This window comes from Haliaeetus leucocephalus, unplaced genomic scaffold, assembly GCF_000737465.1.
Source record: "Haliaeetus leucocephalus isolate CR32 unplaced genomic scaffold, Haliaeetus_leucocephalus-4.0 Scaffold773, whole genome shotgun sequence".
Lineage (NCBI taxonomy): Eukaryota > Metazoa > Chordata > Aves > Accipitriformes > Accipitridae > Haliaeetus > Haliaeetus leucocephalus.
Window position 1 is genome coordinate 4,431,589 of NW_010973209.1, and position 71,048 is coordinate 4,502,636.

The 71,048-nt window shown below is 51.0% G+C and overlaps 2 protein-coding genes across 2 annotated transcripts; both read right to left on the bottom strand.

Moving 5' to 3' along the window:
• Positions 1–8,062: 8,062 nt before the first annotated feature.
• Positions 8,063–36,009, bottom strand: TECTA (tectorin alpha). The gene is made up of 23 exons (XM_010581431.1): positions 35,946–36,009; positions 32,649–32,782; positions 31,038–31,325; positions 26,873–27,010; positions 26,171–26,336; positions 23,285–23,697; positions 22,409–22,979; positions 21,273–21,865; positions 20,199–20,772; positions 18,416–19,026; positions 17,528–18,089; positions 15,949–16,148; positions 13,986–14,369; positions 13,020–13,306; positions 12,648–12,928; positions 12,363–12,473; positions 11,809–12,011; positions 10,950–11,113; positions 10,543–10,791; positions 9,839–10,001; positions 9,448–9,535; positions 8,664–8,780; positions 8,063–8,163 (listed from the first exon to the last, which is right to left on the bottom strand). Exons 1-23 carry the CDS (start codon positions 36,007–36,009, stop codon positions 8,063–8,065), a joined length of 6,462 nt encoding a protein of 2,153 aa, XP_010579733.1.
• Positions 36,010–42,082: 6,073 nt separating this feature from the next.
• TBCEL (tubulin folding cofactor E-like) lies at positions 42,083–65,583 on the bottom strand. Its single transcript, XM_010581432.1, has 8 exons — positions 65,508–65,583; positions 61,460–61,609; positions 59,044–59,183; positions 55,717–55,898; positions 54,415–54,671; positions 51,491–51,617; positions 50,920–51,036; positions 42,083–45,807 (listed from the first exon to the last, which is right to left on the bottom strand). Exons 2-8 carry the CDS (start codon positions 61,590–61,592, stop codon positions 45,489–45,491), a joined length of 1,275 nt encoding a protein of 424 aa, XP_010579734.1. The 5' UTR covers positions 61,593–61,609; positions 65,508–65,583; the 3' UTR covers positions 42,083–45,488.
• Positions 65,584–71,048: the final 5,465 nt, after the last annotated feature.

The following is a 71,048-nucleotide window of genomic DNA, read 5'->3' on the forward strand; positions in this document are numbered from 1 at the left end:
GTATGTCTGTCAGGAATGTCACGAGGTGGGCCTGTGTAGGACTGCATGGTGGGTTCCAGTATTAAGGGAGGAACAGGAGAAGGAGGCAAAGGCTTGAGGTTATAGGCATGCTGTGTCTGGCCACGTGGAGACTTCTGTGCCGTGGATGGTCCCCAGGACCTTTGCTCTTGGAGGGGGGGGGGGAGATTTCCTTGCAGGCCTTAGGCTGGGGCCGATGAGGTTCACAGGACACCAAGCGGGGGCCCCGCCACACTGGCCGGCTCCAGCAGCAGCTGCCCAAAGGTCAGAGCAGTGCTGCTGGCCAGGCCATGGGCAGATGGGGAGGCCTCCCTCCTCCTTCCCCGGGCCAGGTGGGCAGAGGCCGGGCCTCCTCGTCCCCGAGGAAGGACGGACTTAGCCTTGACCTGCTGCACCGCGGTTAAGAGCAGCGGGCTGGCTCCAGCACCCGGTACAGCTCCCACCGCCATCAGGACTGCCTGCCCCGCTCCCCTCCCAGCAATCCATGAAGTCTTTGCAGGCGTCCTCCTGTCCCGCTGGCAGCACCAGTCGAGCCACGCACTCCTCCTCATTACCATTTTCACACTGAGCACTCACTGACAAAGACCAACAGACAGGCACTCAGCACCACTGGGCCCTGCTCAACGAGCTTTCCCCCCTCCCAAGGCACCCAGTCACCAAGAGCATCATCAACACATTCTGTTAGTGAGTGAGTGAGCTAGCTCCCTCCAACCTACAACAAGAGCCAGGCAGTCATCACCACCTACATACCAAGTGAGCCACTCAGATAGTCCTGGTGAGCATGGCCAACAAAGTTAGTTCCCCACCTCCAAGCTGCACCCTTGGGCCACTTGGGTCCCTTCATCAGTGACAGATGAACGCTCTCCTCCATCATTATCTCCACCAGAATGACTTGTTGCCTCCACTGCAGACAGGCAGGCTTCACCGTCACTGTTGGGACAGTCAGTAAAACCCTCTGAAGACCAGAGACACGCATAGTCATCTTCACCACCAGACAGGCCCTCCTCACCGGCAGCACATTCAGCTACCTCCCTTAAAGGCACACACCCCTCTCCATCCTTTGGCCACAGTGCTCCTGCATTAGCACCAAGACAGACAGACACAGCTGGGGACAGCAGGGAGACAGAGACTAACACTGACTGAAGAGAGAGCCAGGAGACACAAACAAAGAGAGATGCTACTGGGAGGGGGCAGAGGCACAAAGAGAAAGTAGAGCCACGAGGGCAGAGCAGAGAGCAAATGGACAGCAAAGAAGGACAGAGCAGCAGAACAAAGAGCAACAGTCAAGAGGTAATAGAGAGAGAGAAGGGAGACAGGCTGGGAGCAAGCAAGACAAAAGGCACAGAGAGATGGAGCAGAGAGGCCGAGAACAAACAGACCACAGGCAGAGAGAGAGACAAGATGGGCAGGAAGGGAGGGATAGCGGCACACCAACAGAGGACAAAGACAGGCCTATAGAGAAGGCAGGGAGATGTAACAGCAGCAAAGAGACACATAGAAATGCAGCACCCAGAAAAAAAAAACCCAGTGATTCAACCAGTGGAGACACACACAGGAAGCCAAATAGAAGCAAGTCGGGGGGGTGGGGGGGAAAGGAGGCAGCAGCATGGCAAGAACTGAGAGCAAGAAAGAACAAGAACAGATAAAAGAACAATAAAAGACACAGAGGGAGAGACCAGGGGTAGCAGAAGTAGACAGAGACACAAGACCAAAAGGGAGACACACACTACATGAAGGAAGGGAGCAAGGGCCGAGACAGAGAATAGATACAGAAGAAAGACACGGGAGGTGGCGTGGGTTGAGAGCAGACAACAGAGGGAAGATACAGATAAAAAGAGACAGAAAAGAAAACAGGGGAGATGACAGAGAAGAAACCCTACAGAGGAGAGACAACACAGAGAGTGCAGAGGGGGACAGGCCTGACAGAGAGGGCCAAGCGAAAAGAGCTACACAGGGCAGAGACACTCAGAGAGACAGTGGGAAAGGAGGGAGACAGGGAGAGAGAGCAGGGGGCGAGGCAGAAACAGACAGGCCCAGAGACACAGAGGCATATTAGCAGCTGGGGCAAGAGACCGAGACCAAGAGCCATTGCAGGGAGAGAGACGGACACACACAAAGAGAGCAGGGAGAGGGAGAAACACAGAGACGGCGGGAGCCAGACAAAGAGAGACAGGGAGACCGACAGGGGAGAGCAAGGCAGAAAGAGATAGAAAGGGAGAGAGGCATAGGGCAGAGAGACATGGACACACGGAGACAGGGAGGGGGAAACATGCAGAGGGAGAGAGAGGGGAAATGGGTAGATATGAGGAGGAAGGCACAGAGAGACGGGAAAGAGACACAGAGAGGCGTGGAAGGAAAGAGGGGGGGAAGACCAGGAGATGGGAGAGAGCACAGGATGGACAGACAGGGGAGAGGAGAGAGACAACACAGACATAGTGACAGGGAGAGACAGGGAGGGAGAAGAGAGATACAGGAGAGAGAGGGAGATGGGTGTAAGGCTGAGTACAGGAGAGGGGCCAGGGCAGGGCAAGAGAACACACACAACACCAAAAGAGGAGGACATAACAAGCAACATGGAAGAGATAGCAATGGACAAAGAGGCAGGCAGAGGACAAGAAGAGGGAGCTAGCCAGAGAGCAAGGGAGCCCTCACCACCACCAGTAGAGTAAGCTACCTCCAGTGAAGACAGACAGATGCTCCTCACCAGCATCAGCAACTGGCTCCATTAGTTAGCACCAGGACAGAGACAGTGAGAGAACAAGAGACCAAGAAAAAGAGCATCCAAACAAAAAAACCCAAAGCCCCCAAATAACAGACCAAGGGCAAAGGCTAAAAAGCTGGGGCAGGGAAGAGGCAATGGGAAGAAACAGAAAAAAGCCAATAGAGAGAGACAGCAGTGGGAGACAGGGACACAGAGACACCGAGAAAGCAAAGCACCTACAGAGAGCAATAGAGCACATAGTAGATCAAGCAAGAGTTAAAAGTTCAAAAGAAAATGGGAGAAAGACATTAAGAGAAATACAACACAGGCTGAGAGACAGACAGAGACAAACTAGAGATACATAACATAAAGCCAGGGAGAGAGCAAGGGCAAGAGGGAGAGCACTACAGACACATACAGAGAGACAGAGACAAGAGAGAAAGGAAGCCAGAGAGCATGGGATAAGAGAAAGACAGGTAGTCAGACAGACAGCAACAGGTACAGGGACAGAAGTAGAAACACCAAATATGAGGGGGGGGGAGGGAGAGCACCTTACAAACAGTGAAAGAGCATGAACAAAGAGGAGAAGGCAGGCAGAAAGGCAGGCAGACAAACCAGGACAGAAAGAGAAACAGAGACACACAGATTAAGAGACAGAGAATACCAGAGAGACACAGAGAACAGGGGAGGGAGACAGATTAAGGGAGAGAGAGTCGCCAAAAGCAAAGAATGGCAAAACAAGGATAGACCTCAAGAGAGAGATGAAAGAGCAATAGACAGGGGTGGGGGGAAGCACGTAAAGGGAGAGAGGGACAGACAGGGGAAGACACTGTGCAAGCTCCCACACCCTCTCTCAGAAAGTAGTCTAGAGCAGAGTAGAATAGAACTAGACAATTTCACTTGGAAAGGACCTACGACAGTCATCTAGTCCAACTGTCTGACCAAATCAGAGCTGACGAAAGGTTAAAGAATGTTCTTAATGGCATTGTCCAAATGCCTCTTAAACACTGACAGGTACGGCATCGAGGAACCCTGTTCCAGTGTTTGACCACCCTCTCAGTAAAGAAATGCTTCCTCGTGTCCAGCCTGAACCTCCCCTGGCACAGCTTTGAACCATTCCCACAGGTCCTATCACGAGATACCGAGTGGAAGAGATCAGCACCTCCTTCTCCATGTCCCCTCCTCAGGAAACTGCAGAGAACAATGAGGTTACCCCTCAGCTTTCTTTTCTCCAAACTAGACAAGCCCAAAGTCCTTAGCAGCTCCTCGCAGGACATGCCTTCTGGCCCTTTCACCAGCTCCTTGGCCCTCCTCTGGACTCATTCCAGCACCTTCACATCCTTTTCAATTTGTAGCACCCAGAATCGCACATGGTACTCAAGGCAAGGCTGCACCGATGCTGAGTACGGCAGGATGATCACCTCTTTTGACCGGCTGGTGATGCTGCGTTCAATGCACCCCGGGATGTGGTTCACCCTCTCAGCTTCTGGGGCATGCTGCTAACTCCTTCTGAGCCTGCTGTCGAGTGGCACCCCCTGGATCCCTCTCTGGAGGGCCGCTCTCGGACCACTCCTCTCCCTATTTGGACTTGTGCCCAGCATTACTCCATCCCAGGTGCAGAATCCAGCATCAGGACTCATTCAGTTTCATCACATGAATCGCTGCCCTATGCTCCAATCTATCTAGATCCCTCTGCAAGGCCTCTTATCCCTCAAGAGAGTCAACAGTACCTCCCAGTTTGGTATCCTCAGCAAACTCGCTAATGATGCACTCAACTCCTATGTCAAGATCGTTGATAAATATATTGAACAGAACCGACCCTAGAATAGAAACCTGAGGAACACCACTGGTGACCGGTTGCCAGCCAGATGTAGCCCCCTTCGCTACAACCCTTCGAGCTCTGCCCTTCAGCCGGTTCTTCAGCCGGCATGCCGTGACCCTGCTCATCCCACAGTTTGACAACTTATCCAGAAGGATGCTGTGAGGGACAGCATCAAAACCTTACCAAAATCCAGAAAAACTACGTCAGCTGCCTTCCCTTCCTACTCTAGGTGGGCGTCCTTATTGTAGAAGGAGATCCAATTAGTTAAACAGGACTTTCTCTTTGTGAACCCACACTGACAGAACCTGATGATTGCATTACTCTTTAAATGCCTTTCAACAGTACGCAGTATAATCATCGCCGTTATTTTTCCAGGAACTGAGGTTAGACTAACAGGTCTCTAGTTTCCTGGGTCTTCCCTCAAGCCCTTTTTGTAGATAGGGATAATGTTGCCTAGCTTCCGGTTGGCGAGGACCTTCCCAGACTTCCAAGACCTTCAGGAGATGATCAAGAGGGGTCCTGCTATAATGTCCACTAGCTCCTGCGGTACTGTGGAATGAATGTTCAGCTGGTGCAGATGATCCCTTACGAGTTTGGGGTCCGCAAAAGGAAAGACACTGTTCCTGCACTGGCAGTTCTCTGACTCGGGGGACCGGGCGGCCCAAGGCCTGTCAGCTTTGTTAAAGACCGAGGCAAAAAATGCATCGAACACCTCTGTGTTTTCTTCATCTCTGTTCGTCCAATGACCATCCTGAGCAAGTATCACTCCAACCTTTTCGTGAGACCTCCTCTTGCTATTAACATACTTAACAAAGCCCTTCTTGTTATCTGAAACAACACTGGCCAGTTTCAAATCTAACTGAGCTTTGGCCTTTCAGGTCTGCTCCCTGTCTATATGAACCATAGCTCTGTCATCTCCCCACGAGGCCTGACCTCGCTTCCAGAGATCATACGATTTCTTTTTCCTCTGAAGCTCCGTGAAGAGTTCCCCATTCAGCCCAGCGGGGGTTCTGCCCCACTTGCTTGACTTGTGACACAGGGGAATTGCCTGCTCCTGTGCTTCTCAAAGGTGGCTTTTAAAGACTGACCAGCACTTGTGGACTGCTAAGCCCGCAAAAGCAGATTCCCAGGGGACTCTGCTACCTGACTCCCCAAAGACCTTAAAGTTTGCTCTCCTGAAGTCCAGAGGAGCAACTCTGCTGTCCTTTTTTCTCATTACACTGAAAATTTTAAACTCAACCATTTTGTGATAGCTGTGGCCAAGACAGCCACCTACCATCACATCCCCCACGAGTCCTTCTCTGTTCACAAATAGCAAGTCTGTGAGGACATCTTGCCTAGTTGGCTTGCTGAGTACCTGTGACAACAAGCTGTCTCCTACAAACTTCAAGAATTTCCAAGACCTGCTCACGACAGCAGTATGATATTCCCAGTTGATGTCCGGGAAGTTGAAATCTCCCATAAGGACAAGGGCTGCCGATCCAGATGTTTCTCCTAATTGCCTATAGAAGAACTCATCAGTGCTTACATCCCAGCTGGGCATTCGGTCATAGACACCCACAACAACATCTCCTTTGTTTTCCATCCCTCTAATCCTCACCCAGAAGCTCTTGACCACACTGTCACTACCCATAAGGGCTGTACAATCAAATCTCTCCCTTACATAGAGTGCGACCGCTCTGCCTCGCCTGCCTATCCCTCCTGAACAGCCTGTAGCCCTCCATCCCAGAGCTCCAGTTGTGGGACTCCTGCCACCAAGTCTCACTAATAGCAATGATATCATAGCTCTGGGAGCTGACCAATGCTCCTGGTTCATCCGATGCTCCTCGTGAGCCTCACCCTCCATCCCCCTGCCCGCCCCAGCAGAAAGGGCCCTCGCCAGACAGGCTCCCATGCCGGACCCCCTCCTCTGTATCAAGCTGCCCCTCGTGACTGCTCCCGCTCCCCCCAAGAGGCCCCTCCCTGCCAGGCTTCCCCCCAGCTGCAAACGGCCCCTCGCTCCAAAGAGCGCACCAGCGCCAGGAATACCAAGACAACTACATCCTTCCCCAAACAGCACCGTGACAAGACTGCCACAAACCTGCCAGACCCACACCGGCACCACTCACCCACGCCCAGACACCAAAGACTTTGGCTCCTCACACCAACCGCCCCTGCTTCTGCTCCTCTCCCCTGCTATGGCAACCTCCTCCCATACTCCACAATGGCCACCAGCCAGGAGGATGGGCACACAGACCATCACCCACCAGGCTCACAGGTAACTTGCTCGACCACTGCCCACCTCCAGCCACTGGGCTCCTCAGCTCTCCCTGGGACCCTGGCAGAGAACTCAGGTGCCCCCTTCCCTCCCCACAACAGCTTACTACTCCCTCCATCCCCCTGCCTCAATTCCAGCTCATCCGACCCACCTAATAAAGTACAGGCGCACCACCTCCTTCCTCCAGCCCCGACCTGGGCCCTTGGCTCTGGCATGCCCCGTATGTGGCCCCTGCCCGGCACCCTGAAACCCACGATCCTCACCCCTCCCAGGGACCCCCCCTCCGGCCCCGGCTGCCTCTCCCCATCCTTGCTGCCATCACGCAGGACAACACCACTTACGAAGGATTACGACGCTTTTTATTCCCACACAGCCATTTCACAGAGTACAAACACAAGACAAGACACCAACACAGACAGTCTCCCCCACACCCACCGGCACGGCACCCCCAGGCCACTCTCAACTCTCCCGCCGGGTGTCCCGACGCCACCCCGTGCCCACGGACCCTGACCCTGCTCTCGCCCTCAAAGAACTCTGCCATGGCACACCACACAAACAAGGGAGGGAGTTCCGTCCCTCATTTCTCTGGCTCTCACTCCTGTCCATCACAAAGCACCCCTTTCCAGACATTGGGACTGGCTTGTCACCACCACAGCGCACTAAGAGGCTTCCCAGACCCCCGGGCATGAGCTCAGCCCTCCACTGCACACCTCAACGAGACCTCTGCTCTGGAGAGCCAGAGGGCGACACACTCCCAAGGTGTCACAACATCCAACGATGATGTCGCGCTGCTCTGGCCCGTGACCTGTGCTGCAACACCTACCTCTGGCCGAGTCCGTGTGCTCGCAAGACACTGATGGCAGCTCCTGAGGACTGTGGAGACTCACAGCTGTCCATGCGAGGGGACGGCGTGTGCTCCGTCCCATCCCGCGCTACCAACAGGGGTGCGGGCCGCCTACAGTGTGTTCTATGAGGGAAAGCCTGGGAAAAAGCTGTAAAAAAACCCCCTCAAGTCCCACATCGATGATGGAAAGCTGCAAAAAAACCCCAAGTCCCACATCGATGCCGGCAAACATCCAGCCGCGCCTGCCACACAACACCTTCACGGTCCACATCCGATCTCTCTCCAGATCAAGTACCTCTCTTGCCTCCGTGCAGCAGGATGGGTCGGAGGCAGCTTGGCCGCTGTGGGGGTGCTGTCTCCTACCCTACAAAGACTCAGGCTGACGTGAGAACAGTACTTGGCTGGGCGATGGAGCCGCACCTACGAGGTGAGGTCCCGCAGAGCTGCGCACAGCCACAGCCACAGCCGGGCTGCCACCAGAAGGGTCACTCGGGCACGGTGCTCCCCTGAAGAGCTGGAGGCTGCCAACACAACAACAAGACCAATGTGAGCTGGGGCCCCGGCACACTCACAACAGGCACCTCCTTTCCCCCAACACCCCAGGTGCCTCACAAACCACACTGGCCCCGCACCCTCCTGGGTGCCCCATCTCATGACTGGGCCCCCCCCTCCCACAAGCCCCTTGTTGGCCTCCGGACTCTACCCGTGGTTTCTACTCTACCCTGCCACTGCCCTGCACCATGCTATACACCATCACCGCTCTTGCAACTGACTGCCTGCCAGGTCTTCAAAGTCTACCATCGTTGGCCTCACAGCCCTCAGGCGCCGCGCTGCCAAGCACCTCTGTCCCTTGGGAATGGCGCGCATCCAGCTCCCTGCCTTCCACCTCCCTCCCAGCTGCGACATGCCACATGATCCAGCCACCCTCCCCACACCACTTGCCCCTGTGGCCCTCAGCTCAGGCACAGAAGCACCCCACTATGCTTGCCCTGACTCCTCCTGTGTCACCCCCGGTACTTGCCCCTGCAGCTCTTGCCATCCCCTTGCAGCGTCCCCGTCACACAGCTGCACAGGGGTCCGTCCGCCCGGCTCGTGCAGATCTGCTCGCAGCCTCCGTTGTCCTCGCACCAGTCTGATCCTGGGCATAAAGAACAAAGGACACCTGAGCGATGCGCCCAGACCCCAAGCCCCCAGTCCTTGGCTGCCTAAGACCCACACTCCCTGCTACAACAAGGGGGCCCACAAGAGCACGCCCGTCACCTGCCAGGCACACCCTCATGTCACACGTGTCGTTGGGATGACGCTAGGACCCAGCTAGGCTCCCATCGTTCCCCGTGATCCCAAAGCAGCACCTAGTCTGATGCTCACAACCCTCCGAGAGCCTTTGGGGAAGACAAAGAGGAGCAGCCACAGCACAGGGCCAGAAACAGAGTGCCCCACAACACCCTGGGCTTCCGCTGCCCACCCTGCCATCATGCCAGCTCCTGTGCAACCACCCATGGACCCCTAGGAACACATATCCCCAAGCAAGGCGGACCCTCAACGTCGCCCACACCTGCACCCACCCGACCGGCACACGCATGCCCTCCACCCTCATCTCCCAGCAGCAGAAACCCCGAGGGCTCTCTTGCACTTGTCCTGATTCCTGCTCAAAGGAACAGCCTCTCCCCACAGGACACGTGTACGCACACTCCCTCGCCCCGGGGTCCTGCCGTGCCCAGGCACTGCCCTGCAGCACGCCACTGGGCTCAACCCGGATGGTCGACAAACCCCCCCCAGCCTTCCCTGGGGTCACACACACTTACGCTTCCTTCTAATAGGGCCCACCGAGATGATCTGCTCCTTGGGCTCCTCGGCAAACACGCTGGCCTTCCTCGTGTGCTGAGGGCAGTTCTACGCAGGGATAAATGCTGCCTCCATTACTCTCGGCCCCTGCGTGGGCCCCCTCCACGCCCCTCCAGCCGGCCCAGCTCCCGAAGGGACCCTGCGATCAGTCTCACACAGCACAGGCCCCAAGGCAACCTGCCCGTGGCAGGTCTCTCCTCCTGGCACCTAGAGGGACACGCGACCCTCCCGGCCTCGCCCCCGGGGCTATGTCTCCAGCCGCCTCTCTGACGCCGGGTCAGCTGGGCTTGCTGCGCTCCGCTGGAGCCATGCAAAGCGAGCGACCCATCCCTCAGCACTTGTCCCACTTACTATTTTGCAGGAGTATTTCTCCGAATCACAGAGGGAGACAGCGCAGTGGAGGTGAACTTCATCATAATCCCCGATGAACTTGAAGACGGTGACGTGGAAGCGACACGTCAATGACACCCCATTCTCCTCTATGCCGATGGTGTTGTCCTTCATGTTTTGGCACCTGTACAAAGCACTGATGCTTGCCCTGGCCCTCCCATGACCGAGACCCTCCCTCGAGGGACGCTGCTTGCCCCTGTCCCCATAAGGCCCCTTGCCCTGGGTCCTGTGGCAGTGTGCTTAGATCTGATGGGGATGGATGAGGGCGTTGTGCCCTGCCTCTGTAGCGTGACCTCTCTGTGGCACTTCCAACTTCATCATACTCACACTTCCCAAGACATCTCCTCCATGATCCACGTCCCCCCATCTCCTACAGAAGCCCCGACTCCCGTGGCCTCGGCGACATGAGGAAGGCCACTTCTCTCCACAGCCGGGACTCCGTCGCACAGGGGGCCTCTGGCTACCTCTGCACTAAACAAACTAAATCCTGCACTAACAGCGCAAGTTGCCCTGTGGCCCACCCTTTCCAGATCTTAGTCAACCATCTCTCTCGCTGACCAAAAGGTCCCCTGCTCCAACTGACACCACCGCCCCTTCGAGTGCCCAACCTGACAGATGTGACAAAAAATAGGGCGTGCTGGGCCACCAGGCCCATGGTCGCTCACCCTCCCTCGATGATGAAATAGCGCAGCTTGTCGTTGCTGTCCCGCGAGGGGGTAGCATAGCACTTATTCAGCATCAGGATCAAGTGGTTGGAATCGGCCCCGACGACAAAGACCCCCACATAGAGCACATCCCTGGTGGTGAGCACCACCTCACCCTGTCGGTAGGGGTGCTTGTAGGATGAATTCTTGTACAGGGCCATCTTGGTCGTGAAGCTCCCTTCTTGCGTCGGCACCGTCAGGTTAATCACACTAATGATGACAAAGAAATACTGGCTCGGATGGGGGAAAGGCTACGAACCCTCAACTCGGCACCTTGCTTCGGACCCTCGCCGCCTCACCCTCCACCTGCCTGCCCGCTCCTGTGCCCATGTGATGGGAGAGGCCGTGCAGCTCGCCCCAGCTCCTACCTGAGCATTGGCCGCACGACCGAATCCAGGGAGATCTTGATGTCCAGCTCGTAGGCACAGGAAAACTCCACGTTGATGGTCCGGTCCCGGGTGATGATGTTGCCTGTGTTGTTCGCGCTCTCGATCCACACCGTGTTCTTGTACACTATGTGTGTGCTGTTTGACTGCGGAAGGAACGCGGGGCTTCACTGGAGACCGGCTGTCTCCGTTCCCCTGCTCCTAATGAACATGTCAGCCCCTAAATGAGCTGCACAACAATGAGGGCCCTGCAGCCTCTCCACCACCCTTGGCCAGAAAGGGTACGGTTCAGCGGGGCTAGGAACCGCTGGGCAGCATCCTCAGTCTACAAGACCTGCCTCTGTTTTCCTTAACCCCCACCCCATGAAAGCACCACGCACGCTCCCACCCCGCCCCTGGCGTCAAGCCAGGCTGCTGCAGAGGAGGACTGCCTGGCTGGTGTGAAGATGCACTGCCTCGATGCCCCCCACGCCAACAAGTTCCTCACATATGTAACAGCTCAGAATATACGGACCGCTCTTCTCAGCCTCCCAACTACCGCTCTGCCCTCTCCTGCATCCTCTGGTCCAGGACACCAGTCAGTGAGGCAACAGTGACCCCACGTGCTACAAAGCACACCTGCGACCTACTGCCTGAGCACGAGCTGCCCTGATGGGTGGTCAGAGCTACATGTGCATCCCAGGCACCGGTCAACTCTCAGGTCCCTTTCGCCCCATCAAGCCGCCTCCTGAAGGCATGTTTTCCCCCTTCCTCCGCCCTCAAGTTGCACGAATGAGAAGACACCCAAGACGAACAGCCTGGCTTCTGCTCCCAGCCCCCTGTGCCCCGTACCATAGCTCACCTGCACCACATTGCCACAGTTGCCTTTGGTGTTGTTGATCTGGAAGGAGATGAAGTCCTCCCCTTCTATGCCAGGGCAGTGGCGGTCATTGACCCGCACCCCCTCACGCTCAAAGCCCAGCTGGAACAGCTTGCACTTTGAAATGGACACCTCCATTTGGGCAGCTTTGCAGGTCACCTCTGCATCAATTATGTCATGGGTGGCTGGAGGAGAAGACGAGACAGCTGCAGAACACCACAAATGGCACCACAGGTCCAGGCTGCCAGCCCGCCTGGCCCTCCTCCCCACCGCCACAAACGGGACAGGATCGTCTCCTGCAGCATGCCCTGCCCGTCTGACATCCCTGCGGCTCAAAGGGCTCCCGAGCCAGAGATGCCCGTAATGGGCTCTCCAGAAAACCTGCTCCCATCCTGAACCACTCACAGTGGCAAAACCCCATCTCTGCAAATGTCCCGGCCCTTGGCATCTCCCTTCCCGAAGCCCCGGCTGTACAACAGCCTAACGCCTGCCCGTGCGCTTGGTGACAACCCTGCGGATGGAACCAGAGGACTCACTGTTCCCGTAGGGCGGGGGCTCAATGCAGCCGCACAGCTCCCCGCCATTGTCCAGTTCACAGCTGCGGTTGGGGCAGTCGGCTCCCACGCAGGGATCTTCCACCACTCCTGCTAAACAGCACAAGACAAAGCGCAAACACAGTCTTCACTCTTGGACTGCAGGGTAGGTGCCTCCAACCACCACGGGCCGCCCCCACCCCAGCAGCCCCGCTCCCCCTCTCCTGCCGGTTGTGGTCCCAGCGGGATGCGGCTCCCCTCAACATGGATGGCCCCTGGCTCTCTTACAGCAATTCTCCTTCTCGATCCACTCAGTGCCCAGGATGCCAAAAGTACGGCAGGCCTCGCCGTAGGCAGCCAGCGAGCCGCACAGCTGGACCTTCTTGTGGTTGTAGCAGCCATCCAGAAAGCAGGACTCGTAAAAGGGCAGGGGGTCCAGGAGGCCGTAGCAGGGCTGGAAGAAGCCTTTCATGTCCGTCAGCTTCAGGCAGTAGCTGTCGCTCTGCAGCTCCTGGATCTGGACGTTGTCGCAGGAGGCGGCATACTGCGAGTACTGCAGCTCGTTGCAGCTGTGGGCACCGGACAGGTCGCGGGGGCTCCCATTGTGGCCATCCCCGCTCCCGCTCCCGCCCGGCAGGGAAGGGCCATCCGACCGCTCACCTCTTCTGCATGCCGTTGGTCTTCCAGCTCTGCGCCAGCAGTACACTGCTGACCGCCGGCTTCCCCCGCAGCGTCGCATAGTCATCCGTCCGGTCACCATTGAAGTTGCCACAGAGGCCGCACACCTTGTTCTGCAGCCGCTCCCCAATGGCGATTTTGATGACGTTGAAGCCATTGTAGCGGATCTGGATGTCGGGGCTGGAGTCGATGACCAGGAAGCCCTCCTGGCTGAAGATCTTTGTGGAAAGCCCCGTGACAAAGGGGATGCTCACATGGCTGCCGTTCACCTGGCACGGGAGAGGACATGAGGCTGACATCCCTCCCATCCCCTCCACCTATGGATGCGAGCGTGAGCCACCCGCAGATGGCTCTGGAACTGCCTCTCGCTGTCCTGGCCATGAAAATGCACCACCTTGTCTTTGGCAGGGGCTGGCATATCCTCCTCCTCCTTCCAGCCTGACTGATTGCTAGTTCTGAGCGCACTACCTCCCTTAAATGCCTGCATGAGGCTGTGCCGCAAAGGGAGACCTACTCACGTGCAGAGGCTCTAGCTTGGGACTCATCGCTCAGCAGGAAAGGGCACAGATGGTGCCCTTCAGAGACCAAGCGACACCGCAGCGACAGCCAACCCTCTGTACCCCTCTGCTCAAAAGGACGGCTTAGCTCGCACCACAAAGGTGGATGGGTACATGACTACAAACTCTCGGGCTGCGGACGTCCCGGTCTCCTGCCAGCCCTTTTGTCCCAGCTGGCATCCCCCCGCAAAGCCCAATGGATGACAGCTGCGTCCTTCACCCATACAGCTACCTCGACCGGGACGCAAAGCCACCGACGGACCCTACCAGGACTCTTGCAGAGACCGTCGTGCAGCCCCACATGCCATCCTCCTCTGCTCAGGACTGGTCCCCTAATGCCCAGCCCGCAGCCCCGCTCTGGAGGAGGCAGATGTCCCTGACGAGACCTTACCTTGACAGTATTCCTGTCACTGATGAGGATCTGCTCCTCGTTGATGTAGAAGTACACGGGGGAGATGATGGTGAGGTTGGGCGAGGACCACTTGTCAAAATTGATGATGAGCTGGAAGGAGAAGTCGGGCAGCTTCTGGCAGATGGTGGAGAGGACGAAGGCGCAGTTGGCGGGGAAGCGGAGGAAGGCCCCGTCGAAGGTACGGAAGACGCCGCCACCTGCCGCCAGGCAGAAGGAGCTCCTGGTGCTGAAGCAGCCACGGACACCATTGCGCAGGGCGCACTCCTCGTCCGACTTGCAGTGCCGTGGGTCGCACTGGATGAGGTTGCGCCGGAAGCAGCGGCACCGGCGGGTGCAGTCTCCGTTCCAGAAGAGCTGCTTGGGCTGAAAGAGGAACCCATGGCTGGCTGGCAGGGCTGGGGACCCCTGCCCTACCCTCTGTGGATGCTTGGGCCAAGGTTTACACCCCTCTGCTTCAGGGCAAGTGAGAGCAGGTAATGAGGACGGAGAAAAAGGCGCAAAGAACACACTGGCAGCTCACACCTACCTTGCAACATCTCTGCTACCCATAGGCACAAGGCAACTGCACGTTTCCACTGCCACCACAACCTCCCTCACCTCTCGTACACGCAGACAAAAGACAGCATGCTAAATACCTCCTTGACCTCTTTCTTGTACCCTGCTGGCCACCAACCCGTCCACTAGGGTCCCCATATGACAGTACCCCGATACTGGCTCCTTATGGCTGCAGAGCTTGGCAAAGACACCTTATGGAGCACAGTTTCACTGACACAAAATACAACCTGCTATAATATGAGCAATGCCACCAGCACAACACCCTGCTGAATCAAACTCCCGAGTAACATCCAATAGCTACAAGTAAGTGCATTTCACGTGAAATAGTAAACCCGTCTCACATGGAATACCTAGAACAACGTGGTCATACAGTACTGGACTTTAGCACTCATCAAATCCAGTCTTCCCAGTGCCCGCCCTTTCTTCCCCTCCTCCACCAGTTCCCTCCCATGCCTGCCTGACATCCAAGTGACCCTCACCCAACAACCCCGTGATGATTTTGCCAGACAGAAGGACTTGCTACGCAGCACACCGTGGGGGGACATCCCTCTCCACTCTACCCCCGGTACCGCCTAGAGCTGCGAAAGCCCTGTGCTACTGCTGCATCATCCCTACCCTCGCCGACAGCCATGGTTTCCATCACCAGCGTGGTACCAGACTCTCGCCTTGTGGAGTCTTATCAACTCCACTTTTCCACTCCTCTAGGAGATACAATTCCCACAGGGCCTCGGATTGAGGCTTCCTTGCTCTACGCTGGCCTTCCTCACACCGGAGCTCCGAAGGAGCGGCCATGTGAAGCTCTCAGGCTGGAAACAAGACTGGTGCGGGAGAGGTGCTTCTGACATGTAAGCAACGTAATGCGAGTGCATGCTGGTAGTCAGATCAGACCCGGACCCCAGCCCCGACACAGGGAGTCCTCCAGCAGGAGCGACAGTAATATGCTCTGCAGCTCAGAGGAGGACTTGGGACATTGCAGGACAGCTTGGCCCCAGCAAACACCAGCAAACATCCCACAGACCATCGCCGGGGCTTTGCTACAGAGCCTGCTTCGCCTCTCTGCGCTTCCACTAGACATACGTCTGCCCGCTCTGCCTCTCGTTCCCCGCTCACTCTCGCTTGGTGCAAAACCACCAGACTTCAGAGCAATCCCCAAGCACGGCTGGGGACCGGCAGACATGCACAGTGCTGATGAAGGAGAGGACCTGTGCCTTCAGGCCCTGTGGAGCAGTCTCTCTGCCTGAGGCTACGATCCTGGCAAACGGACCCAGCGCGACACCCAGTATGGGCCCGGCCTGACGGATGTCCTTGCTCAGGGCACGAGACTCAGCCCAGAAGTATCAGAAAGAGGGTGAGAGAAAGCCTTGAGAGAAGGATGTGAGTGGCGTACCTCATAGTATTTGCCGTCGGAGTAGCAGCCGCAGTTGTGGGGAAGGATGCAGCTCTTGCCGTTGAGGACGTAGCCGGAGTCGCACTGGCATCCCTCCACGCAGTAGTGGCTGCAGTCACTCTTCAGCCGGATGGCGGCACATCGGGGCTGGCACAGGGACACGCAGCTCTCATAGTGGCTGTTGGGGGGACAGCTGACGGCTGCAATGTTACCAGAGGACAAAGCGGATACAGATTAGCACCCCGGACAAAACCAACCTGGCGGCCAGCTGCACCTGGGGCCGTAATCCCCGCCGCTGCTGTCCCTGGGCAGCTGACTCCCCTGCCAAGGTGGTTAACACAGACCACGTTGCCCAGAGAGGTACCCGGAGCAACCAGGCACGCAACTGAAGGGAAAAGGCAGACTTTGTCCCTCCATCCTACGCTGCTCGCCAGCTGCCTAGTCCAAGCTGAGCAATGCTTCTCTGTAACTCACCGCTGTCTCTGAGCTCCTGCACACCAGTTTCTCAAGAGCCCTTTCCCCGTGCTCCCTGCTCTCCCACAAACAAGCCTGCTCACTGACACCAGATTAACATCTCCCTGCAGGAGGGATTCTCGTGCTGGCCCTGGGGCCTTTCAGGTAGTTTACGGAGCCTCCATGCTCCCCATGTGGGGACACTTTTCAGGGGACATGTTTTTGCTGAGCTGTCAGAGTGTGAAGCCTGTGAGGAACGCTGCCTATGCCCGAGCAGGCAGCTTCTCCCCACACCCCACTGGGGACCATTTCGGACCTGGCATGTGGGTGCTGGTCAGTGGCCTTGCCGCCCCTGCCCTGTGAGAGTGGTGCCTTCTGAGCCATGAATTTGCTCGTTAGAAGGAAGAACGACATAAATTTAATTTTCAGTCCTGTTAGCAAAGACAATTACTTCCCATCTGATTTGCCAGATAGATCGGCTGCCAGAGAGGCTTGCGGCCCCCGTCCTCGGGAGCCTAATTGAACATTGTGTCATAATCTTATTGACGAGAGTGTGCGGCTTCATTAGAGCAAACACGTACTCCTGGCTTTGAAGCCAACTAATATAATTCCTGTTTAACAATGGAGGGACAGCCAATAACTTGTGAACTTTAAGCTTCCCCCTTTCCATCCCCGCTCCCACTATACTGCACGCAGTTTGTAACAACTCCAAGAGAACATAGAGCCCTAGACCCAATCCCACACCTCTCCCTCACCCAGCAAGTGCGGGATGGACCGGCTGCCGGGCTGTCAACCTCCCTCTCCCTGGTCTGCAGACAGGTCGGTCTGGCATGCTCAGCAGTGCCTACATGCACACCTACTGCACTGCTGTAGCTCACCGCTCCGTCGCCTGCCCCCTTATCTGGCAGGAAAGGAGAGGATTCCTGGGGCCATCCCCAGGCACTGACCAGGGGGATCCGGGACATGTTTGGATCAATGGCCTGGAGGTAGCAGGCACCCACCAGAGCTCCATGGGGTGCTCTGCTACCTCTCTACAAAGTGACCTCCAGCAAGTGCTACAGTTATGATGGACAACCCCAGGAAGCACCTCTAGAGAAGAAGGACCCAGAGGCAGAGTGGCACTTACAGCACGAGGTGAAGTTCCTCCAGCCAGTAATGGCGATGCCCTGCGTTTGGCATGTGCTGGCATAATTCTGCAGCCAGCTGCAGGCCGTTTGCATGGCTCCCCCATCGACGCAGGTGTCAAAGAGGCAGTTCTTGTAGAAGAAGCCGGGGCTGATCTTGCTATGGCATTTGGCGAAGACACCGCTTTGGCTTGGGATGAGGCTGCAGAGCTGCTGGGGTTTCCAGAAGCCTTCCACCTTCCCGCAGGCGGGGCAGCGGTCACCGCAGCCCACACGGCAGAATGCATCCCGCTTTGCCCAGCTCTGGACGAAGTCGGCGACGCTGGCAGCTGGCGTGCCACCCATGGCTGCCAGGTCATCTTCAGGGTTGCCATTGTAGCGGCCGCAGAGGCCGTAGGTCAGGTTCTGGAAGCTGCGTGGGACGGTGACAGAGAGAAAGGTCTTCCAGTCGTACACCACCTTCAGCCCAAAGTCGGTCTCGACCACGATGTGAAAGCCGAAGGCAAAGATATTCACTTTGCCCTGGCCCAGTTTCAGGGGGAGGTAGAGACGCTCATCATTGATCTGCATTGAAGGAAGCAAGATGCACCCTGAATGGGAATGACAACTGAAGCTGCTGCGGGAGGATACGAACGAGGGTGGCTCAGCACTCCCAGAGCAAGGTCCCCGCTGGGCCTGCCTCTACATCCCAAACAAGGCAGCCAAAGAGGAAGCCCCCTCCAAAAGGTGTGCCTGGCGGCACCCTAGGGACAAGCCGGAGCGTACGCACTGCCCGACCCCTGGAAAACCTTGAGAGCCATAAGGCCTCTTGCCTAGGGAATCGCTCTGTGGTTTGGAAGCCATGGCAGGGAAGAATAACCGCCGCCCTGCCCTTGTGGCCACGCACTCACCAGCACAGTATATTTGTAGGCTCGGTGGATGACGATGTTATAATTGAAGACCTCCACTTCGACTTGTTTCACCCACAGGGCCAGAGAAGTGTCCCGATCCTCGTTCTTGGCTGTGACAGTGAATGCCGGGAAAGTGTCCGACCGCTCCGACCTTGGCCGGGCTATCGTGGTGCACAGGACCAATGCACAGCTGCTCTGGTAGTCAAAAGAGTAGCCATCAAATGTCAGGTAGTGTCCATAGCCAGAGATGATGCAGGAGGCATCAGTGCGGACATGGCAGTAGTAGAGGCCGTTCTCCTCCAGGCAGTACTCATCGTCCTTGCAGGAGACGTTCTCGCAGTACACGCTGTTGTCGGAGCCGTTGCAGTAGCAGAGGAAGTGGCAGGCGATGTCCATCCAAAAGGTCTGATTGGTGGCCAGCTGGCGCCCCTCGAAATTGCAGCCACACTCACCGCGGGGAACACAGCGTGTGCCACGGAAGGCGAAGCCCTCGTCGCACTGGCAGCCCTCTGCGCAGGTGTCTGTGCAGACGGGGCCTGTCGCCAGGCTCTCACAGGTCTCCACGCAGCTCATGCACTCCTCAAAGTGGCTGTTCTCTGGACAGGCGAGAGCTGCGGGGCCGACAAACGTGGAGCATGAGTTCCCAGCTCCGGCAGCCCTGGGGCAGCATGGGGTGGGTGAACAGGCAAAAGGTGGGAATGGGATGAGCGGTGACCGATGCGGGGGAAAAAAAAAGCAGCCGGGAAACAGTCCCAGCACCTTGCCAGCCACCGTCTCTTCCCATCCCCTTTGCCACCCCTTCTCCTCTCAGCCATCACCCTCCTCACATCACAGCCCCGTCCCACCACGTGCTGAGCAACACCTGCTCCCACTATTTTGGAGGGTGTGAGGTCAGGGCTCCCCAAGGGATGCCTCCCTCAAACCTCCGTGGCGGAGACAGGGGCTGCCTCCCCACCACATACTTCCACACTGGGGATTTTTCACATTCGCTTCTGAATTACGAATGTTTACCCATCAATGGCAAGTTTACAGCGACAGAGCTAAAAACAAGTGTTATTCAAATTATCCTCTGGTGGTGGCGTACAGCACTGTCAGACACCATCTGCAGCTCTGGAATGCTCCTACACCACATCATAAAACTTCCAGTGCCTCCCTGAAATGCCACCCTGAAATCGCTACATTGGGAAATCTGTCTCTGCCGGCACGAGTGCTACTTAGAAAGTACTGTCGGTATGTGGGGCAGCGCTGCCTTGCCTTCAGGCTCGTGAGATGTTGCTTTCCTACCGCAATTTCCCTTTCCCTTCCGTACATTGTGCAGGAGAGCGCTTTGTACGTGACGGCCCTCCTCACGGCAGAAAGCTTTACCGGGCATAGCTCTTTTGAAGGCAAAGCTGATCTTTGGTTGACCGTTAGGGAAGAGAAGAGGAAAATAACTCCAGATTGCCAGCATTTAAGCACCTCCACCCCTACCCCTTCATATGACTTTGGACAAATAATGCTGCCGTTAGCGCCGTCAGGTCAGGGCCTCCCTCCCAAACAGCCCTTCTGCTATTGAGTGTCTTTCAGTCTGGTGACAGAGAAGCACCCTCTGGGTAAGGGGTACCCACTGGAGATGAAAGAGGAGGCGGGGGAAAGAGAACCCGTACTTTCCAGCATCCCCTAAGAAAAGCTGCTCTACCTCTGTATACCCACAAGCTCCTGACAAAAAGACTTTGCCTGAGGTCAGCGGGGTCTATGTCCCCTTCTCCCCGTCCTGGGTACTTAAAAGCTTTGGCGGACTCACGGCAAAAACTGTGGCTCCTCCACTGGCCGACGTCCACCTCGGCGTTCTTGCAGGCGCTGGCATAGCGTGCCACCGAGTCGCACAGCTCCGACCGATTGCCTCCGCTCTGGCACAGACGGAAGAGGCACGTCCTGTAGTAGGCCGAGACATTGACCACGCTGTGGCACTCCAGGAAGGAGCTGTTGGTAGGGTCGTTGATGATGCCGCAGTTGGAGCGGCTCCTGTAGGACTTGAGCAGCTCCGAGTCGTTGTTGCAGGCCTTGAGGAGGTCCCCGCACTCGCCATTGCAGATCTCATCGAATGTGGTCCAGCTCTCCAGGAAGAGCTCCAGGTTGTCTGTGCACTTGCCCTTGGGCAGGCAGAATTCATTGCTGGCATTGCCGTCGAAGAAGCCACACAGGCCCCCAGTGCAGTTGAAGTAGGCGGTGGAGAGGTGGATTTCCAGGAGGCCTGAATCATAGTAGCCAATAGCCAGGAGCCCCTCTGACTCCATCATGGTGCCGTTGTCGCTACGGTAGATTTCCAGGCGGCTGGAAGGGTGGAAATAGGGCAGCTCCACGTCATAACCGTTCACCTACAAGTAACAAGCGGATCAAGATGTTTCAGGGAGGCCAACACAACTTTGCACGGCTGTTCCTGCCTGCCAGCCGCACGGTGCTGGGTACACCAAACGCTTACTGACCGGGACCCCACCCCCCAAGGGCAGGAGCCTCCTTCAAGTGGGAGGATACGCTGTTTCCTTGCATTTTGCCCCACAAACAGAGAATTTTTTTCCAGGAAAAAAACAAGTTGCAGGAGACAACCACAACCTTGGGAAAGTCTCCAGAACTCACTCAGCAAGAAAATGGGAATAACAGCACTGTGACAACAACTGCACAGGCACCTAAAGGGCCTCCACGCCGTGGTGGCCCACATGGGCTTCCTCCAAGTGCCACCATAGTGCTCAAGGCCCCAACCTGGGGGAACAGTCCGGGGCCACAGACCCACAAGCCCCTTTCCAAAGGGACATTGGATCACAGCGCGAGCCACTGCCTTCCACCCTGGGGTGGGCTGCCCTGACAGCAGCACCTTTACCTTGATGTCTGACAGGCCAGCGCCTCCAATCTTCACCTCCTGGCCTACTGCCTGGATCCGCACGACACGCGGCCCGTTGGGAGCGGATCCGGGCTTCTTTTGGCTGATGTCCACTTCGATTAAGTCCGGTCTCTCCAGGCAGGTTTTGAGCAGCATGTAGGAGTGCTCCAGCGGATAGGGAAAGGTGACGCCGTCAAATGTCTGTAGGACCTGGTTCTGCCCCACCAAACACAGGCTCTCCCGCTTGGGGTAGCAGCCCCGGTAGCCGTTCTCAATGGTGCAGACCTCTCCTTCAGGGCAGGTGGTGTTAAAGCACCTGGCATCCCCACCATCCTCACAGTGGCACTCCACTGTGCAGTCTGCTGCCGCCCAGAAAGACTCCCCGATGGCATAATACCGGCCGTCCACATTGCAGCCACACTTCTGGACGGGGACGCAGCGGTCCATGCTGAGGACGTGGCCCTCATTGCACTCGCAGCCCTCGGTGCACGGGGAGGCACAGGCCAGTGGGGCCGTGAGGTCCGAACATGTGGCAGGGCAGCTGCTGGTGCACACCGAGTAGTGGCTGAGAGCTGGGCACCGCACAGCCGTCGCTGTGGGCGCAGAGGGGAGACAAACAACAGGGGTACCATATTACAGCATGGTTCGGGGCCAATTACCTCTTTCCCATTGACTCACAAGAGAGACAACACAGAGTGACCCAGGAGTCCCGCTTGCCCTCCATTTCCCTCCCCTGCCTCCCCAGCTGTTCTGCTTGTGCAAGCAATAGCTTCTCAAAAATGGCTGCAGAACTGTTGAGCCTCCCGCAGCTATTTAATGCTACAAGCGAGGAGGGTGGGCCAAGAAGCGTGCCATCGGCCAGTCCTCATTCCAGACCAGCCTCCATCTCTCATCGTGGCAGCCAATGGTCTGCAGAGCAATGCGGACCTCTCGCCTCATGCCTGACTCATGTCACCCTTTTGCTGGTGCAAGAGCCTGATGCCACGGAGAGGAGGCACCAATTGGCTCTCACCTGACTCCCTCCCCTGGATTCCTCTCCCCTCATCTCACGTGCTGCCGGGCACATGGGCGGACCCCTGAAATCCCTCCCCTCCTCCAGAGGGGAAGGCTTCCAGCAGGAGCACGCAAACACTTACCGCATCCCGTCTGGGCACGCCACTCTCCCACCGAGATGCCCAGGGCCTGGCACACCGTGGCGTACGCCTGGATGGCTTGGCACAGGCCAGTGCCGTTATCCCGTGTGCTGCAGAGGTCATAGACACAGCTGTGGACGAAGGCGGTGGGGTCCACGATGGCACTGCACTCCCACAGCGGCCCGCCGCTCTTGTTGATGAAGCCGCAGTATTCAGAGGTGAAATAGAGAGACTCCGTGGCAGCATCGCAGAGGCTGCAGTTGTCCAAGCAGCCAGGCGAACATTTCCGCTCAGGGTGCGGCACTTGCCAGCTCTCACCCAGGTCCAGTACAGACACGGCCAACCTCCCGTCTGAGCGGAGGGTATCGTCCTCAGGGTCTTTATTGTAATTCCCGCACAGACCGCACGTGGCGTTGATGTATGTGCCTGGAACGGAGACGGAGGCATAGTGTTGTCCATCGTAAGTCACCAGCAGGCCAAAGTCAGTTTCCAGGGCTGTGGACAAGCCGCTTTGGTAGACTTTTATTGCGCCCAATTCCAGAGAGATGGGTAGGGACACCACCAAGTCATCCACCTGCGGGAACAACACCAGAGGACTGAACTGGCGCATGAAGTACCAGAGCCCTCATACTGGGACACAGTCAGGAGCTGTACAGCTCTGTTATAGCGTCTTAGGGTTAGGGTTAGGGACATATGCAGAAGGATAGCCGTCAGTAAGCCACAGGCATTTGCCACCATGCCTGTCACCCATGCCCATTTCCCAAGGGACATGCGGGGCCCAGAAGTGCTGTCCCATGCTCTCCGGGCTGCCATTGCGGTCTCACCACTGCCTCGGAGGAGCCAATGTGACAAGTTTTCCCCTTTCAGCAGGGCTCTTACCTTTGCTTTCCCAAAGCTGCCCTTGGGGAGGACGATCTTGTGCGAGTAGACCTCCACAAAAATATCCCTCAGCCAGGAGACAGAGGAGGCGCCTCGATTCTCGTTCTTGGCCTCCACGTTGAAGTAGGGCAGCTGGGAGCCTGGCCAGCACTGCCTGGCGAGGAGGTAGGAGCAGGAACCCTGGAAGTGAAAGAGGAAGCCATCGAAGGTGTGGTAATGTGGATCTCCAAACACCACGCAGGTGCTGCTCTCCACCGGCACGCACTGGAAGAACTTGGTCTTCAGCTCGCATGCTTCAAAGGGGCCGCAAGCCATCTCCTGGCAGAAGATCTCGTTGTTGAAGTCCAGGCAGCGGCACTTGGTGGTGCAGTTGGCGTTGTCCCAGAAGATCTCCCCTTGACGGAGAAACTGTCCTAGAAAGACAGAAAAGGAAAAACCCAAGCTACATCACTTCTCTAAGCAGAGGAACGTCCTCTAACTGCACCGTGTCAGTCCTCAGAGGGGTCTGCCAGCCCTACGACCAAGACTGCCACCAAAGTGTCCTGCTGTCGGGCTTCTCAGCTGCTTTCTTTGCGCAGACTCCCAGCAAGAGTCACTCAGCAAAGCGCTGCGATCACAAGCTTCATTTTCAATGTACGGTGTGTCCCCTTCAAGTCCTACCGCCACCACAAGGCCATGGGATGGTGCGAGCGCTGTCATGAATCCGGGATCGGTGCCGCACCGTGCAGGGTGGCTAGCTTTGAAGTTATTCCTTCTGTTTTGGACACTCGCCACCATCATTCTGCTTCAGTATCGCGGGACACAAGAGCCATTTGTGCTGTTTTCTCACAGGGAAAGTCCACTGGTAAAGCTCGTGCCTTTTGGAGGCCATTTCCAGCACCGTCGCTGTACTTGCACCACTCTTCAGCTTAGTTGCCATCTCTATAATGCCTCTGTTCACATAACTTTGCCAGTCGAAGAGTGACTCTGCCATCGGTGGCCCAGAAGAAATTTGCTCCCATTCAGAAAGCACTCATAGTACTTATGAAACCAAAGAACTGTTGATAAGTAACTTCCACACCATACGTCAGTGACGATGGGAAACGATGAGTGATTGCACAGCAATAGACTGAGCAGACTTGTTACACGGCAGTACTATAAAGGGAGGCAGGTTTGTCTGGTGAGAGACGTGAGAAGCAGAGAGAAGACGGGAGAACAAGGGTGGCAAATACCCGTGAAAGTTTTCCTCTCCTCCATATGGCCGTCTTTCACACTTCTCATGCGCGCGGCTTCCGCCGTGCGCACTGCCCGAATTTACCTCTGCTAAACTTTTTGTTCTCTTCCCTGCCTCCTACAAATAAAGCTATTTTCCGCTTCTCTGTGACAAACAACATCTCCTCTTAGCAAGACCCACTTGCAAGAGCTCCCATGCCAACCATTCTGGTGCGGGGGATTTGGGCAAACGAGTGCCATTAGGCACAGCGGACCCCCTCGCCTCTGATGCCTCGTGCTGCATCTCCTCTTGTGGAGGGCGACTGGCTGTCCACCGTGAAACACAAATCCAGGGGCGGGATCTACCTACGCTGCCCTCGTCACACCACTTGCAAAGCCAAGACTGGCATTCAGCCCCTTTGCAAAGTCCAGCCTTTCTTCCTGGGGTTGGGAGCTGGAAGCAGCTGGAGGGGTTGGACCCGAAACCTCTGCTGGGGCTGCAAGAGCCTCCGAGTCTCACGGGCCTTCTTCAGTACAGTTCTAAACCAAGACATAAAGAAGCCGCATGTCTCAAAGTGGTGACATCTCCAGTGTCTGTCGGCAAGTGACAATCCTCTCTTGCTAGAAAGACTCCCGGAGCACAGTGGACGCTCCTGACAGTTTTGTCAAACGGCAATGCAATAATCTCTCTGCAACAGAGTCCCTGTGCAGTTGCTGTGTGCATTTATTAATCTCTTTATAACCCCACAGTGTTGGTGACACATGCACACATACTGTAACTGGTCCAGGGGCGTGGCATTTGTCCTGCCTGGAAAACCTGCTATTCCTCCTGCAGAAACAAGGGAAATGGGACCACACCATCAGCTTTCCTACTCTGGGGGCAAGTGGAAATTGCTGTCCCCAGGTCTTTCCCGTAGCCACCATCAGCATCACAGAAAGGAATCAAGATGACGGCTCAGTGGCATTCTATTCCTGCAAAACACTCGAGCTCCATCCGCCTTTGATGTTGGGTTAGGGTTCTGCTTCTGGGCCACAGAAATGGAGGCTTACAACCACACCATGCTACTAAAATCCCAGGAAGGGAAAAAACCTAGCACCAATGACAGTTTTGTTCACTGGTGGTTGAAAGCAACACCGAGAACAGAGAAGACTCCCTAGTATTTATGGACCCCTCTCAGTTTTCTCAAAGCTACCAAGTCAGACCTCGGCTGCACTGAGAATTCGCTGCAAATACTACTTGTGAGCTAGGTCTGGCCATCCGTGAGCAGACTGACGTCCCCCTTGGGAGAGGCAACGCCAACAGGGACAAAGGGCAAACAACGGCTGATGACAGCTTCTTCGCATACGCTGCCGAGGATGATCTCCCACCGTGCCCACACTGCCATGAATGACAGAGATCTCTGTCCGCTCTTCAAAGCGTTAGCCTTTTGCAATGGGCAGACTGACAATTATCGCTGGAAGTTGGGTGATGACTTTGCGCTGCGTGCAGCAACTCAGAGACGTGTACGGGACCCAAACCCCGCTCACGTGTTTCTGTCCCTACAGCTGCAGCTCGAGGGCATGCCTTGGCAAAAACACAAATCATGCAGCAGCCCAGAGCAGTCAGACACCTCTCTGCCAGCATCCCAACAGCATTACCTTTTGCTACACTGCGCCCCAAAACTTGAAAAAAAAGCAATGCCGTTTCCCCCTTACCTCTCAGGCTGCAGCCATTGGCCGGATCTATTTCTCTGCCATCTATTTTGAAAGCCCAGCGCCCAGGGACATTAACGTTGGTCGTTTCTTCGATATTGACTATGTCTGGGGTTCTGGAGCCCGGGATGCTAAAAAAGTTGGTGATATTTCCACCATTGAAGCCAGCCTAAAACAGAGAAAGAGCAAATTTCATCACATATCTTTGCTATAGGAAAGCAATGCTGCATTTCCACACTCCTCTGTCCCCCGTAATAACTTGTGAGGTTATCTTCTTTAGTTTTAAAGTCTCTTTTCAGGAATTTCAGTTTCCAGGTAGTTTGGATGTGAGTGAAAAGGTCAACAGGTACTACAAGCGGTATGGATGTATATTTACACATTTATGTATACACATATGTATGTACGTACATATAGATCTATGGGTGTATGTACTGAATTGCCTAGATAAACTGAGGAAGCAACGGAGTGAGGCTGCCCTCATGCAGGGTAACTCTCCCCCCTCGGGCAGATGGACTGGCTGTGGCACCGCTGCTAACACCCAATTTTGGAGCACTCATCCCACTGTGCGCAGCAGCGGGCTTGCAAGGCCAGTGCTGGGGACGTTGAGGGACTGAGTGGCATGAGTGAGCACGAATACGTTGGGAAAGCTACAGGCAGCCATCTGAGAGCTCGACAGAGATGGGGGTATGGGAACGAGAGCCTCACCTGGGCCATCACCCCACCGAGACCGGTCAGGGGGTCCCCTCCGCTGGCTGTCCCCGTAGTCCAGCTGATTTCGTGGTAGTTAAATATGGCAAAAGACAACACTCCGTCTGTGATCAGGACAGCTTGGAAAGTGTTTACCTGTTGAAAACCATGACCACATTTACAAGGTTGTACTGCTTTTCTCACACTGCTTGCCTTCCCTTCTGCCGCGTTCATCTCTGGCCCAGGTGAGACGCGGGAACCTCGTGGTGAAGAGCGGCAGAAGCTCAAGACCCAAAATACGCTCGCGCTTGCTGCTGCAACTCTGCCAGGTCCCATCCCCGCTGCCACCTCCACCTGGGAGGATGACAAGACCATCTCCGATCCAATTTAACGCCAATAGATGGCAGCATGAGAATAAGCTCGCGGGGAAAACACAGTTGGCAGGATGCGGGTTGTTTCAACCGGTTATCTTCCTTTACCCTATCTTAGCTTTATTCCTCGCCGCATTAGCTTACCTGCTTCCCTTCCACATTCATATCCTACAATACTGTTAGCAGTGGATTACATCCAAGTCAGCCATGTATAATATGCACTTTGCTTGGCTGCCAAATCCTCTCGCTACCTGCTAAATCCACTACTCGTGTTCTTCCTTTCACTTGAAATGACTCTGCATTTCCAGCCCCCCAAATTCCAGATACATTCACATGACTGCCAGCCCAGGCCCCAGGCAGGAAGGGCGGCATAGCCCCGAGCTCTTCTCTTTTATGGTTACGCAGAAAGACAGAAGAGGCCTCTCCCCTTGAGATATCCTCTATCCATGCAGATCCAGCAGCAGAGGTCATCACTGGGAACTAACGGTCAATCACTTCTCTCAGCTTTCTGCATTTTCCCGTCCTTCCCATCCCTGCCCGTCCTAGACCGCTCTGCGCCGGGACCGTGCCATGGTAAACAACTGCTCTCCCTGCCTCTGAGCAAGCAGGATTTTAGCAGGGGACAAAGCGTGCGCTGCACCTCTTTTGACTATTCAAGAGCAACACTAGGAGCCCAGCTACCTGGGTGCTGCAAACCGTGAAGGAAACGACAGCCACAGAAACAATTATCAGGTGACATGGGAAGCACATTGATCGAACCATCTCATGCTAGGAAGCATTAGGGCTTACCCTGCCAGCGACCCCTGAGCACCACTAGCAGAGGCAGCTGAGCTGCTTCACGTTAACAGGTCACATGCGCTGCTAGACGAAGGGAAGATGCCAGAACCGAGGGACTGGGGGTCACTTTGCACCACTTTACATTCCCTTACAGCAAAACCGCTAGTTTGATTATTGGTGCTGAGGTGAGCGCAAACTCCTGAAGATTGAGGAGGGGACCCCAGGGCTGCACTCGCTACTTGCACGCCATAAGGGATGTCACTTCCAAGGCTCATTAGGCTCCTGCCATGAGAAATCTTGAAAACAGAGGCAAAGAAGCCTGTATGAGCTGCGAATGGCACAGTTCACACTGGGGCAAGCAGGAGAGCAAGCTAACTCCTGCATCCTTTCCCTGGGATTCTGCCTCATGCGTGCGGTTTCCTCTTCACCACCTTGGCACACGTGCTCGCCTTTGCCAAGTCTCTTCCCACGACCGTGAGATCAAAAGACATTAACACATAAAGGCAATATCACTTGGATAGTACAACAGCTCTTCGATGGAGCAACAAACCCTGCTCCGGTCAGGTGCCTCTTGGAGGGTGGCGGGAGCTGACCCATTACAGTTTAAGATGGCCGGCAGACCTCGTTAGGAGCACTTACATGAACCACAAACGTTTCCCTGTTTAGTGCTCACATCCAAACATGCATCGAGCACCCTAGCCATCTAACAAGGCTCTCCAAAAATGAACCCGTTTGCTTGGGTGTCATCAAGAGACAGTAACCACAGCATCCCTGAGGCCACGTTTGCAAAATTGTTTTCTGCAGCTTTTCTGCATTGCGATGAATTTCCTGCTTAAGTTGCATCATGCTATTCCATGTGCCAACCCGGAGCCCTGGCCGCTATTGAACGGGAAGGCTGCTCTATAACAAAATAAATTGCATTGTGTTGCAAATGTAATTCTTCAGGCAATACACGAATCTCTATATTGCTTGCTGTCTGCAAATATATATATATATGTATTTTTTTTTCTGCAAGCGCTGCCAGGACTGGCAAAAAATATGCATTAAATCTCAAGCCTCTCAAACAAATGGAAAAGAGCTGAACTGTTTATCAGAGCCAGCTCCTTGAGACAGAAGAAGCCAGCTTTTGGCACTCACAGTACACAGGCTAATCCTAAACAACCCTTTCCCCAAACAATAGCAGGGATCCCTCGCTCGCTATCCGTGCCCCAAGTTTCCACACAGGCCCTACCAGCGATGTGTCAGCGGTCCGGCATAGACCTCCCACTGTCAGCTGCGGTCGCGGCTCACATACTAACCACAGATTTAAAAGCTATTCGTGTCCTGAAAAACATCACACCACTGTCCCCATCCTCTGAGATACGACTTGCACATTTGTGGAAATATAACAGAGCTACCACGGCCGAGTCACTAGCATGACTCTCTGGTCAGTCAGGATTGGTCTCCCCATGCAGGCAGGTCAGTTGTCATCACAAAAATGCTGTCAGTATTCCCTTTGGTTTTCCCCTTCCTATCTTGATGTCCGCACAGGATTTCAGAGCAACCATTCAACCCTTTTCGAAGAGATGCCCTTGCTGCCCTCTTGGATTAGTGCTGCAGAGAGAGCGTGTCAGCCTCTGCCACAGAAAAAGCCATCACGATTTGAAAGGAAAAGGGGTTTTTGCCAAATAAATACAAATTGAAGCTCCCATTTTCCTGTCTCCAACTCCTCAGAGAGTGGATTACTTCCAAAACTTAATTTACAGCCAATTCCCGAGCTAGGGCCTTTTCTGCCGGAGCAGCCCTACCTGCTCATGCAGGCAAGGAGCAAATAACAATCTTAGCTTTGCTTCAAATCTGCCATGGCCTTGCAAGGTGAGCTCGGGGTGCAAAACCGAGCAGACTCACATTGAATCCCAGGTGGACGTGAGCGGTGGGGAAGGAAGGGCAAGTTACAAAATCCAGCCTCGAGAGGATGGCCAAGGAGAAGGGAGCACAGAGCAGAAGATTATGGCTAGCCAGCCAGACAATGAAGGGCTTCCCATCCAGCTCTGCAGCCTGTTCTTTCCATCACCCTGCTGCCTCGTGCTCTCTTTCCCTTGCGTTAGGAAGCCCTGCTCCCTCTCCCCAAGGCTGAGTACAGGACCAGTTTATCCTGAACCCATGTAGTGGACAGACCAGATCCAGCACGAGGTGGTCAGGGCAGGGGCCACCCTCCAGTCCCACTTCAGGACGGGATGCAAGTGTGTGTATGCTTTGGCATGCCCCTTATTCTCTGCTCCATCCCTGGGCACCGCTTGGCACATCGCAGTCTCAGGAGGAGCCTGCTCTATGCACACATCCTGAGCGCAGGCACCTCGGCACGCTCAGATGCTGCACACACAGGAGGCTGTTTTCTGCACTGGGCCGGCTGCTACTGGGTGCTTTTGGGTCTTGCTCAACACCCTGGCCCCATTACTGCCATGATAACGTAACTTCAAACAGAATCCCTCTTTATAAACTGACGGCACAGGAGCGAGTGGGAGCCTCGAGTAGTTTATATCACAACAGAGCTACTGTTCAATGCCAAAACTTTGGCTCCTTTATAAAGGCTTTTCTTCTGAGGTGCCTGTAGCCCCCTGCGCAAATACCTCTGTTTTATCACTGTAGAAGCACAGGCAAAGCGAGGGTCATATATCACAGTACAGGGAAAAAATGAAATGGGCATTTGTATCTAACAAAAAAATCACCACACTATGATCAAGCCAAAAACTCCTAACTGGTGTCAGAGCCTTGTTTAGACATGTTGCCTACAAACACTGAAGAGGCCATGCTTTCCCTGGTGATCCGAGAGCAGGGAGCGAGGCTCATAGGAGCTCCCACGGGAGAGAACGAAAGGACCATGGTCCTCCTCTGCCCGAAAGGGAATTGAGGAGCAGGAACACAAAGCAATTCGCTCAACTTTACGCACAAAGGCCAGAACAGTTTTTCATATATATACACACACACACACACACAGAGACATATACTCAACAGTCAAACACCACCCATCAAGAAGCACAGCTGATCGCTCTTACCGGAGTCGTGCTGCTTCCTCCATAGAAAGTGACTTCCTCCCAGGTGACGATGAAGATCCAGATGGCGGAGAAAGAGGACATGTCTCTGAAGTGCTTGCGGATGTCTTTGGAGGCTCTCCTCAGCAGCTCGGGTTCTGTGCTTTCCCTGTAGTAGATTTCTCCCCGGATGCCGTTGTGCACGTCCGCCCAGAAGGGTGCAACGAAGGCCCGGCCGTCTGTCAGGGGGAAGGCTTCTGGCGTGAACTGGCTGACTAGCGCATTGAAGGAAATCACGCCGTTGTTGTTGACCTGCACAAAGAGGCCCGCTTTTGTTTGAGCAAGCCTTTGCAGGTAGCAGAAAGCTGCCGGTTTATCAGAAAACGTGGGGTGAGCAACTTTTGGCAGAAGGTGGCTTATATACTGACAGCCGGTGAGACAGCCTGACCGTCCAGGAAAAGATGCAACTTCATCCTAGGAGTGGTGGCCAAAGGCTGAGTGCAGGAAGCCCCAGGTGGGACAAAACCCTGAAAAGTCTGCAAAACAGGGCTCTTATGGGCCAACACAGGAGAGACACCCAACAGAGCGGGGTTGCACCCGGCTCAGCTGGGACCCTGCCTCGGGGCCCCGGGTTTACCCAGCCTTTGGAGAGCAGCTCTGCAGCACCGAGAGACCCCATCGTATGACACAGGTGGCTGCATGGTATGAGGGCTCCCAGGAAAAACCTAAAGCGTCAGGCCCGCTGCCTTCGGTTTTGCTGTCTGCAACAGATCCTGGGGCCCCCCAAGAGCAGCATGACACGTAGTGCCATGGGCAGCGTCCCCAGAGTCTGCCAAAGACGCTCCCCATAACAACAATTATTTTTCTATAGCATGGAGAACAAGTGGCCCTGCTGTCCTGGATGCTGAAATCTCCCACCACACAAGGGTTCGAAACCCCCTCGGGATTACTGCTTTCCCAGCACTGCCCTGTACAAATCTGAGCCAGTCAGGCAGAGGAGCAGATGAGTCTTTGCCTCTCTTCTGAACCTGTGGGGCTGGCAGGTTTATATCCTGCTTTGGACCAGGCATACCCGCAGAGACCAGCTGGCCACAAAGCATGGATGTGCTTGGGATCTGGCATACGGTCATGCTGACTTAGGCCCCTGTTTAAGGCACTGTTTTGATGCGCTCAGGTGAGCCCTCTCTTAGCCCAGCCCAGAGCAGCCGGTGTCCCTTTTGTCAGGCTTTTGCTGTGCTGTCATCTGAGAACAGCAGCAGCCTGTCCTTGTCTCGGGCACCTACATATGGGTCCAAACCGTTGCCCTTTCTTCTCCCCTGTGGGTCTCTGCATGTTCTTGTTTCTTGTCATGTAACAGGAATAATGTTCCTTGTGTCAAGGCCTTAGCTTTGCTGTACCATTTAATCACCTACAAAGAAAATTTATTGCCTTTTATATTCCTTCCCCATGAACATTAGCCCATTAAATATACCTTTGACTTTCTTAATCATAAAACCTATCAGTTCATGAAATCTAAGAACTTGTCAGGTAGGTGCTAATAAATCTTTTGATTCCTGACGACAGGGAGAGTGCGTTTAAAATGCGGCTGCTAATGGCAAGGAAAAGAATAAAGGGAAGGTCTGCTTCTCCACTTACATAAACGCTTCTGTACGGGGCTCCAAAAAAGATGAATGGGATGGAGATCTTGATCTCGGGAGAGCTTCCATCATCAACTTTGGGCGTTTTTGTGTCGTTCTGCCAGAATGGATACAGACTCGCCATGGCGTGAGCTGGAAGGAGAGGGAGAAGAGAGTCCTTATGGCAATGTCAGACCGGTCCTGACTTTAGAGCAGCCATGGCGGTGGCCCTGAGATTGCCTGTCCCCAAATGTTGACCTCCTGTGAAGAGCGAAATAGCTGCCTTGCCCTCACCTCCTTCCCCGGTGCAGGCGCACTGGGGATGCTGAAGGTCTGCTGGCCACCAGCCTGCGCCTGAGCCACAGGAGGCTTCGGGGTGGGGGTGAAGCTCTATGCTGCACGCTTGAGGCAGCAGCCTAACAGCGACTAGCTAAACCGGTACTTGGCCACGATGCCATATTCTGCATCTTGTCCGCTGAGGGAAAACAGCACCAAAACCCAGCATCACCAGCAGCCAAAGGTTTTCTTAAGCCAGGGCAGAGGTCCTAGCTCTGGGACTGGCTCTGGGACAGGGTCATCAGAGAAAGCATCATCCAAAGGTTATTTAGGGCAATGGCAAAGTGACCACAAGATGTGCATACAGCTTGTAGCTGCACGTTTCGCTTTCCATGTGACCATGATCAAGTCATAATGCCTATGTCTTGGCTTCACATTGGAGCAACAAGGACAACAGGTCCACCCCGCCCCGCTCCAGGCTGGACGGGACTTGCTGTTTCAGATGCTGAGGTGCTCAAGTACCTGGGGAGCAAACAACACTAAGACTGACCCCCAGAGCCACGCTCCTGGCAGTGGCCACCTTCCTCCTTCCTGCACGGCAGAGCCCTCCCAGGTGCCATGGACGGCCGTCCCTGCCGGACCCCCAGTGCTCCTGCTGCTGGGTTACAGCCCAAGGTGTCACAACTGCTCCAACATTTCCTGGCAAAATTAGGTTTCCTGCTAAAATGCACTGCCAGTGAACTAGTAGGAGAGTAATTGTCTCTCCCAAAAATACTTCAGAAGACAGTTTTGATGTGTTTCAATACAAGCCTGCCACATTCTACCAGACAAAAATCCATTGGCTTGAGTCGCAAACGGGCACTTCTAGCCCTAGGGCACATGTCCTTTCCCATTCCAGCCCCTTGCCAGATCTCTGCTGTCATCTCATGCCCTGTTTCTTCCAGTTCACTACCGGTGCGGCTCCTCACAGACAGAGCAAATGGGGATTTCGCTGGGTTTTCCTCCCCCTCCTCCCCTCTTTGATCTAGAAAAGCAGCGCCCTGTCCTTGCGACATTCAATCTTGGCCGACATGAGACACCGGGCTCTGAACAATCCCAGCTCTGTTCCCCTGGATTCAGGACAGGCTTTTATTTCCTAGGCCCTACCCTGCACTGTTCGGGGGCCTCCAGCCGAGGACAGCTTGCTCTGCGCCCCGCTGTCACAGACGCAGGAGGGCCTCTCAGTCTTGCCTGAGCTGGGGGATGCTCTCCCCTAGCTACCCTGAGGATGCTCCCTGCTCGAAACTGTCTGGAAGCAGGGAGAGTTGCTGTCTGACCCTTCTTCACAGGCTCAACTGGTCCAAATTTCCTTGGGGAAGAGGAGACAAGGGGAAGCCTGGCCTAACCCACTGGCATTCTGACTTCCTAAGACACACACATGTGGCCCGAGTGCTCCGCCGGACATAAAGGGAGGCAGCGTGTGACGGTGTCCGAGCCGCAAGCCTGGTTTCACAGATATCTCCAAAGAGGTGCAGCAAAACTCCTGGCTGCCAGGTAGTAAAACAAGTCATTTCACAGCTGTTACGCACCTGATGAGTTATTACAGCTGAGGCATAGCTATGAGACATGGATTTAACTTCTTTTTTAAACAGGAAACTCAACAAAAACTTCTCGATGCCGGCTTCTTTAGCACTACTAGTGCGACACTACCGTACCTTTGCATGCATCACCTCATCCAGCCAAGCAGCCCAGCTGGCCCCACTGGTCATGATTTTTGCCCCAGTGGCATTTCACATGGGTGAACTGGCGGCCTCATTTCCCGCATGAGGAAAGAGAGCCACAGCTTTTGCCTGAGCTGTCCTCAGCCTGATGGCAACTCAGCAGCTGACCAGAGAAACGGCTTCCAAATTTCCTGACTCCCTAGCTCTGGGTTCCCTTGCTAGAGGTCCTCAAGCTGGCCACACATCTAGTACCAGCCACGTGGTGCACATCTGCCACATTACCAAATTACAGAGGCTTTTCCTGTCCACACCAGCTCTGCTCGCCCTTCTTCAAATTGAAACATGACAAAGATGAATTACTCCATGAGGCTAGCGAGCTGCTCCCGTGCTTTTCAACATCATAGAAAACCACAGCTCAGAAGGGGACCCTGGCTGCCAGCTGGTCTCACCTCCTGCCTAAAGCAGGGCTGACCTCATGGTCAGAGCAGGTTGCTCAGGGCCTCATCTAGCCCAGATGTGAACACCGCCTCTTCACAAAACGAAGTGCACACCATGAGAAATGGGGTACAAGTGAATGGAGAGGCTTCCTGCTGCAGGCTGCAGCCCTGCAACCCTGCCAGAGGCACCTCCATGTCTGCTGTCGGATGTCCTCCGCGAGCACCCCAGGGGAACCTCACTACCCACAAAACATGACGTTTTGCTATCGCTCACCCAAGTTGCCCTTTAGGCCCCGGGTGTAGGTTGGTCAGCCTGCTCAGCAGTCCTAACACCAGAAGTTTTTCAAATTCCTATTTCGTAGAGACTGGCCAGACCATCACAACCTCCGGAATGCCCCATGTGTGCACACGCAGCCATATAAATGATATATGCAAGCATACGTAAAACGCTCACCGAGCTCAACAGCTTCTGTGGCCTGTATATCCTGCTGGCTTTGCCAGCTTTGTATTCAGCTTGGCATGCCAGCTCCTCATTTAACGTAAACTATCGTCGCTTCGTTGCTTTCAATGAAGTGAGGGCCATTTGCGCAGGCTGCTGATCCGTCTCCCGTGACACAAGCTGTCACTTGCGCAAAATTGGCACCTGTGCTTACCCACGAAGGTGCACCAATCCCTCTGCTTAGCACTCACTCTTAAACTCAGTGGTCCCTCCCTGCCTTCCTCCCCATGGGAAATACTAAGTTCATGCTGGTTCTTGTCCTGGCTGCAGCCAAGGGGCTGGGCATGTTTTCCAAGCCCTTTGTACTTCTGGGGTCTCTGGGTACAGCACTGCTCCGAGGTGACCGCTTTCCCAGCGCAGCTGACGAGCGTCAGCCTCCCAACGCGCGAGCAGGAGATACTCACCTCGCTGCCGCGCAGTTATCACCAAAAGGGCCACCCAGGTTCCGAGAAACAATCGCTTGTTCATCCTACAGGAAGGAAAGAAACCTGGACATGCATCACATTGGTAGGAAACTGCATCCTCAAGCAAACCCAGGGCGACGCTGAGCGCCGTCGCTTCCCGAAGCCGCCTGAATGCTGCCGACGTACGGACGTTTCAGAGACGGAGGTCCCTCACCCGCCAGGCAGACCTGAAATGCCTACCCCATTAAGTGGTGTAATGAGACTTCCCTGGTGATAACAGCAAATCGCCCTGCAGGTATTGTCAAAGTAAGCCCATAACCACACAGAAGAGCTGCTGCTAATTTCACGCAGCGTTTGAAGTTGTAAATAGTCCCGGCTCTCCGTGGGCCATCTATTCTCCCCATAGGTCAAAAGCAATTCCTCCCTGATCCGCTTAGTGTGACGACGGACGCTTCTGCCTGACTTCAAGGGGAACAGCTTCGCACTGCTCCAAATGTGAGAGACGATGCAGAGCTGTGGCGTGCTTTCATAGTTAAGGGGCTTCAGACACCGCTTCAACTAATCCTTTGCACTGGCTGCTAACACGATCGCTTACCATTTTTGATGAGTATGGAAGAAGCACAAACATTTACACAGCTGGGCAACTCCTTGCTGTACAGGAATCAAAGATAGAGAGAGAAGCAGATACAGGGCTGGAAAAATCAAAGCAAAATCCGGTGCCAGCTTTAATTCCTTCTGTGCCTAATGCAATTTGTTATTCATTATTAATCCAGTAGAAAATATCACTAAAACACCTGCTTTGATTTCTTTGCTTGTCGCTTCCATTCATTACACACAGGCACGGCTCACCTAGAGCTCCCAGGAAGGTATCGTGTGCTCCCAGCGTGCACAAGCCCGCTGGAAAAGTACGTGAACAGCTTCAGACACAAGCTATATCTATGCATTATGTGCAGCCTTAGTTTCAATACCAGACTCTCTACCTTCTCAGCTTTATACTTTCTATGCATTTCAGTTGCGTGGACACACCGGCTACGAAACCCAGCATCTCTTTATGTTCTCCCTATAGATCTGTTTCTGTAGTGTATGGGGGTCAACAGATCCAACTCCTTCCAAGTATACGCACATACATACATATAGCATAGAGCGTGGGACTACAGCGGGGAACATGCCGTTGTCTGTCCCACATCGCTTCCACTTGACTCCCATTACCAGGAGCTCAGAAGGAGTGAAACAGTGTGGAAGGAAAGGTCCTCCCTGCTTCACTGCCTCTCAGCATGCCACTCGCATCAACATTGGCCACAGCCTGCTTCCAGCAACTGCGTTCTGTGTTGAGAAAAATTCATTCCCCCAAGGAAAAGTTTTACCACGTTTCCTATTTTGGAAAGATGAAAGGAGGACGACAGAATTTTGTATAGATTGTAAATCTGAGTCACTGCGGATTCATTAGCAGAGACTGGGCAGACAATGACTAGCGGAGACTGTGGTAGACCAAGAACAAGAGCGAGAATGTCACCACTTGGGAAACATGACAGACAATAAAGAAAACGTTACTTACCATATTGCATTCAAAAATACAATTTTTTAGGTATGGAAAAAAAGTTACCAACCTGTTTCGTAGACTAGAGGAGCAATCCGGTCTGAAATTTTAGACCGATCTTGGTAGACCAGGGAGAAATCCTATGTCAATGGAGAATGCATGCTGGTCCTCCTTTGCCAATTATTGCTGATGACTGAAATGATGTCTCACTCCCCTTGCGCTCGCAATTGAAAAGTCCGTTTTCTTCAATGCCGTTCCAGGGCTGGAGGAGTGTTGAGTTGCAATCACAACTGTTGCCCGTATTGATAACCAGCAAGCTAATCTGGAGATCAGATTCTGGCCTGGAGTGGGAGAGAAGCCTCTTTCTTCCCTAAAAGCTCACCCCCTTCAGGTGGATTCAGATGGAAATGTCAGCGAGCCGGAGCTGTGCTGCTCAGCATTGCTTTTTGCTGAAGGAAAAAAAAAACCAGCTCTCAGAAGAATTGAGCCCCTTCCTCCTTTGTGTAAGTGAAAAAAAAAGCCCATCTATATAATGTTACAGGATTAGCATTAAACAGTGCTAGGCTTAAAGCACTGTTCAAAGGCAGTGCCCCAAAGTTTAAATGGAGTTACTTTTCCATCCAAGTCTTGCTCTACTTTCTGTAATGCAACTTAGTTCTGCTTTTACAGGTGGAAGAGGAAAAACTTACCCGGTGCAGTGTGCTCTCTCCAAATCTGCCAGAGAGGGTTTCAGTGCTGTTGCTGCTTCCACCCTCTCTGGAAGGACTCACTGGCGTTTTCACTCGAGCCAGTGGGGAGTTTCACTGGGGGACTGCTGTAAGCATTATTACTGTTTTCACTCGTACAACCTGCAGTTTCCACAGGGATTTTCCATGCCTCTGGTGCCTGGGCTGCATGGCACACCCACAGGTGCCCACAGCAGCCGGGGTAGTTTGCTGCTGAAGTCCTCTCTTGGCACTACCTCCCTTCTCTTGCAGATGCCCACAGCCCAGTCTTTTCTCTAACTCCATCACCCCTGCCCTCCACCTCTAATGGCAGCACGTCTCTGCAAGTCCACGGGTTTTGCTAGACACACAACTACCCTGAGGGCCAAAACCGTGGGCTGCAGGTGTAGCTGAGGTGAAGACGTGTTGTCCACAAGCGTGCAATTACATGCTTGCGGGACAGGGACATAACGGGCTGAGCGAGGATGCCCTGCCCCTCCGTGCCCTTGCCCTGTGGCCACCCGAGCTGAGTAACTACCAAGGATGCTTATTTTTCCTTGGCACTCGGTGGCGGCTGCTGCTTGGTGAACGTTTCCACCCGTGCAAACGGGCCGGCTCCCACACACTCTTGCTGACGGTGCGCAGGAGCACCGCTAGCCCTGGAGAACAGTACCTGCCAAAGCTTCGCAGGCTGTAAGCCTCAAACTGCGTTACACAGACCAAAGCTCTTCCTCCGAGCCCAATCTGTAGCCTGAGAGAAGATCTCTGCTTTAATTTCATTCACAGCAATGTCAGATGAGAGAGGGAGAGGCAGAATAGGGGCCGAGGTGTAAAGGAAGCCACTGGCAGAGCCCCAGTAGAGAGCTGACTTTTACAGGCTGCGTTAAGGCTCAGTTAACACAGGCGGTGCTCCAACCCCAGCAGTCCGTCGTCGGAAAATGGCCACGTACTCACGGACAAAACCACCCAGCCCAACCTTGGCAGAAGAAGGATTTTCCCTTCTGATTTTTTGGGTGGGGGCCTTTTGCTACCTGTTTTCCCTGCTAGGATGTAGGTATTCGTCCTGTGCATCTCGTACACCCACTCCCCACCCTTCGTCAGGAACGGAGAGGCGACAGGAATGCCAGCAGTCAAACAAGAACCACCTAAAAGCCCTGACTTTTTTTCCAGGACCCCAGGTGCTCCTAGAAATGTGTTTAGTAAGTTCACACCCAAAATGCCATATCTTACCTCAGCAGTTTCTTTTAGTGCATCAGGGCACCAGGCAGTACACTGCCTCCAGAGCAAATCCCAGAGTGTGCTTTCTCTTCATCCTCCAAGCATGGCCTTGCTAGCAGGAAGCTTCTTTGTTTTTTTTTAATTTATTTTTTCCCTTTTCTAAATCAACCACTACTTGAGGAGGGCAGGGGGATTATAAAGCACTGACTGATATTCTGGGGGCATATTTCTTCCAGCCTGCCACTCCATGCACCCTGGCTCTTCCTTTCCCTCCCATACAAATTTTAAACATTACCAGCCACAGGAAAATCAATTGACTCTTCCCATCCTGTTTTGTAAGACAGAGAAAACTGGTGAAAATAGGTTTCCCTCTGCTCCTTTGTCAGTTTAATATTCTGGTCCTGTTTGTCCTGGGCAAGTCTACACTGATGAAGTTTGATTAGGTTTCACTGTCTCTTTGGGGAAGACTTTGTCTTCTAGGCTATTTTCTTTTGGCAGGGGATGCTCCCATCATGCAGTGCTGAGCACATTGGAGCTGAACAACCAACCACTTTTTCTTTTTTTTATCTTCTAGAAGAAAATTTCCTTCCCATGCCCGACCTCAAGAAAAAACAAGCATTAAAAGATGAGACAAAGGGGTCTCTGGCTGCTTGACCTCGACAGAGCGACCACAGGCAGTGCCTTGTCACATTCCCATTTCAAGGGAGCCAGGCCAGCCCAGGTGTAAGAGACTGTGTTGGCTGGAAATGTTTGTCTCGACATTGCTGCTGCAAAGAGCCTCAGCATCCTGTTGCTGGGGGGGAGTACGCGCAAAATGTCCCTGAAGAAACCACCGTATCCACCTGAAGCTAGCAGTGCCTACCAAGCTCTGCTTGCCCGCGAGCAAGGTGAAGAAACCACCGTGAACACCTGGGCACGCGCCCATGGAGGAACACGGGGTGGCGCGTATGGTAATGAGCTCTGTGGAAATGGGTGGACTTTTCGGAGAAATTGCGGGGACCGGGACAATAAAAGAACTGCCTACTCCCCTCTCAAGAACCTGAAAAACTGTAAAACACCTGAAAAGCAACTGCAACTGAAAAGCAACAGAAGAAAACCTGCAGCGCTTGGGACTGAGACTTTGGCTGGAACCCGGAACCCGGACCCTCCATCACCTGCATTGGGACCGAGTCAACGGGACGTTGCTGGCTTTGTGGTGGTGGTAACTAGTCTTGCTATCTCTCTTCCGTTTTCTTGCTTAGGTCTGCCTCTTCTTCCTTTCTTCTTCCTTCTGTCCTATCGCTATTATCAGTTGTTATAGGAAATAAAACTTGGAAGGTTGTACGGCATCTGACCTCGTTTATGTCTTAATCTCGCTCTTGGGATCGTTTAAGAACCCTCCCCGATATTGGATCGGGACACCAGGGAAGATGCCTTGGCGAGGGGTTCGCCCAGGAGCTGCGTCTCATCCAGAGGGGCACGTACCTCCTCCTGCCACTCCCCAGGATCATTCTGTGCAGGCCAGCATGGGCTAAGCCCATGACTACTGCTTTAATGGGTCATACTGCCCTCCCTATCAGCAACTGCAAGCCCTTCCTCAAGGGCGAAACTCATTTTAACCCCAAGGCCAGTCCCACCAAGGACACAGAGCAGGTAACAGGGCAAGCTCGAGCCTTGTTGCTCACCTGGAAGCGGAGATGAGTCGCTGCCACAGAGAAATACAGTCCAGAAGAGGACTAGGTCTTCCAGCACCGTGACTTCTCCTTTCGACAAGCAGCATCTCGCACAAGCGAGGTGGCTGTGCCTGAGCTCAACGGGCAGACAGCTGGCACGAACAGTCAGCAGAACAAAAAAAAAAAAAAATCTCAGCAGCTTTCACTCTCCTGAAGGTCTGTGTTAAGCGTGTGAGTGAGACAGAGGGAAACGTTTTGCTTCAGGAAACACAGAAGTGCAAAACTCAGGACGCTTTTTTTGTGTAAAAACTTACATAAGTTTATTGAACTGATCCAAACCAATTACCTGTTTGGCCTGAATTCCACCACTAAGTCTGCGAGCAAACCAAAGGCAAATTGTGGGAGCGGGAAGTATATTCCCCGTGAGAGAAACCAGAATACAAAACGAGATGGACTTACGGTTCTTCCTTTTTCTTTAAAATTACATATGGATGCATCATTAATAGGGAGCAAGAATAGACCTTCATGTTTAAATTATATTTGAAGTTTCCAGTAGCTGCAGAAAAGCAATCACAGAGGCAAAGGCCTGAGATGGCTAAAGCCCCTCTAACGTTGCTCTGGGGAAGGCATCTCTCTAACCGCCTACAAAAGTGCCACATTCAAATGAGGGAGGCACAGCTGCCAGGAATACATATTTTAGCCTCTGGGCTGCTTTCAGCACCTCGTTTGCATTTTCAAATCTGCACAGGAACAGAACCTACAGAATCTCATTAACAAGCAAAACCAGCAACTGACGGAGGCAGAGCCACCGCGTCGGTTTCTTCGGATTACAGACCTGAGTAGGTGAGGGCAGACGGAGAGCCTCTCCTCCGAGCTGCTCCAAGCCGCCACGGGCCACACTATCATCTGCCATCAGGATGTATGCAACTCCCAAGAAAGGGAGTTACAAATCCCACCGATTGAGCGGAGGACAGTTGCCACGCTATGCATATTCATAACATCGCCAGTTAAGCAATCCGCCTGAAACATCTGGTCAAAACATGGATATTCAATAGGAATGTATCCAAAAACACAATGGCACAGCATCTAATCTCAGCACACGGAGCTGTGCGACACTTTGGTATATAGCTGTCACCTAATTCCTTCCGAACCAGGTGCTTTGCCCACTGTGTAGACTGCCCGCAGCAGACTTTTATGCACAAACTAGCATGAACAACAAAACAGTTCTTGACAAAAGTAGCCCTCGGATAGAAGACACAAAAGCTAGAGAAGCTTGGAACTCTTATTTTGTTTTCTCAAAGGAATGCAACAGAACAAGGGACCTTTTGCTAAAGCGGGTATATGCCAGCAACACTGGGACACAGCCCCTCCTGACATTGCATCGATTTAAATCAAACCGCCAGCCTTCTTGGGACCCTCCCGGATTCTTGGCACCCACCGTTAGTCCCAAACCCCCTCTCTTGCTCAAAGCCCTTCCCTCTCTCCCCAAGACATGGTTCCCTGTTAAGCAGCAACATGGCACACATACAAGACCCTTTCCCAAAAGGCATTACAAAAGGAAAGCGAGCCGACTTGGGATATTTTTCCCACATCAGTGGCATGCCATTTGGCCCTACTTTCCAAAGTCAATCATATGGATGCATAAACCGTCCCTGGGTTTTGGACGTGACTCCTTCTCCTTGGGAAGCCAACCGAGATTTTTGGTTTCCACCCCACGAGTGCTCTGCTAGCTGTGCAGAAGGTGAATGGCTTGAGAACATCATCCAGAAACAACCTTCCCCCGATGAAGTGGCAAGGCGGTGATATTCATATCGTGACTTTTGCTGACCTGAACAGACCAGGGGAGCCGGTTTGGGTGTTAGCACCAAATCCCCGGCAGCTGCATAGCGCTTGTTGACCTCGTATGCCAGTAGGTGTTCTCTTTTTCCATCTTCCAGTTCCTACGAGGTCCGCCGTAAATAAAAGCATGATTTACGGACAGTTCGGAGCTGGTGCGGTGACAGCACCATTCCCTCTGCAGACAGGCTAACCTTTTGTGGGTGAACAAATGTAAAAGCACATATTTGGGTCTTCTTTAACATCCCATTCAACTCTTTAATGGTCTTTGTTTATTTCCTTCTCTGAAACAGAGACATTTAATTGTGCTGAGGAAGTTGGTCAACAGTTACAGCATCTCATTAATACCAGTTACAATGCCATAAATATACCCACATAGGCAATTACTTCTCTATAGAATTACGTCAGAGATACTTTTGCATCCCCGTCGGTCGCTTACCTCTGACACTGCCGCGACTGAGGGATAACCTACTTAAACTGGAGGTCATGGGGAGAAATAGGCTTCTAATATTAAACAACCATATCTTCATAAAACTTTGTTTTATAACAAAATATCTTATTAAACACAACTTTTCCTATGCATATGTATGTATATATCATACAGAAGTGTTGGCTTGAGAGTTCTGCTATAAGGCAGCAAATGCCTTTCTCTGCCCAAATGGAAAATACATCTTCAGTAAAGCTCTAGCTTATAAAAGCATCATCTTATGCTACACTGCCGCCATCTCCCCGCTCTTTTGTTTTACAGGTACCACGGCCCCGCATCTATGTGCCGCGGCCTCTACGCTACCTACTGCAAATCTTGCTCCATTTCCTATTGCTCATTCTCAACGGGGCCAGGAGATTGACATTTTTGGCAGGGGGATGAGGCACAAATTATTAACTTGTCTTAAATCCTTCCATTTTTAATCATTACTCTGGATGCGGAACTACTCCCCTCCGAATGGTCCCCACATCCTGAACCTGAAGACTATGAGATAATACTTTGTCCCCTCCCCATCCTACCCCACCCCTCAATCTAGGTAAAATATGACGAGAAATATACAACTCCAAGAATATAAAAGGAGCTTGGTGATGTGGACAAAAGCATCATGGGAAAGAAAGTGCATATGGGGATAAGGGAGCATTTCAAAATTAAGGTCAGAAGTTCACATGTAACTAGAGACCTCACTGCACAGCTTCAAAAACTTTTATGCAGCTGTTTGTACCTAGGTAATTTGAAAAGTCTTCAACTTGTCAGGGGAACAGAGGAACAAGGGGAGGACACAGGAAAGCAAAACAAGGGATACAAAGGAAGGAGGATTTCATTGCACAAGAAAGGGAATCTGCTCTGCAGTAGAAAACGGGGGCTAATTTAAGCAGCAGCACGTGATGACTATGAGGTGCGTGTGGGGGCAAGCCAATATAGATAGTAAAAACCTGCTTTCCAATAAATGTGAGTCTAGTTGCTTTGTTACTCATCTTCTAGAAACTGATCTGAGCCAACACATTCTCCTAGTTTGGACCCTAAGCAGGGACCCCAGAGCCAGGGGCCCCCAGGGAAAGTGCTAGGTTTCATTTCTGGTGCAACAGCAACAAACACAAACTTCAACTTTACTCTTACTCTCTCTCAGGAGAGGAATTTTAGCCATTCCACTTTCAGTACAAACTGGTATGAAGTTAAGTGCATACTGGAGGATCCCTTCAGCATCGCAGGGATGAGTCATGGCCAGCGGGGGGGAATCTGCTCTTCAACCCCTTTTTGACCTGTTACTCTAAAAGCCCTTCCAACGCAACACCCATCCACCGCCTTCCAAAATTCACTTTGCAACGCACACGGCAAGGGTCCCTGTGCCTCCGGACTGCCAGTGCTATGCGTTGTAGACACTGTGTGAGACTGGTACAGAAATCAAAACTTTTTTTTCCCCCAAAATCAGAATAGGACAGCATGGATATAGAGCGTGCGTTTTGAAAATAAATTGTTTCTTTCTAATAAGGTCTCTTTCTTTCCCCCATTTTGTGCACTCATACCAACCAAACCAGTAGAGTTAAGTGGATGCACTAAGTACCTGAGCTCTGAATCAAGCAGAATACTGTTTTAGATCTTTTCAGTGAACTCAAACGCAACAGAAGGTTGAGACAGCACCCAGCTGCAAAAAATACTTCGGCAAGCTCGAGCCACAGTCAGATAGCTAGGCCAAAGGGTGCTCTGGTGGAGCCAAAACCCCAAAAATTTAGAAAAAGAAAAAACCAGATCAAATTCTGCACCGAGCTATCTTGTCCCTTATGGACCCTAGCATTTTTTAGCTTGAACAACTGACCATTCGCGCCAAATCACGAGTATACCGGAGCATCGAAGAAAACATCAAGGTATTGCACACACTGAAACACATGCACTGCAGTCAGTTGTCATCTCAAGGTCACCTGCAGTGGATGGTGGGCATGGTTCTCAGATCAGGGCACTTCATCCGGGCTAAGAAATTACCTGCTACAGAAACGCAACCAAACCTCAACCAACCAACTGAAATAAAAACCTTGCAAAAATTCCTTAATGCATGTGTGTGGGTGTGTGGGGGCATGTGTGTGCACGTGTGTGCACTCACAAGGTCAAAAGAGGCTATTTCATTCTAGGTTCCACATAAATTTTATCTCCATCCCGAATGCCATAAGAATGCAGTGCTCGCGAGCTGTATTTCATCTCCTCGGGACCAAAAGGAGCTTCCTGGTCCAAGTAGAAGAGCAGCATGTTGCTTGTTGACAACTGCACCACAGTTTTTAAGTGCTTCTTCAATTCTGCCACAGTCTGATCAAGACGGATCGACATCTCTTCCACCTTATCCTGGAAGTGAACCTCCACCTTCACGCTGCTCTGTGGCCGAAGATCCACGACTGCCAAGGGCTCCAGCTTCCCGTACTTTGTGACCAGCTCGTGATACCTGAATAATTAAAACAAGTCCAGAGTTATGGTATAGTTGCTTGTACAGCCAAAGTACGTTTCACAAGTCAGTTTCTGTTTCACATTATGATACTACCCCACTTTAACTGCAATCATCCAAGGATGCTACTAGGTTGCAAAAGTACAAACGAATATCTGCACAGACAGTACAATGACCAGATGACAAGAGGGTAAGCGCAGATTCCAAGGTGCAATTCATCTAAAGCCCAGAACTTTTAGACAAGAGCTAAAACTGGAACCCAGGCAGCGATGAGCTGTCCTCATCCTCCATGTCAGTGACTAGCTGGCATATGGCTCTTCCAAAATGTCTCGCAGTTTAACTGGCACTTCACTCAAGGTGGGAAGGATGGATGAGGCTCTCACGAGTGAAGAATATTGCCGAGCTAGCATTCAAAGCCCATAAGTGCATGCTTCTCTCCATGCAAGTCTCCTGCCCAGCAGCGACTGAAGGAAAACCCCAGCTTTCTTCTCCATTTGCCACCAAATTGCTCACACTTTGGGGAGACAACATTCACTCCGATTCAAGTCTGATGACCTGAACAGACATCCATTAGGATGGTGTGAGTCCTGTTTTCTCCCCTGACGGCATGACACTTCACACAGCACACAGTGTTTCTCAGGCAAGATGCTGAAAAGCACAAAATAAAACCTAAAAAGCCCATCCACTCCAGTCACCTTATCTCACAGTTCCTGAGCTGCACCATGGCACTGAGATGAACCCATGTGAGCGTCCGACTAGGGAGGAGGTATCTAGCTGAGGAAAGTGAAGTTACCACCGACCTGAGATGTTTGAGTTGACTGGTCTCAAAACTGAGCAGCGAAGCTTTCTACTGGGCTCCTACAATTTCAGAAACCCCAGCCATGGCTGCAGTGGGATTCAGAAGAAAGAGAGGATGCTGCACTCACAAGGCTCTACGCCTCCTGCTCCACTGAAACACTTCACTAAAGATTGCCAGAAGCAAGCTAGTGCTCCTACAAAGGACATGACCCCCAGTCTAGATTCCCAGTATCTGTGGCTTCATGGCCTGACTGATCTCCAGACATTCCTGCTGTTTTCCTAGAGGCCAGCTAGGTCCCAAATGTTACACTACACTGAGCACAGAATCATCAAGATCACCGAATTAAGGTGAGCTGCTGCACGGTTTGGAAGCTGACAACAAACAGGGGACTTCTTGCCAACTGATCCTTCACACCTATTCTAAAACAACATGGGAATTTTACTAGCAGAGCTACATGCTCCACCATCACTTTCTCCTTGGAGCCAAGTTCTCCGACTGTCCTTCACAAGGTCTGTCGCGGGGAGCCATCCCCTGCAATGGAAAGCCCATCTCAACCTCCTGCCACCTTCAACGGGTATCGCTCCAGTTGGGCAAGGCTGCATCTCCCCTGCCTGGCTGGGAAAGAGGCGAAACAGCAACACAAAACACAATGTGATTGAAATGACAAAGACGAAGAACTGCCGAGAAAAGGTAACATTTCAGAGGCCCTCCAATATGCGCCGTACAGAAAGCTCTTTTTGTTCCCGATCCGAGTCTGAGCTGAATGCAATCAGTGCCGTGTCACAGCCCCTGTCGAGAGATGATGGGACCTGGCAGGCTGGGTGACCCCAGGGAGTCCTGCTGAAGGCAGGAACATTCCTGGAGAACAGCAGACACTCTGTCTACCGGGAAATGAGGTAAGGGCCACAGCACACTAGGATTTCCCCAGTGTCATGGACAAAATGAGCCTTCACCAGGGCAGAGCATCTGAAGGCAGGCCGGTGCCATGCTCTCACAGTCACCTGGGTGATAGGATCAGGCCTATTTATTTGGAAAAGCCATTAGTGCTGAGAGAAGACAACGTGCTCCCCATATTTCACCCACCAGGCTACCGCCCGCAGTAAGAGCGAGCACTAGCCAGTGTGTTGCCAGTGGGGAGGATTTCTTTGCGGCACAGTTTCCGCCGCAGTCCAGCAACCATTTCTCCCGTGCCGACCAGAAGTACTGCCAGGATTCACGCGTTAAGGGAAACTGCAGTGAACAGGGCTGATGGTGGGAAGAGTACAAAGAGGGGGACAAATTTCAAGCAAGCTGAGAGACAGAAATACCATGAGTGGGCTAAGATTACCCAAATGCATGGTGTAAATATGCGGAGGGTCAAGCAATGTTGTCTTAAATTTTCTCATGTAAAGGAAAAGCAGAACAAGCTTTGCAGCCTGCTCCTTGTATGCTAGCTGCAGCCTGCAAAGAAAGTTAGGAGTCTGAATGACTGGCTTCCCTCAAATCAATAAGGATGAAGGCACACTGCTCATATGGTTCTTTTGTACCCCGATAACAGGCACCCTAGAGACTTTTATAATTACCCCTTGCAGCCTGGCAAACAATGGCTGCCAGAGCAGAGGATGCTGAAGAACTGAGCCTGGCTAAAAGTGTCTCTGATACTCTGCAGATAAACAGCGGACCAGACAAGCAGAGGACTCATTAAAAACCTAGAGACACACAGACATCACTCAAGAATACGGTCAATATTGGATTGCACACTTGGCACTCCTTTCTAACCCACGACATCCAAAGAGAGAAATTATTCTGTCCGTTTCCCTCCCTTTCTGATCCCTTTGAGCTGCAGCCCGAGAAGACATGCAATTCAAGCAGGAGGGTTTGCTGTGAGAGAGTGTGCTGTTCGCTTATCGCACGCTACACCTCGACAGTCTTGAGGGGGGCTGCTTACACTCTTAAGTTTTTCATGCCCAAGCGTGTCTTCTTCCTCAGCTTGAGGCAGCACTGCAATGCAGATGCCATAGCCCCAGCAACAACATGCGTGTGTCCTTATTAGATTCTAATTACAAACCACCTTCGGAGAGACCACACCAGATTTGGGAGCAAAGGAGAGGAAGCTTTAGCAACAAACACACACAAAATCCCTCTGTAAAGAATGCCAGGGCTCCCTTCCTACAAGGGCTGCTGCATACAGGTCCAAGAACTGAAACCCAGCCCTCAGCACTAGGGACACTCTCAGCCATCTGCAGCCTCGCTAGAAAATAGTCTGTAGCGGCACACAACTCCTCCAGAACAGAACAACCCTCTTTAGTAGCTGCAAAAGTCTCTTGGAAACGCTGCACAGATGAAGGGATTCAGACAAAGAGCCCATTGACCACGAAAAGGGCAGTCACAGTGTTTAAAGGTTAAGAAATCAGAGGGGGAGGTAATTCTCTGGTATCTTACCAAAATAGCATAAAGCTAGCACGTTGGTCAAGATCAGACCAGCTTTTTGGATGGGTGAGATATTAGTAATTTCTTACATGAGCTCCCACCTGGAAACCAACCCCAGTTGTGTGTTGTACTGTGTAACTACATGGTTGCACACAGCCTGTTCCCAAAGTCCATGTCCTAACAGTAGCATCATGCAAGTGTAAAACTATATCCCACCGTGTCCTTCTCAACAATATATGGGTCCTGGACATGCAAGGCATCTGTCACCACAATACCCAGAGACACAAGTCCAGCAGGAAAAGATTCAGAGCCCACCAGCTATTTATTTACCTTCCGTCTCATGCGCAAACCCTTCCTCCTGAGCTCAGGGTGGCACACCCGTTCCACCAGGATCAAAGGGCTCCTCGCACCTTAGTTCCCCTCCCAGACTGCAACCGAATACACTGTCTTCAGTGCAAGGGCCTGCCTTGCCTTCTCCTGACTGGTTTTCCAGGTCAGCCCAAGCCCTGTTTACCAAAAGGCAGGACTCTGCTGCAGCTGTTGGGCTCAGCTGCCCTGCTATTCTCCCTTTCTAGAGCCACAAACAGAGAGACATGAAACAGTTTTCTTAGAAACAAAATGTTACAGAAAATAATCCATTTTGGGAGCAGCACCATGAACTCGCAGTCCCTGTCTCCCCTTCCCCTTCCTCTCCCCTACGTTCTCCACCTCTGCTGCTATCCCTTCCATTATTTCTTTCCATTTTTCTGCTTCAAGGGCTCCTAAAATTTACAAGCCAGGACTTGTCCTCAGAAAAAGGCACAAGAGGGATCACCAGCTGTCTTATCTCCCTGACTACATTAGTACCCTTCACCTCTGAACTGACCCCAGTACACCTATATATATTATACACCTATACTATAATCGCTAGACCTATTAGTATTCATACAAAATGCCATGCCCTCATTCCCCATTCCAGCTTTCCTGTATTGGCAGGTCACATACACAGTGCTTTTGAAAAACAAGAGACATTTTACCTAAGACTTAAGCTGGCAGAAACACTGACCAGCCAACGTAAACACCAATCAGATTCCGTTCGCACCTCTGTTGTCTGTACTGGGCCAAACCTTTGACCTTCTTCTCTACCTCAGTTTGTCCCTACCTCTGTCTGTCCCCCCGGACACACACCCACATGCTCTTGTCCTATCCCCTTTCTGTAAAGAAAGGGCTATGACAACTTTGCTGTCTGAATAGCGTATGAGGGTTCTAGGGAAAAAGGCACGTAAATGCTGTGGCCTGATCCTCCACAACCCTTCCTCAGCCCATTAAGAAACAGTAAGTAGATGCTGGCACAGAGAAGATACCGACTGAACAGCGTCTGTCAAAGTTCATTAGTTTACCAAGATGAACAGATCATTGGGCATACTGTTTTGGCAAAGAAAAACCATCAGACTTGCTATTTGCAGGCCTGAAAGTAAGGGGACAGCTTCCTATCGCCAGTCACATTCCACACTCCAGATGGTCAAGAGAATTAGATGCCCCAGCCTGGCACCAGAGAGCATGATCTGTACTGGCTTTTGGGGACTCCCAAACACAGGTGAATTATGAAGCTAGCCATCAGGGAGGCCAGGAAGCAATGAAGATCATGAACTGAACAGTCATGTTGTTTAATGGCACTTGAAACGGACACTTTAAGACCAAATTTGACTCAGAAGTGACTCTACAAGTCATCAGACAACACTCTAATGTAACAACATTAACTAAAACCGATTGAGGAAGGCAAGACAGGCGGAAGGTGAGGGATGTTTTTTTTCATGGAACAACTAGCTCGGATTTCCCATGTAACATCATCTGTTCAGTCACCTTTTCTTTTGCCTCGCCGCCCATCTGCTCCTGCTCTCCATTCCACAACAAAGAGTTCATACCTGAATGGGACTTCCTCCTCTGGGAACTCCATGTAATATCGGATGAAGAATCGCTCCGAGTCCTCTCGCTCCCCATCGGCAACGATGCTTCCATTGAGCTTGACAATAGATGGCAACCTGCATGCAGACACCAAGAAATACAGTCAGCAAGAAGAGAAACCCAGACAGGGTGACCAAAAAGACAGTCGCCATCAAAAGCTACATGCCACAACACTAACACCAGGAGAATCCTGCCAGGTAGCTTAGGCTTCAGTCCCCTCAAGAGAGGGGGCGAGTCCCATGCAGTTACTCCAAGCACATTCAAAATTAAGCATTTTCATTTTGCCACATATATGCATCGCATGTACAGGCATGTATGAGACTCAAAAAATTCTCTGAGAAGTAAAGAAGTTAGACTTAAGATTTCCACTACTCCCACTTTCCCACACTATAAAAACAAAAAAATCAAATCTTTCCAAGCGCTGAATTCATACAAAACCCTATCTCCTAACAGCCTCTTCCTCCAATTACCCGCTCCAGCCATTCACTGCCATGTAACGCTTCTGCCGAGCAGAATAAACAAGCAACAGACCTGGCTATTAGCAGCTTCCTGCGCTCCTCAGTGGTGTAGGACTGCAGCAAAGGGATTCCTAGCAATTTTACTTCCTCGAGCTTGGGAAAAGAATTTAACTTGTCAATGTCCTCCCAGCAATGCAGACCTGCTTGGAAGAAAAGACTTGCTTAAACAAACACAGATAATACATCATGTATCCAAGATAATCAGACACAGCCAAAGAACATACATGACAGGGCGAGCATTAGCTGCCGTTTCTTTGAGAAGTCGGCTTTTTGCTCATGATGCACTGCAAAAAAAATCTCCTTCATTTGCTTACAAGACAGAGTAGTTTAAATTCTCTCTTGCTGTTTTGTAAGTCTAGAAGGATGATCTTCATGGCTGATTGGGGAGCTTAGTTTTTTATGGACCATTCAGTCTTTGGCCTCACTGCCAAGGACTGACTAGCATCAGTTATGATGGCTGCATCTATAAAGGGATGCTACCTTAAGTAGTATTGAAGTCGTCAGGACTTCTGTCATTCTAGGCGTCACTAAATAGCCATCAAATGGCTTTACCTCTCACACATGACCACCTTGGGTCCCATTTCCACCCATGACCCAACGGTAAAACAGTCCCAGAAGCCATCCAGCCATTTAATGAAAAAGGCTTTAACTTAATTTCATCCCCCTCAAGACCTGACATCTGGGATAACAAGGCAAGCAGAGAGGGTAAAATAAAAAAAGCTGAGGATTGAGCAACAGTACAGCCCTGATTATGTGGCGAGATCAACACTACTCATCTTCGCTTCCCTTTGCTGCAGCTGCGGAAACATTTACTGCGATGCTTTTCCGATGACTGTTCCAGAAGCTTACACTAGCAACACGAGTTAGAAAACCGGTTTCTCCGAACAACATTCAACAGCTTCACCCACACAGTACAGAAAATGTGAAAAAACAGAAAAATTATCGGTTCAAACAAAATCAGGGGTCTCATTTGAGCTAAGCCTCTCAGGAAATGTCAAGTTCAAGCCCAAACCGTGTGTCACAACCACAGCTCAGAAGAAGCGGCTCTTTTCAGAGCAGAAACAAAACTCCTGTAAGTATCACGGCACCGTGTGCGAGGCAGGCAGAGAGAGCTTCCTTTCCCCATAGCACTTGAAACACCTCTGCCAAGGTCACCTATGCCTGAAGCCATCCTCTGGGTATCAGTATCAGACACACTGACAGACAAATTGAGTAGAAGTGTGTGACAGGAGGAGAACTCTTCCACCTGATCTCTGAGGCGCAGCATCACCAAAGAGTGCCCAGTACCTCTCTGGATCACGCCAAAAGCTCTTGTAGCTGGGAGAAAGCTAGTGCAGAGAGACAACCACCTCTGCAGGAGAAACTGCTGTCAGCCATGGCATCCGCCTTGGCAGGAAAATCCGTTCATCCCTTCATGACCCCATTGAGCTACAACTTCACTAAAAACCATTATCTTTAGCTCACCCCTGACCTCCGCTAAGCTAAAAGAGCCTGCAAAAGGAGGCACTAGTTTGGAGTCTTCACATGACAGAATTTTGGAGTGCAGCAGCTTTCCCCCTCGCCCCCGCAAAAAAAAAAAAAAAAAAAAAAAAAAAAAAAAAAAAAAAAAAGAGTTTAACATGCTCCTTGGGATTTCTATTTGACTTTCAGCTCCCAAAACATCAAAATGCAATACAGAATCCAGAGTTCTTAAGTACCTGGCATCAAAATTGCAAAACTACTTACCACAGGAGCACTTGCTCCTCAGTGAGACAGTACTTTCAAATCCAGCTTAACAGGCTTTTCTTCCTCTAGTTAGCTTTAAGCTTTTATTATAGGGATTCCTTGATGCTGACATTGAAGAGCATGTTAATAAAGTACCTTCTACCTTGGCTAACATTTAACTATTGCTTGCACAGCATATAAAGCTGTAAAGAACAAAAGACGATGATGAATTAAGTACTCCTGCAGAAGAACTTCTGGCATACATGTTATCTCACAAACACGTCACAGCCCTCACGAGCTGCCCTGCAGCTCCTTCTCTCTGAGCGTGGAGTGCCCTTCCCAATAAGCCAAATGCTTATTCTCTTTCTGGAGCATTGGCTGAAAATTCTCTGGGGCTGAAGTGTAAAAGCAGCCTCGAGCATAACTTGTGGTGAGCTTCCGAGCACAGATGACAGACAGCTTTTGCTGGTGAATGCTCGGCCCTTACATGCCACATACCTACACATACGCTTATTTTACCTGAGATAAAACAGCGAATAAAAGGAAAATGGGATTCTTTCATCCCCTCCACTGCCAGACATTTATTTATCCTTCTCCAGCCAGGAGCACCTGAGGCAGGGACAGGAAACAGAGGGAAACTACTAACGTATAAACCTTTGCCAGCTCATTTTGAATAACTGCCAGTCCACGCTACTGTGATTCATCTTTTAGATAACTACTAACTACCAAAAGCAGCAAGTAAAGCCCACAGACAGGCAAGTTGATTTCTTGCCTGTTTTCCCCTCCTAACACTACATTCTTCAGGTCAGTGCACTTCAGTACACCTGCTTGTGTGGCCCTGCATTAGCACCATTAGGAAACTAGACTTCAACATGATAGGTCTGTTGGGACTACATCCATCAACAGCTTTTCAATTCTGCCAAGAAGCCAGGATAGATTGGGACAGAGGTCACTGAGCATTTTAATCTCTGCTACAGCAACAGAACTATCCCAAAGGTTTAGGCTCTTGCTCAGCATTTCTGCCTTCCCTTGCCCCCTCTCATACTTTGCAGGAAGCAATGCTGACTGCAGGCTACTTACTGCTAACACAGGCGTAAGAAGCAACCACCCCAAGGCCAAAGTTTCAAAAAGCACAAGGCAAGTGTGTTTTTTCACCTACTCAGGAGGAGAGACTCCGATCAACCGCTGTCACTTACGCTGAGAACAAAAAGCATACTGCTTCCAGGCTCTCACCTGACTTGTGCAAGTTGATGGATCGCAGGTTGGGGAACAGCCTTGCTAGGGAATCTTCCGACTCTTCAATGGTCGTGAGGTTGTTGTTAGCCAGAATAAGTGTGTCCAGTGATGGAAACATAATTCCCAATTTTCGAATTTCAGTCCAGTCTTGAAGATTATTGTCAGTTATGTGGAGTAATTTGAGAGACTGACAGCAAACCGGAGAACAAGACACTGTTTCATAGTCGTTAAGGCACAGGAAGAGCTCCTCCAAGCTGCACAGGGGAGAAAGCTTGTTTTATCATCTCAACATACCTTGAGAAATGGCTACCCTCTCAGGTACAGGGACATGCATATGCAACTTTAACACAACTTTCTGTAACGGCTCTTACATGATTTGAAACCTTGGTGTAGAGAAGACCTTTGAGCACTCCAAATGGAGTGTTTTGACTACGTCTCTGCTCCCATCCATAAACTTCCTCCACAGATGAAAAACACCTCTAAGTGTTTCCCTAGCCTCCCAGTATTAATTGTGTAACAGATTGTTCGGGGTGCTGTTCCAACAAGCCACCGACCCAACTCCAATGGTGATGGGTACCTGCTCTCAATGCTCACCACTTAAAAGGTGGTTTTATACAACACAAATGCCACTTTTTTCCTGGCATCACTGGTTCTGCCAAAGATTCTCATTAAAGAAAGAACAGGTCCCACCAAGTTTTCACACAACTAAACTAGCTCTCCTAATCCCAGGGAAGCATACATTGGCCACGCAGGCTATACTGCTGTCATGATCTCTGCTTACAAAGCTGTATGAAGAGGAATCTGTTATCAAAATGAAGCCACCGAGGACATTCGTGGAAGCAGAATGCCACTGCCAAGGTGGACCGTGGCCAAGCCACAGAAATCAACACTTTTGTACAGAAAAGCATGATGAAATATTACTTGTCAAGTGGCCAGACCCTCAGACTTACATCCCATTCAAAAGCTATTAGTACAGGTATGCACTGCACCATTCATTCTGTAGTGACTCAGAGGAAAGCGTGTCACCTCCTACATTGTCAGGGTGATTATCCATCTCTGGTATTGAGATTTGGATGAGAAGCTCTGGGCTTTGCAGCACCGCACAAGTTCAGCCTTTAAGACAATGTAAAGCATTCACCTGGCCGGTTCCCAAGCTCCCAAAGAAAAAAATTCCCTTTTTCTCTACCGATCATGTTTGCATCCTCACACCCCTCTCATCCCTCACTACGTGAATTGATAAGCCAGCCTTGACCTGTGTGCAGCGAGCACCCCTTTCTACGCCCAACTCCCCATGCTTACTCTGGTAATTCCTGCAGGATTGTGTGGACTGTTTCCCAGGAAGCTTTGCTGTTGTTGAGCACAAGTTTGCGAACACCAGCGAAAGACCCAGCACACCTTCTCTCTAAAACGGACAAACTTAGAGGGTTGGAACTCAAGTTTAGAAACTCCAAGTGGGGAACGTTGGACACAATTTTACTGACCTAAGTGGGGAGGGAAAAAAAAGAGAAAGAAAGAAATGCGTATCAGGCAGTAATCGGACCTCATGCAATAATATCCCATCTCCTAAAAGAGGGCCCTTCGGAATCACCACAAGCCAAAGAAATGATATGGGGAAAAAAATAAGGCTTCTGGATAACTATCTGTAATTCATACTCCAGCTATTCACTGATCTAGATTGACTGGTTAATTGCTCATTCACCTCAACAGTTCACTTAATTACACTCTCCAAGCAGCTTGATAAGAGAAAGCCAGTCTCTTGGGAGAGGTCATAAAATCCACCTCAACACCAAGCTTAAGCAGCAGCACGTTACAGGAGCCAGCACGCTGTACCCCCTTTTAGCAGGGAGGCAACGGGCACGTCTCTTGAGTTTATGGCCAACACTGATCACTTGCTCAGCTTTCCACTGCTCCCCGCTAGCCACAGACCTTGCCATTTTGCCCAACATAAAAGACAGATAGAAGCTCACCGTATGCATACAACTAAGTTCTTATTTGATTCCATTACTCTGAAAACAGCAGCTTTCTTACAATGAATCCAAATGTTCGGGTAACTCTGCTTGGGGCTACTTTCTCTTTTTGTGTGTACAGATGTGCAGCTAAGGGCAAAGTAGCGGAGAGATGAGGAAGAAAGATCAAGAAAGGGAAAGAAAAGCCAGAGATGACGACTGTATGCTCTGGAATGCAGGATACATAATGGATAGTGTGATCGAGGTAGGTGCTGACCTAGATACTGCTAATATGCACAAAGATAGGTGAACAAGTTATTTAGATGATCAATTTGTAGTCATCTAATAATGATTAAGTGAACAGAACAGCCAGGCAGCATCAATTCGTAAAGAACACATCACATCGATCTAATTTTCCTCTTCAACTGTGTAACTGATTCAGTGGGAAGTAGTATAAGAGAATGACAGCTTCTGATGCCATCTGCACACAAGTTGCATAGGCAAACTGGGGACTTACAGTGCCTGGGATAGCACTGTAAGTTAAGAATTCAATACAAAGCTAGCAGACATACAGAGGGAGTGTTCTAGCAGAATACTACTTGTTATGTTTTCAGTGACCAGGATAATTGAACATTATGTGGTTTTCTTAATCTGTGGGTGATAGTAAGGTGGGAAAGGCTGCCATCACATTGTGGTACAAGACTAGAGGCCAAAGCGAAGCCATCTGAGGAACTGAACCCGTAAGACAGAAGTTCAGTTCAAGGATAGTCAAAGTACTAACATTCTGGGAAAAAAACATTCATCCAGAAAATAATTACGAGTCAGAGAACACCTGGCTAGAGAGCCCCACTCCACAAAGCAAACGGGATGGGAGGAGATGGGGCAGACCATGACATACACAGGTCAATAACAGGGCCCAGTTCCCAGCAAAGGGCAATTGTCTCATGTGGAGGTTGAATTCAAGTGTTGCACACGTGATGCTGAAGGTAATTAGTCTGCCTCACTTTGCACCTCATCTTAGGTGATGTCACATTTTGGGCACTACGTGTTTGGAATGAATTAGACAAACTGGAATGACATCAGAGCAACAAAACCAACACGGGATTTAGAAAAAATGGCCTACGATGAATGATTGGAAGAACTGTTTTTTTCAGTATTGTACTAAAATGGGAAAAGGAGAGGTGAAAGCTCTTCTTCGTGGGTACAAAACACTGTCGTATAAGGAATGGCGATGAATGCTCCTCCATGCCTGCTGAGAACAGGGCAGGGAGCAATTGGCTTAAATTGCAGCACGGGAGACTTAAGTTACATAGCTTAGACTATCAGGTTATTAGCTAAGCATGGGAACAAGCTACCCAGGGATCTGGAATCCCCATCACTGGCAGTTTTTAAGAGTTGAGTAGATATTTATCTGTTGTGGATGGGCTACGAAAACTTAATCCTGTCTCAGAGGGGCCAAAGTACACAGAAAGCCTTTCATTTCCTGCTTTACTGCAGCTCATGCAGAAGCTGGCAAATTGTGCTGTCCAGGGTAGCCTAAACAGACTGAACAAATAGCAGGGTGCGAGGCATGCAGCTTGCAAGTGACAGCTCTCCCAGCTGCTTACCCAACGCAAGGCCAGCCCCACTGAGAGTAAGAGGCAGAACAGGGAGTGGAGAGGCAGCACCTCATTACTGTCAGAGAGGGCCTTTTGGGGTCAGAATAAAACAAGTTAGGAGACACCACCCCAGTTCTTAGCAGATACGCCCTCAGTACAAAACCATCTTCCCTGGCTCTAATCTCAACAGACAAACCGAAGATCTCTCTCCCACCCGCTGAGCTAATACCTTCCAGGCTAACAAGAAAATAACAGGAACAGGGAAACCTATCCCACTTCGGACTTTGCGACCCCCGTGCCAGAGCTGGGATGTTTCTGCAAATGCTGCATTTGCTACCTTTTTAAAGACATAGGAGTTTGATGCAACAGGAATACACGATAATTTCTATGTTGCGCATCCTGTTCTTTTCCACGTATTTCCAACAATAAACGCTAACATAAAAGCAGAGCATAAGCCAGTCAGAAACTGTTAATGACTCTTGAACAGACTGCGATTGTTTTACTCGTATTACACTGCATTTATCTAGCATATTTCATCCAAGCACTTCAGAGGATTTTACAATAGCATTTAGCATTAATTAATGAAGCCTCAGAAATATCCTTTGAGGTAAATGGTGTTAAACCTGTTTTGCAGATAGGGAAACAAAAGCGGAGAAAGAAAAAATACCTTGCCCAGCATCACAGAATCGGTGGCAAAGATGGGAATCAACTCCCATTACTCGGACCTCCTCAGGTCTTACTCTGTTAAAACCTGCACTGCTCATTAACCTCTTGATGTTAGAAATGCCAGTTCTGGTGCTTTGCACGATAAAAAAAATAATTTGTGTATATTTGTCACCCACAGGCCAAGACTGTAAGTCACGAGGTAAATGAAGTGCCCAAATGGATTAAATTAATCACATTTATTGCTCAGTTGTTGTCAAAGTAAATAAGCATCAGCTTCACAGATGAGAAAGAAGCCACAAAAAATTGAAATCTCTCTCCTTTAAGTGAGCGAAGTACTCTTACAACCTGCAATGCGTTTTCAGTCACAGTAATAGCCATCAAAGTTATTCAGAAAGATGCGCATGTAACCATTTTACCTCATGCCAGTCTTCCAGTTTATTGTCAGAAAGATCTAGCTCAGACACATGAGCACAGAAGGCAGCGATTTCATTCTCATCCCCTGCACAGGTTATGCCACAGCTGTTCAGTACTAGCACACTCGGAAGGTTGAGGCGATCTGAAACAGGAAAAAAGAAAAGATGCCCTCTGATCAGCATTGCATTGCTTAGTTAAAGAAAGTAAAACCAAGCACAAACATGACTGACATTCAGCAAAAGAAAAGATGTACCAGTAATTCCACAATTTACACATATTTAAGGATCTCAGGATAAACATGGATTTTATGACAAGTGACTGACATCAGTCAAGAAGTCTTCTTGTGTCTAAACATGAAGTACCATTCAGCATCAGTGCTCTTCAATTACTACATGCATTTCTGTCCACATCGCAGCAAGGATGGGCCAGTCCTTTGTAGTTTATAGTATGTCTCTCATCAGTTCTTGCCAGAACTTATGCTCTTCCCCAGGCATCTGCTGCTGCAGATAGGATACAGGACTAAGTGGACTGTTTGTTGCACAGGGTCAGACTCCCTTATCCTCTTGTACTTAGCCCACTTGGGGTTAGTAACAGCAAGGACGCATTTAAACCTTTCTTTTCTAAGCTTTCCCTTTTCAACAATGCAGAACATATAGCATTCTTCCAGCCTGGAAGAACTTAGGTCTCTACTCTGCCTTTTACGTTTCTGCTTCGGTTTTGCTCTAGTTCCTTCTCATGCAGGTAAGCGTTCTCACAGCTATTTCAAATACAAGGACTTGGATCTCAGTCACAGCTTGATTTGTTAAGGCCAAAACATGACAAAGTTAAAAGCTGTGGATTTGTAACAAGAAACCTTTTCGACACAAGAAATCCATGTGTAGGCAAGGCAAGCCATCATTCTTATGCTCTTTCACATACAATATGGCTCTCCCACCTCTATGGATTATCAAAATCTGTTAAAATTTAACAACAAGCTTTTTCCTAAAAAGGTGGCCCTTTTTCTCTCTCCTTAATACTTGACAGCTACATGACTAGAAGAGGATTCTAGAAGCAGACAATTATCTGGAGTGACCTGAGTTTTCAAGTTTCCTGGCTCATTAGCGTTCGGCTTCTTTGAAGGATAGTGCTGTACTTTGGGAATTAGTCACAAGTACTTGTAAGTCATGTCTCGGTCACGTTTTAAGACTTACAAATGTGCCTTCTTTTCAGCATCCAAACAGCTCAGGTAAGTGGGTGCTCGCACACAGGAGGGAGGGCATTGACTGAATATTCCATCAGGCCAATTTTCTGTTCGTGTCAATTTTGAACGACATGCGGTACATTTTATCCTCAACTGAACTCAGGCCCTTTTTTCTCCTCTGTCAAACTCAGTTACTGTACACTTCATCCAGCTGACTTCCGTGGCTATTTTCGCCTCTGGGGCTGGTTATGATACAAATTGACCTGACGGAAATTTAAACTACTCTTACAGATCAAGATGGGCAAGAGGTTACACAAAGAAGGGGCAGTTCTGGCGGAATAAATGTGAATCTCAGGCTCACCCGTACAAACCAGGAACCAAATGCTAACGTCAGAGCACGAGGAAAGACTTAAGGGTGTCAAGTAGATCCAGTTCAAAGAGCAGGAAATAGTGACACAGATTCTGCAGTCTAGGAGGCTCAAGGACATACAAGAGCAGCGCAGCGCTTCACACACACATCTGTCTGAAACTCTATCAAGGCAGTAAGGTCAGAAGCAAAGGAGAGAGAGGATTTCTCCACTAGGTCAGCATAAGCACAGTCAGAGAGCATTTGATGCCTTGAGAAGAGAGCCAAAGTAAACCACAAATTCATTTGAGTTGCTTGTCACAAAAGAAACCTAGCTGGGGATTCAACGACTCATTGCTTGGCTTGAAATATGGTCCACCTCTGTGTACACTGGACTCCTGTAGCTGCATCCATTGATGCAAGTTGATGGCACTGCATGACACCAGTAGCACTTGGACCAACCTTGAATTTAGATCAAGTGTTATGTATTTGTTAAGCCATCTCTGCCAAAATATGTGCTGTTGCAGCCAATAATAAAATAGTTAGTGTTGCTAGTCTGAAGAAAATAAGTTCCAGGGACTGCTGAACCCTCAAAACTCAGCACTGCACAGGGCCTTATTTCCACCTTTCATTAACAGGATTCTGATTCTGTTATGCTGTAGAGCAACTTACTTGTTTTTTACAGCAACCTGTTCAGTCACTACATCAACTTTCTGTCTTTAACTGTTAGATTCCAGTCTCTCAGCTCTTCAGTAAGAAACATGTTATAACACATCGTGGTGTTTCTTTTTCTGGTCAATTCAGGGTGACTCTTCTTTCAACATAAGCAAGAACAACCAAGAAACCGATCCCACCCAGAACCCACAGATGCTCAGAAAGACCAGAAGCCTACCTTTCATAGGTGAACCCTGTGGAGTTGCTGGGACATGCACCCCCATACCAGGTCCACGACGATACGGGAAGTTCTCGGGGCTGTATTTCTCACAAAGAACTTGCATGAAACTCCTTCCACTGGGCTGGTCCATGCTCCCTTCTTGGAGTTCTAGTTAACACAGAAAAAAACAGAGCATATAAACAGTCAGCAACTAATAATAACCTGCAGTAGTGGACCTTGGGAACACAGGACAGAAAGCGACCAGATGGGTCATGGGTTTTACTTCTGAACTACAGATTAGTCTAGCAAGTCATATTTCAAATTCAACATTACAGTAAAACTTTACCTGAACAGAAACCAAAACCAAACAGAGGGCCCAAGCTACACAAACATGTTTTCAGTCATACCATTACAGGCCAAGTACAAGACCTCCTTGCTCCACATGCTCTTACAGGACAACTCCCAATATGCCCCAGGCTGCAAAAGGTGACTTCTGTACCTCGCAAGAGGACTGTGAGATATTCGCAGGTATTCTCAAACATATTTCCAGGGCAGCAAGGAGGGGAAAGACCGAAGAGCTGTTTATGAGTAAGAGATTGCTTGAACAGGTGCTTTCATCGTGTAACTTCCCTTTTCTGTAACTCAGGACTTTCAGTCAAGATCAGCTTTATGGGTGGGGAAAAAAGTAAAAAAAGAAAAAGGATCCACAGCTCCCTAACTGTTTCTAAAGAAACACTATACAAAGCAGGTTATGGTTTGTCTTTGTAAAATCAGGCCGATGCTGTAAACAGCCTGGAGCTCAACAGCCTCTGCTAGCAAGACTTCCATCAGTTGACCCACAGGGTGTCATGGAAATACTCGATTTTGATAGTAAACTCACTCAGGATATCTCGAGGCTCTTGCCTTCACTGACAGCAGTGGCTCATTCAAAGCAAGCTTTGGCCTCAAAAGGAGCGTCATCATTTCTCCTCTGACATCTGCAAAGAACTACAGTTCTTCCGTCCTGCCTGCAAACCTGGGCTTCTAATTAGAACACAACTGCTGTGTCATGAAACACTCTTGAGCACGTATGAGCACGTCATTAGGCCAGTCCAAAAAGCAAGTTTTGCCAATTCAATTTTGCAGCTGTTTAATGTATCTGGAAGATAAACGTGCCCTTCCTATCTACGCATGTCACAGAGTGGAACAGCACAGGAAAAAGGACTCCCCACACCATGGGCTGCTGACCTGCCTACAAAGATATCGAGTGTCAGCTGGAAGTATACTTGGCACAAAGATACCACGATGGCCAGCATTCTGCCGTACCCTAGGTAGAAGCAAGCTTATCTGTCCTACTTTCCTGCACATACTCTGAACTTGGTCTTTTATGGTTTCATGGATAATAAAGGAGTTGAGCTTGATACATGCACAAAGAAAGGGAACCACACTGTTCCCAGGTTTCACAGAGGCCTCGTAGTCCAAAGCAGGGCCTGCTACCCATCACGGACACAGAGGAGAGATCCACATCCACCCATTCTAACAACACAAGTCATGAACTTGCAGGAATCAGCTACAGATTTCCTACAGCATAGTCGTGGAGCAGCGTTTTTACCAAGTGCTGCATAATTACATTTCTAGTATACTAGCAAAACCCAGCTCACACAGATATGTACATTCTGCACATAAACCTGCACCTCCTGGTGGAAAACCATACTTTTGAGTTCATGGTGGGGCCACACATGTTGAAAGCGACGTTGCTAACCAATGCCAAATTAAAGACTCTGCCTGCTGCCATAAACTTTCCTTTAGATTCATTAAGGGCAAGGCTAGATATAAAATCCTGAATAAAAGTGATTTAACTAAGGCTCAGGTTCCCTTTGCTAAGAATCACCTGTTTAACAAGCTCTACTTTACTTCTTCATGAACAGACTACCTAAAACACCCCTGTAACAAAGGACTTCAGTATAATAAGAAGCAAGTTGACTGAAGCCTGTTACAATTTTTATGTTATATTTAAAGTTCACATGTCACAAGCAGAGACTTAAAGGATTGACCTTACTTTAAAAAAAAAAAAAAAACAAACCCACACCTTTTTCAGCCCTCAACACCTTGGTTGACTCATATCTCAAGCTTAACTTCATGTCACTAGTCTATCTAGAATAGAAAAAAAAAAATCCTCAAATTGAAGTCTGTGTTAGAAATAAGACACTTAATTTTATGCTAAAACATTCTGCATGCTACAGGAACAATTTGCATTGACAGCCAAGGCTTTAGGCTGAAAGACCTTGTTCCAGAGTGGTTTGGAAGCTCCCTACTGTAGGACAGACAGATACTGCTTTCTAAATGCACATTCAGACCTCCTGGTCTGGAAATTCTGGAACTCCCACCATGCATAAAGCTTTCTGCCCTTCACATTGCTTTTCTATCAACTCCATTCCTCTTTATCCACTAAGCAAACAACAGCTGGAAATTCCATATGAAAAAGCGACCTTAACATCACACTAAAGGCAAAAAATTGTGTTTTCAGCTGCGGTATGAGAGCAATCCAGAACCAAGAAAAAAAACTAATTACATTTACATTCAACGACTTTGAATCACAAACATTTTCTTTCTCAAGCTTTACTTTTGCGTGCCAATGTCATTGCCAGATGACAAAAGTGTCGGGGAGTGGGCAGTCACCTTTTCCACTTCCCTTCCTGTCACATTTCACATAATCACTATAATTACCAGTCACGCACGTGGCTTCTCTGAATCACTACAATTGCTTGAGAGGAAGGATTAACAGAACGTGCAAAGAAAGCATGACACATTTCAAGTGAATGTTGTCTGCACAAGGGCAGGACGGGATGATTTGCAAGGCGCACATTTCTGAGTGTTTTCCGACTGATGGCCCAAGGAACAATTCATATCCTAAAATAACTCTGGGTTTTCTAAACGACAGCATAGATTTCAAAAGATGTGCTCAGACTTTGAAAGACATCAACAAACAGTCTTTGCTGTCTTACGTTTAAATGCTTTGCTGGAAGGCTGTGGCCCCAGTAACATACAACATGGCAAGTGTCTGCAAAGAAGAGCATGACCCTGACTTGAGATCCAAGGGAAGCCCAGCGGACTGCTGCAGCTGATGAGTGAAGCGAAAGGATAGCACTAGAAACGACATGAAAAATATTTCTATTCCTGTGCTGTAAGCCTATGAGGAGAATAAGAGACCCTGCAGGAGAATTACATCATTAACGACATTCTAACAAATTCCAGTGCCGCTCGAGTGCCTTCGGAGCAGGTCCTAACCAGCCACGCACCAAACGCATTTTGACATGTTTGTATACATGAAAAACAAAGCATAAGGAATGGATGCAACAGAACAAATGCCTGCCTAAAAGAAGCCGGTATGTTCTTCTGCTAAGACACGACTCGGGGAAATTATTTTTTAAGAGGTCTTGAGAGACAGATGAATGAATACTCTCAGGGTAGACAGACTGACCTTCTGAGCCACCAGGGCAAGCCAGCCAAGCGTGCAAAACGCTGTCAGGGACTTCATCAAAGCAAGCATCACTATTTGCTCACCCGTCACCACACCACGCTTCTGGAAGCTGCCAGTGCTAACGGCAGGGACTGTGGCGAGGAGAGCAGAAACGGCACGAGAGATGCCAGGCATGTCACTGGACGTGCTTCTGGCCCGGACTCTGACACGACGCTACCGAACCAGCGATGCCCTCAGGCGCTGCTGGAAAAACCAACTCTGCCGCAGAAGTCGGTGGGGAGCCCGTCCGTCGGTCCCCGGCCGGGTCGCTGGGCCCCACGGCGGGGTACGACAGGTCGGGGTCCCCAGCCCCGAACCCCCCGAGGCCTTCCCCCGGGCCCGGCCGCCTCCAACACAAACGTTCAGCTGTCCCCGGCTCCCCTCACACGGCCCGGCCGGGCCGGACCCCGGCTGGTGGTCCCCGGGGTGACAGCGGCCTCCCCCGCTCCGGCACCACGCCGCGACCGCCGCACGGCAGGCCGGTGACTGACGGACGGACGGACGGACTGACTGACGGACTGCCGGCCGCTGACAGCCGCGTCCCCGCCCGCCCCCGGCCCCGCTCACCCAAGCCCGGCGGCCGCGTCCTGCATTGACCCGGAAGCAGCTCCGCGGCAGCCAAACATCACGTGACCGGGGCCCGGTCACGTGGAGGGGGCCCGGCCGGCGGAGGCGGCCCCGGTTGCCACGGAGACGACGCCGGCCCGGCAAGCGCCGCGCCCCGCCCCCCCGTCGCGGTCCCCTCCCCGGCCCCCCCCCCGCGGGGCGGTGTCCTCTGACGTCACCTAACCTCAGCAGTGACGTCAGACAGGGGGGAGAGAGACAGGTGACGCGAAGATGCCCGCAGCCCCGGGGTCGAGCTCTGGGGCCTCCCCAGGCCGGCCCGGCGCCCCAGACCACCCCCCCCGCTGGAGGGGCAGGAGGGGAAGGCCTGGCTACACAACAGTACATAAAAACATTGCAAATCGGTAAACGTTGCGCATTCTTGACTTGTAACGTGGGTGCATCCCCCTGTCCGGCAGCTGCGCCCCTTTGCTGGCAGTGCCCGGCTGTTCTTTACCAGTTTGCCCGTTTCTCTCCCGTTTTCACCGGCTCGGTGGTGGTACCATCTTTTCTGCGGTGGCTGGTCACAACCTCGGAAAGAAGGATGATCAATCATCACAGGGAGTGAGACCGTGTCAGACAAATCTGCCTAGCAACGAGCCTGCCCGGTTCCCCATCTCCGTCCTTGCCGGGATTACATGATAAGAATCAGAAACTGCCTGAAACGTGGCCTCTCGTTCCTGCCGCAGGTAGGGAAGTTTGGAGGAGAGCTGCATTAGTCATGGCCGAATAGCTGCAGCATATCCACACGTTCTCCTGAGCCTGTAACATCATCGGGACAACTTTATCCTGTTACTTACACACCCCAGTTTATGCACGCTCCGCTGAGGCAGCAGAATACAATGGCAGCATTGTGGGTGCTACTCAGATGGAGGACGAGAAAATGTGTTCAGCATCAGCCCAGGCGGTGAGAGACTTGTTTAACTCCTGCTCTGCCATGTATTTCCCGCCTCAGTTTGGACTGACAGCATAGGCTTGTACCCACAGGTTTACAGTCAGGAGACTAAAGTGGGGGACAGACAACTCATGCTAGGCCAAGGAAGCAATTCTGGGATGCCCAGAGCTAAACCAGTTTGACTAAGGATCTCTCAGCAGAAAACATCCATCCCAAGAAACAAAGCAAGCCTCGGGCAGACCACTGGCAGTGTTAGGGCCATCAGCACGTTACCTAAGGTCCAACTGCAAAGTTAAAAGCTGTGTTAGGCTGAATCAGAGGTGCCCCAGACTGTTACCACTCCTAAAATTCAGCCGCCCTGTCTCCCATTCCCTGCTTCTCCTTGGTGCTGGGACATGGCTCACACACAGCAGCTTTTTAAATAAAGCATTGGGTATGTATCTTCATGACACCGGTGGAGAAAGACTGACTGACTTCCCAACCTTGCCTGGTGCAGAACTGTGAAAGATTCACATTACTGCTGTACATCCTGGGGCAAATTCTAGCATTGCCGCTATGTCAAAGGGTTCAGGGTTTTCAGGTGGCATGGTCAAATCACATGCACTATCTCCTTGTAATTCTGCTGTGTGCCACCCTACCACCCCTGGACTCCTTACAGTAGAGCACTGGCAGCCCAAGCTGTCAGCGCTGAAATGTACTCATGGCTTTCAGGGGCCTGATTTCCATTTCACAGAGAGAAAAACACTTTGGTGTTCTTTCTTATTACCCTGTTGACACAACATTGGTTTTATTTTGTTCCTGTGTGGGCCAGCACACATGAACATTGCCTTGCTAACGCTCTGTAAAAAAAAAAAATCTACCTGCATGCTCTGAATGGCTTATTTGGTTCTTTTAATACATTCTGGAAAGAGCTTTGTCTCCGTTTGGTTTGCCTTCCCCCCCTACTTCTCATATCTGTTTCAGTGAGATAAAGAACTCCATTGCATTCAGAGGCTACACTTGCTAACAATCCTCATGTTTTTTTACACAACTTACCTGTGCTATTTAGTTGCTAGAAGGCAGACAGAGCATACTTCAGCTGGTAACTGGCACCAGCAGGCTACATTTTGATTTGAAATACATTTAAGTTGCTGCTTTCTATAGTTACAGATCAACTGGATGTAACAGATGCCCGTGTTAACCTGCGCTGGGTCAGTGCTGCAAGTGTGGGAAAGCAACCAGTGTATCCCCTGGCCTACATTATAGACCATTTCAACGGAGACTGGACAAGTCAGGGAATTGTTAACACAATATAGTCTTTCACCTCTAGGGGCTGGTTTGAATTCAGGCCAGGCTAGCGCTTATCATGAGTTGGCTGTCTCATTGTTCAAGTGAAATAAATTTGATGGGTCTCAGTCTATTCCTCCCTGGCAGAGAAGTATCCGCTTGCCAAAGCTTTTACTGCCATTGGCCGTCCCGGGTGACCTCTCCCTGGCAGGCTCCCCTCTTTCCCACCGCCACCTCCTCCAGGATTAAACAGGCCATGGGAACTAGAGTCACCTCTCTGTTTGCTTCCTCCTTGTCTGGTCACACAGGGGATACCAACCGTGGTACTCAGCAATGGTGGAGCTAGTTCACGCATGCAGAAGAAGTGCCACTTAAGAGGCATTCACCCCAGCGACATGCCCATGTTAGGTGACAGAGCAACCCAAATCCAAGTTCATTATTTTCATACTTTTAGAGCTGGACCTGATCAACCTCAGCAAACAAAACCATCCTCAATATCTGAAAAAATTCCAGTCACAGTCCTTTCCTCATTACTTGCACTTCTAATGTGCCACAAATAAATGTCACCCACTGTCAAGGGGGCCACTTACCAGGGTTCGAGCAGGTTCATAGGTTTGTACATACTGACGCCAGAAGGGAACCATTGTTAATGTTCAGAATACGTGTCACAGACTCCCCTATTTTCACTCCAAAGTGATCTGGAGCAGATCTTTCAGGCAAAAAAAAAATGCATGTACTCTTGAAAAATTACCTGAGACAGAGAATCAAGCACAGTCTGAAAAAATCAAACAGTTAATTACTCACTATGTTCATAAAAAAAAAAAACCACAAACACACACACAAAATCCCCAGGCCTCATTCTAGTCGGAGTGAAGCTCCTAAACCCAATTAATTCCCAACCCACTCTAATAATGTTCGACAGGTCTTGCTGCGCCCAGGGAAGCAGTGTCACTGTCACACATGGGGACACGGACCCATCAAAGTCACAGAATTTCTCTGGGTCGCACATGGAGATAATGGCAGCAGCAGAGGAAGGAGCATCTAGTAGACTCTGCTGCTTATCAGAATAATTTCCCCTACATTTAAATCACCAGAGGTTTTAGGGAGAGGGCGGGGGAGAGGATTTGAAACATACGCAATTTTCTACTTCTTTTCTGTAGCTCTTTAATCCTTTTGCTTCTGCGTTTGGCAAACGCAACTTCCTTCATCCTTGGAGATTATTCTTCAATTCCTCAAAGAGACTTCAATTTTCTCACAAATCTCTCTTCCTTTCGCTTAATTTAAACATTTATGGCCAATTTCATGATTTAATAATGAGAAATAAAATTGGAGATTTACTAAGTATTGAGAGAAGACCTTTCATTTCATCTGGGGATTAAGAAGGGAGTTAAAGGTGTGAAGCCTGTTAGCCATGCTGGCCTAACCTGAGCTCCAGTATGCTAAAGAGCCCAATCCTGAGAGATACTGAGCGCTCTCTCCTCCCATCGAAGCCAGGGAAGTCCTGTGGACTTGGAGCACGTTGCAGATTTGGGTCCCTTAAGACACAATGCTAGTGTATAAATCCATAGCAGCGCTGTCTCACAGATATTTTGCTAATAACTTTAAAGCCTGGCTTCATTTAATACTACCACCAGCTGATCAACTCCAAGCAGCTTCTCACTAGACCATTAATTTAAGGTAACAATTCACTAAGATCTTTGGTTCTGCATAAGCGCTTCCCAAATCACTTCTTCGGTCTCTGTCAATTATCTGAGACTAATGCACCTTGAAGTTACCTTTTAGAGCAAACATTACTCCACAGTCATAATTCTAATATAGTATCAGTAGCCAAAAGATAGGAACGATGCAGCTTTCAACTTCAGAAATTCAGACTGCACATTCAAACATAGAAATAAAAAATAGATCAGTACTGGTGCAGTCTGAAGATCTACTGGATTTTCATAATTTGGCAATTGCTAGGCATGTTCATAGGACCAAATGGACCTTGAGCCTTTTATTCATTTGATTTCATTTTCCGGATGGCTACTATTAGATAAAGGCATCTTTCTGAGGTACTGCTGCGATGGTACTGGCCATCAAATTACGTCTGCCAAATCAAATCTCACACACTCAGGGCTAGACTCACTCAGCTGGCTGCTGTCTCACCCTCTCCATCATGATGCAGATTCTGTCGCAAACTTGGGCACGCAGTGCAGGATGCCGCCGACCAGGCTTGCTCTTCTTCAGCTGACCTGCCAGACCCACGAGACTCTCCAAACCCACGTGTGAACTGCTGTGTCCTCTCCTCTGATCCCCCAGCGCAGCATCTCATGCGTTGGGAAGTGCCACGGCATGGCCAGGTGCTCACTGACCCAGCCTGAGCAGCAAGAAGGGCAAACCTGGGCATGGATTATGCCCAGTGCCCTTCTCCAGACAACTCTGGATCTGTCCCTGCTGTGCAGCACAGCATGGCACCCATGTGCTGCCCCATTCAGGACACATCTCATTTTGGACCACAATTTCCATTCTGTTCAGCCAGACAAAAAGGGCACCAGCAGACAGAAATGAGTGCAGACAGGAAAATGGCTAGGTCTTCCTCTGCCAAATGCTCTGGATTTGTAACTAGTTGTTACTATGAGACAGAAAAGTGCCACTGCTGTCTGATTTTGGAATGGGACTTTGGCTGGGAGAACGGGACAAAACAGAGGGAGAAGCTGTCTCTCCCTGTCTTGTGCATGTAACAACTCCATTACAGGTCTGGATCTCGCTCAGAGAACGATGCTGGCTGAGTGTGTAGGCTGCCAGCATTCATAATAATTAACCATTAATGTTAGCAAACACTTGGCAAATCTCCACCCGCTTTCATCGGAAGCTCTCGGAGTCCTTTGCAAACATGAACAGATTAAACCTTGCCAGACCCCCTCCAGTCCTACACATTAATCCAAAGAACTTCCTCCGCTTCTATTCTCTGACAGGGTATTTAGTAAACACAGTGAGGTTGGGAAGTACTCAGGTCATCCCCATTTTACAAGGCAGAGTGGAGGCCCAGGGTGGTAAAATGACATTGCCAAAGCCCCAGCGAGCGCTGCCGGTGCAGCAATAGTGAGTGGTCGTGGCCTCCCACCCTGCAAGTCAGCGCCTCAGACCTCGCACCGTCCTTCCTCTGCTTGGCAGGTCTTCATCCCTATCTTGCTGTCAAGGAAGCCCAAGCAGGAAAGGGATGCAGGCTTAGCCCAAAGTCCGACACGGATCAGCAAGCCGGTGGAGTGATAGCTTTGCTGCTGTTCTCGCTGCTGGGACACAGCGGCCACCACAGACAGAAATAACCGCGAGCCATCCAGAGCATAGCATCCTCTATGAGAGGA

Coding starts and splice junctions, on each gene's coding strand:
- TBCEL (XM_010581432.1), bottom strand. CDS start 61,592: ATGGACCAGCCCAGTGGAAGGAGTTTCATGCAAGTTCTTTGTGAGAAA. Junction 54,672..55,716: donor ATCCTGCAGGAATTACCAGA/GTAAGCATGGGG, acceptor TCCCCTGTGCAG/CTTGGAGGAGCTCTTCCTGT. Junction 51,037..51,490: donor AGGAAGCTGCTAATAGCCAG/GTCTGTTGCTTG, acceptor GTCTGCATGCAG/GTTGCCATCTATTGTCAAGC.
- TECTA (XM_010581431.1), bottom strand. CDS start 36,009: ATGAACAAGCGATTGTTTCTCGGAACCTGGGTGGCCCTTTTGGTGATA. Junction 12,929..13,019: donor ACCAACGGCATGCAGAAGAG/GTGAGCGGTCGG, acceptor CGGTGCCCACAG/CTGCAACGAGCTGCAGTACT. Junction 9,536..9,838: donor AGAAATACTCCTGCAAAATA/GTAAGTGGGACA, acceptor ATCCCTGCGTAG/AACTGCCCTCAGCACACGAG.